Here is a 72,089-nt window from a genome sequence, read left to right as displayed (position 1 = left end):
ACTTTAAGGCCAACATAAGATTCTGTAGTTATGTGGAAGGATGATGGAGGTCTGATTGTGTTACAGCATTATTGTGTTTGCCAATCTAAACTGACATACACACCACATTGCAGTTCCTTAAATGTTATTTTCAGCATGAGGATAAATATATATATTCTCTTATAAAAACATTGGGAGTTCAGGCCTCCTTGTATCTTTAATGTGCAATAGATAATGGCTATCTACTCATTCAAAAAGAGAAACAAGAGGTGGCATATTCATTAATAAAGCTGCCCCAAACAATGGCTTGTCAGGCTGCGAGTGGCCATGCTTAACATGTTTAACCTTTAGCTCAGAATTGGCCATCTTTGCGCTAAACTCAGCAACACAATGTCAGCCCTGTCGTAATGAAGACAGGGAAATCAATCGATTGATGAATGAAAGATTAGTCTATGGACAGAAAGCTAATTAGAGCCGTTAAGCCAGAATCAAGCATGAATGGTGATGGATGGATTGAGATTCTATGCTCGGGATATACTTCATTTGACACCTCAAGGAGAATAACTAAAAGAATTGTACTATTGATGTTTCAAATGTTCCATCAGACATAAGGGAATGTCGCTTTGTGTTGTAAAAGCCGGTTAAAGAGAAAGTTGTTCTTTGTGAATAACAGATCTTCTTACAATCTTAGAAATGTTTATATCAATAGCCACACTTAATGGCCAAGTCAACAAATGCATACAAAATCAAATCCATATTTTTAGTTTCAAACTCAAAGTTTGAGTGTAGGTACTGTCTACAACCTGCGGGTAGAGACATTGACATCTTTTCATTTGATTTAGAGATCCAAAAAAGTATGTGCAGTTTTTCATGAACTCACTACAATAAAACATCTTGACACTACAAATAAGGGAACATTAGATAACTTCACAGAACTTGACTAGGAAAAAAAATCAAGCTACCCCTTTAATGTTCAATGTTGCATCAATAAACTGAATGTCTTACCTGATGCCTGCCTTTGAAAGTTTTATTAACTATTTAATGGTTGAGGTGAATTTAGTGCATTTTAGAATAAGTAATTGATTCATCAGAATCATGACTGTAAACTGTACTTTGCCTATTCATCAATCATGCAAGCATTGTTTAGGCAAAACAATGTTGTGAGTAATGATACTGATGAAGTCTCATCTGCTCACAGTTGTCTGGGAAAATTGAAATATAACGCTTTACAGAGCAGATGTCTCATAAGGGCAGACTTAAGTGATTAGAATAATTGTCTTTGTGCAGATCATCTCAAACGGCAGCGTCTCCTCCACCAGCCGCAACTGGCTGTGTGTTTCCGACAGAAAAAAAGAAGCTATGTGGTGGATTCCTCAGCTAATTTCCCATAATCCACTATGATAGGGCCCTATGGTCCTCGTCTACCTATGCTGCATAGCAATGTGATGCACATTAGTCAATTAATAGTGTGTTAAATGACAGAGGTTCCAGTCAATTGAGTTTCTCATGGGGAAAGGGGTTGCCATTGTCCTACAATGTAAGACACAGAGAGATGAAGACAAAGACAGATGAAAGATAAAAATAGATTTCCTTTTTTTTAAATAATGAAATAGTATTCTGGTTTGTGGTAACTCCTGTACACTTACCCTTAATTTCACCTCTACCCAACCTTAATATTACCAATCCAGTCCTTGTACGTTGGTGATATTCAGTAACTTAGCAGCTGTGAATAGACATAGATATAACGTTTAAATAAATTTCCCCATCCCCATCCCCCATCCTCTATATGCCCTGGCTGCCTCAGTCAAAGGAGGCTGAGTTCACATATCAAACTGAGATCTTTAGAGTCACGCATTCCCACTGGAGAAAGAGGGAAAGGCTCCCCCTATTATGAGAGCCTCAGACGAGGTCTTGGTTCCTGACAAGGGTATTAAAATGAAATAAATCAGCCATTAAGAAGCGAGCGCTAGCAATTGAAACCCTATTAATGCGGCAGGCGGAGAGAAGTAGCCCCGGTGTGATGTGACAATGGAGCACCACAGTGCCCCTTTAATTGCATTTCGGTCTGCTTTTTATTCCAAAGGCTGGGTGCAGAGGACAGGTGTACGTGGGAAACGAGTGTTTAAGGACATTTGCTTGCACTTTTACGCATACGTGGACACCCAAATGAACATGCTGATTTTTTGATTTTTTATTTTCCTAGAGAATTCCGAATGTTTCAAACATCAATGATTCTCGTGCTAATTCTAAATCATAACCTGAAACAAGCGCCTTAACGAGAGGGTCACTCTTTCACCCGTCAGCGCCATTGTCCATGTATTGTCGCCAGCCAGGCCCCATCAATGTTGCATTGGTCCCGTTCTCATTACCTTCGCTGTTAGCGCAGACACTGGGTGATGGATCACGGCCTCGACTGGACCTCATTTGGGTGATGAATCGCCAGTATTCCGCTGTGAAGTGTGGAGGTGATTATAAGTAGACACAAAGACAAACACAAACATTCACTCACAGAGGAAGACATCAGCTAAGTTCTCTGCACGCGGTTCCTACTTTATTTTACCATAGATGGGAAGTATTTATTCTGAGAGATAAAAAGGAGAGAGTAGAATGCCATAGTTTTTTTTTTTTTTTTTAAAGATCCACAAACAGTTTTAAGTAATTTGAGTAAAACAAAAACGTGTTATTTTTTGTAGAATTCCTACTCCTTTTTTAATATATTTTTATTTATCTAGCAGGAAAAAAGAGGAAGTGACATAAAATGCATTTTACACTTCAATATAGTGTCCAACATCTCTGATCAAACAGCTGAGTCAAGGCACACTCTAAAAGTTGTGTATATCTACTTGAAATTAAAAACACATAATAAACTCCCTAATATTTTTTCACCCTTTCCAGTATGCAGTTTTCTAGAATTTTCTGATACTTTTATGACACTAGAATAAAACGCTGCAGTTGTTCGGTTTTATTTTCTGTTTTTTGGGGTTTTTTTCTCACAAATCGTCAAAGTACTGAAGTTAGTTTGCAATTAATATTTGAGCTAAAGGACTTTGTCACAGTTTCTCTGACATTCTGGCTTCCTTATATCAGCTAAATTTTATAATGCCTGGACTGACATGAATTGGATTATTCAAAATTAAAAGCGAGTCAAATAAAAACAGTTTTTGATTACTGATTTTGATGCTGTTTGCATCTCAACTGAACCTACGCCAAGAAATGGAGCCTTGGCGAAAATTCAAACTGGGAGACTCGACCAGCTTCACCACATCATCTAATCACTACGCCCGACCGCAGCCAATCCGGACCGGAGCTTCACGCCACTCCAGCCAATCGTCGTCCAAAGACACCTTCAAAAGTCCGAGCTACCCTGGGGTCTTCCTGCTCGTCAGCCGTGCTTCGAACCTACGTGAACGCTTCTCCTACCTCTCAGACATTCAGTCAACAAGTTTCAGCTGCCTTCCGTCCGCCCAGATCCAGGGAGTGTCCCTCACCGGCCGGCTGCGCTCCTGTCGACTCCCCGCTACTCCTCACCAATCTAACCGCCCTCATCACGCCTTCCTTCGGCCTCCATCGGCGACGACGAGCCGGAATTTTCCGTCCTCCCCTCGTTGACGTCGCAGTCCTCCGCTATCTGCCCGGTTCCCCGCTCCGGCTCACCATAGGCTGCTGCGGCTCATTGGCGCTGTCCCCCGCAGCAAGCGCTGGTTGTCTCCACGATCCGCCGTGGCTGCACCGACGCACGTCGGCTCTTCCTGCTCGCCCCACCATGGACTCGATCCGTTGCCCGATCGTCTCTCCCAGTTCACCTCCGAGAGGACGTCGCATCAGACCGCTACGCTCACCTCCACCTATCTCGGCTCGCAGCTGGCTTGTCAGCCTCATCAACCCGCAGCTTCATCTGCGCCCATTGGGCGTCATCTAGGTAAGACGTACCTGCTCCTGACTCGTTCATTCTCCCTTCGCTTTACGTCTCTGTCAGCGTACCAGCGCCTTTAACTCATGTTTACCACGCCTCCTATCGCCGGTCGGTCTTGGCATTTCCAGGGTCGCGACTAGCTCGTTCCGTTAGTTCCCCGCTCAGGCCGCCGCAGCCCTCTCTTCCCTCTGTTGCTAAGATCGCTCCAAATTCTGTCAGTAGTTCCAGTTTGCATTTCAGCACATTCTGACCTCCGCCCCAGCTGCCGCTGGTCTCCTAATCGCAGCACCATTTTCTTTAAGCTTTTCATGACTAGTAGAGGGGATCCGCCTAAAGTTCCATATAAAACGCACCTGAAAACAAACGGAGTTATGGGCAATCTTTTATTTACAATTTCTCTTTTCTGGGGAAAAAAAAAAAAAAAAAAAAAAAAAAAAAAAAAAAGCCGTGCTGCCCCTTCTACTCCAGATCCATGCAAGCAGCCCATCCACACAGATGGCAGAGCGTCCGAGCACTGCAGCTCCAAAATGGTGCAGTCATCAGGTGTCTGAAAGAGAAAATACCTTAACTATGGACCCAGCAGGTAGATTACCCGAGAGCAGAGACGCAGCCTACCTAGATCCACGCTTATCATCTGGTGAACCAGGTGGAAACGTAACAATGCTGCAGGAACACACGAATGGCTTCATTAGTAGGTCCAGCATCCACGACAACCGCAATCCCAGCCATTGACCGTAGATGGCTTGACGATCTCAGTTGAGCAATCAGGAACACAAGCCACCCAGGCAGCCGACATACACGGGGAAACAGTCACGCACACACACCTTAGCAGCACCATCAATCACGGGGCCGCTCCTGGCACAAAGCGGGGAGGATGGTTCTCCTTCCCCCTCAGTCGGGCCAATGTCGCACCCCGAGTAGTCTGATCATCAGAAGCCGCTCGTAGGCTCTCTAATTTTGCAGCTTCATGGCAGCCAGACCGGATCTCATCTGCGTACTTTCCAGTCGTCAATCTTAACCTCCACCCTCGAACAGTCAGCTTCACCTGCACAGCGATACGAACTTCATGAGTCCTCTTTCAAGTGATTCATAGTTCACAACGCCGCTCGCTCTGACAGCTTTCTTTCCTCGTCATCCATTGGTTCCGACCCATATCAAGGAGGCATACACACAGTTGGTACGCAGACATGCGCGCTAGGTGGTCAGCGTCATCTGTACAGCCGTCAGTTCGATGCATGCGACGGGATAAAACCAGCCAACGTTCTTCTGGTAAATGAATGGTCAGTAATTACCGCTGGAGCTAGTCGTAGCCGACCACAAAGCTCGCTCGTATAAAACAAGCCTCCCGTTCCCCGATAATCCGACTGCTTACCACCAAGCCGGACCGTCGCTGGCAATATGGCTCACGAAGATCTAACTTCCCTGTTATGTGGCCGATTACCTAAAAGCGTTTCGGTAATCCCTTTCTGTCGGTCGCTACCAGCCGTTGGAGCAGGACGTCTGGCGATCCTCATTGGCAGGAAACTAAACTCCGGCCCGACGTTGACTCTCGGTCTCGTGTACGTGCTCTAGTCTACCGCGCAGTAGGAATCCTGACTTGTTCTACCCTTTTCCTCGTGTTCTCTAAAGAGCTTTTGGGGGATTTACAGGCGCCTATTATTTAGCGATCCAACTTCGTCTCATTGCCCCCAGCATAAGATAAAAACACTCCAGGATTTCGAGAATTACATCCACGCATTCATCCGTAGTTGCATTAATTAATTAATTAGTTAAGCAGGATTCGTATATCCGTACAACTTAATCATATTACAGCAGATCACAGGCAGCCAGTCTGTCCCTCCAGGTCCAGTTATAACTCCCACATCTGCCTCCGTGCAAAGCATTCCTACAGCTTCCCTTCTTCAGTTCTTTCCTACATCCGCAGTCTGCTCGCTGGAAGCAACTTTCACGCTAAGCTTTAGCAACCTACCACATCATCTAGTCTAGTCTGGTCATCTAGTCTAGTCGAACCCCGCTGTGAATTTCTTCTCAAGGGATTTCTAAGCATAGCTCCTCTAATCCTGATAGCTGGAAACCCATCTCATTCCCATCACTTGGGAATCTTATCACTGCACACCAATCCGGCGCCTTCGTCCCCTACATCAGAGCTCCACTCATGCGCTTTCCTCCTAGCCTTCTATAGATTTCAGATACGGAGTGAGTTCACACTGCATCTAAAGTATTCAATCAGTTAGAGACTATCTAACTCGATACTAAATTCTTCCCTGACCACTTCAACCGCTGCCCGTTTCATCTGCCACCTCAGACTGATCTCAGCTGAGATCCTCCCCCTTGCCACTTCTCGGGCCATTCTTTTAGAATAGGCGTTGCCACATCGCCATCGTCAGGCGTCCCTTCAGCTTCTCTCCTTCAGCTCGGCCGCTGGTCATCCCCGGCCTTCTCATCCTATATCCTACCAAATCTTTCAGCTGTGCTCGAAGCTCCACATGCAATGTCTGCAGGTGAGCATCTCTCCAAATTACTGGTGGTGGAGCCCTAGTCACCGTAAATAGCTACTAAATGGTGAAATTCTTCTTTTTGTTCATTGGTCCCACAGTGATACTTAGTGGTTGATTTGTGCTTTATTTTGAAGAGCGGTAGATTTCTTCTTTGCGTATTTTGTGTTAGGCACTTCCTGTTTCGCTAACCACGCAGAGTCAGCGTTAGAGCCTGAAGAAAAAGAAAAATTGTAAAATAGCGCTCTCGGAAAGCAGAATGAGGTAGGAATGTGCGCAATTGTGTTTTGTGATCATTTATGTTTATTTATACATTATGTATCCTTTATTTATGCTACAGTTTTCACGGTGTCTGACAAGAAAGGTCAAGATTAAACTGCACCCGTTCGGAACTCCCTGCATCTGGCTGTTCATTCCGAGAGGCCGCTACAGTCACCTCTAACATTTATTTCACACCTAGGGAAGCTAGCAGGGCCCAACAGGCCCTCAGCCCTGCCGGCTTGGCCTCGCAGTCCATCATGCTGCTTCGCCATCAGTCCCGCCAGCGTGCGGGCCCTATCGCCTATCAGTCTCGTCAGACTGCAGGCCCTGACTGACGCCTATCAGTTCGGCAGACTGCAGGCCCCGACCCACGCCTATCAGTCTCGTCAGGCTGCAGGCCCGACTGACGCCTATCAGTTTCGGCAGACTGCAGGCCCTACCGACGCCTATCAATCTTGTCAGACTGCAGGCCCTACCGACGCCTATCAGTCCCGTCAGACTGCAGGCCCTACCGACGCCTATCAGTCCTGTCAGATTGCAGGCCCGACCGACGCCTATCAGTCTCGCCAAGCTGCAGGCCCTACCGTCGCCTATCAGTCCCATCGACTGCAGGCCCCGACTGACGCCTATCAGTCTCGCCGAGCTGCAGGCCCCAACCGACGCCTATCAGTCTCGTCAGACTGCAGGCCCAACCGACGCCTATCAGTCTCGTCAGACTGCAGGCCCAACCGACGCCTATCAGTCTCGTCAGACTGCAGGCCCAACCGACGCCTATCAGTCTCGTCAGACTGCAGGCCCAACCGACGCCTATCAGTCTCGTCAGACTGCAGGCCCAACCGACGCCTATCAGTCTCGTCAGACTGCAGGCCCAACCGACGCCTATCAGTCTCGTCAGACTGCAGGCCCCAACCAACGTGGCGCGCCTATCAGTCATCCGACTGCAGGCCAGCCAGGCCTCGGCCCGGCTCCCTCTTTTGGGGGGAAGACTATCCCGAGCTCGCCGAGCAGACCGCCTGCTCACGGCGATCCTCGGCTCACGGTCTTCTGCCGGGTCCGAGCGCCAAAGAAATTGTACCATTAAATCTTTTTAACTGCTATTTTCTTCTCTGTGTGAGTCTCTCCAGATTGAAATGGAGCCTTGGCGAAAATTCAAACTGGGAGACTCGACCAGCTTCACCACATCATCTAATCACTACGCCCGACCGCAGCCAATCCGGACCGGAGCTTCACGCCACTCCAGCCAATCGTCGTCCAAAGACACCTTCAAAAGTCCGAGCTACCCTGGGGTCTTCCTGCTCGTCAGCCGTGCTTCGACCCACCTCCTCCCCTTCTCCACCTTCACCATGAGGGTCGTCGTCCAGGATCCCTTGTGCTCTTCCTCTCCAAGCTCCGCTCCACCACCAGTTTCGGTCCCGGGGGGAAGACTATCCCGAGCTCGCCGAGCAGACCGCCTGCTCACGGCGATCCTCGGCTCACGGTCTTCTGCCGGGTCCGAGCGCCAAAGAAATTGTACCATTAAATCTTTTTAACTGCTATTTTCTTCTCTGTGTGAGTCTCTCCAGATTGAATTATGGGTCTGGTCTGAAATCTAGAAATAAATTAGTCTTAAAAACAGAGATGCATTCAATTCTCTACAAAGTTCCAGGTTTCCAGCAAAATTTGAATAAAATCAAGGCGCATTGACAAGCATGGCGTTGGTTTATCCATTTATACACGAGAATATTCCAAAGTTTTTAAATTTTGATGCATTTAATGAATAGGAAAAGTATGAAGATTTTTTAGTGACCTGCTGACCACCAATGAGAACCAGTTAGGGCAAAATTGGCCGATTTCAGTGTCTCGCTGATTAACTGGTGCATCGCTAGCTGAAAAAAATTAAAATAAAATGGACAACACAGTTTGCTTCCCTCATTTTTTAAGGGCAAAGCTCTGTAGCAAAGAAACATGCAGGACATGGCAAGCCATACAGATTACAACACGGCTACGTCTGTGAGTTCCTCACTGAATCTGAGTATAGTGGAAAAGCAGCAAGACTTTGTACAACTCAAAGTTTTCTTGAAGACCATGACCAATGGAGGGAAACGTCTGTCAGTAATAAGCAGCATAAAACAGGACAAAAAAACTTTGTATCTTGCATTTTTTTTAACAAATAGAATGAATGAATTCTAAAATTTAGGAAACAAATGGATTGTCTGTGATTGATTTATGCACCGTCTTTTTTGCTTTTAATTGTGTTATTTACTTGTTCACCATGACAGGGTGTGCTACAGGAAAATAAATGAAGGCATCCCGGAGAGGTGTTAGTGCTTATTTGAAATTTCGTCAGGAGCACTCTTTCACCTGTCACTGGTTATTGATATATTCATTAGAGTGCCCTATTCTCTTTTGCTGGTATCGGTTTCTCTTGACAGTAGCACTGTTGACAACATCACTCAATGAATCACTTTACAATTATGATTGTTGATGGCCCATGACACAAACTTGGAGGGGATGTCATTATGTGAACATTAAAGTGATACACAGGGATGCTGGGATGGAAGACCTGGTTGCTGCTACCCCACTCACCCTCCCACTCCCACCCCCTCCCCACCACCAGAACAAGGCCCTCTCTTGTGCAGCATTATCCCTCAGTGCAGTGCTGTAACACTTTATTCAGGGGACACTCAGTCAACGGAAAAACAATAAAATGGCTTTGCACTGCTGTCTTCACATATGAGCAAATGCATTTGCACAATAGAGTTAGCTTAGCCTGTATTACAAATTATCTTGTGATGTTTATTTTCTCCCTTCTGCTAATAAGTAAAGACTTTCATATCAAACGTAATGTGGGTTATGTTTTCTGATGCATCATGAGAAATCGTCAAGTGGGCAGCTCATGTGTTCACACATTAGCAGTAAAATGCGTTCCTGTGTGCGTTCTGAACCGATCTCAGGAAAAAGTTAAGGTTCCACAATCAGTTGGGGCCAAAAGCAGGAAATCAACACTTTTTTTTCTCCCTTTAATCTTAAAGGGAACAAGTCGATATAATTTCCATAACATAATCCCATTCAAAGTTAAATGTTGCATAGTTTTGGCTCGGTTACTTTTTTTTTTTTTTTTGCTCCTAAAATTTGAAGGTGGGGTAATAATAATAAATGTTTAATTATAACACAGTGAATGCATTATGAAAAACAAAACTGTTGTTGAAGTTTAGGAATTATACGAATGTTGTGTTAGTCTTGCCAAACGGAAAGTTTTCTATCCACAACAAAACTGCAATCTGAAGGTTTAACGCTGCCTTAATCTTCTCATCAGCAAAAATCTGGAAGACATTTAATTTTTCCATCACATACACTAAGAGGAATGATATATAGGAAAAAAGTAAGTGTTGGTCTATTGACATATTTGCAACCCAATTAATTTCCTCTTAATTCACCTCTTAAGGTGAAGCAACTTAATGTTCACGGGTAATGCAGTGGTATAATGGCTGATGGGGTGATTTTGTTGGATTGAGATAGCTTATAAATCTTAGTATGTAAAATCTGATGCTACATGAAACTAATTTTTAAAATCAAAATTAATAATACAACCAATTAACTAATGTTAACTAGGTGTGAGTTGGCCATTTTTGTCCCATACATAGAATATATATCCAATATTTATCCACAACAGCAAAAAGTCATTGAGATTAAAACCTATTTTTCAGTAGTGATGGGCAGAGGCAGAAAATAAAACTTCAGCTCTTCCTGCAGGAGAGTTTTACTACATTATCTTCCAGTAATACAGTGTTGTGTGTACAGTTTCATGTTGCTGCAATACTGTAAAAATTGTGCAACATCTTTGTGAATCCTGCCCTTTTCAGAGTTCTCATGTTTGTTTTTAATTTCCACTTCCACAGCCCACAATAATTTTGGCACAGTCACAGACCACAAGCAAAACTCTGCAAGCATTTGGCCCAGATCCAGTGTAAATCTATCACCTGCACAACATTTTTCTCACAATGTGCCTTTAGTGGATAGGGAGTGTAGAAGTGGAACAAAGACTCTACACAAGTTAGGTTAATCTGTTTTGAAACACAAATATTTCCTTCAATCTATATCGTCTACTTTTCTTTCACTTAGCAGTTTGCCACATCTCCCGTAATTACGCGCCAAGCACAGACTTGTCGTAATCAGTTCAGTTTTGTAAGTAAGACGGAGTGGAGAAGTTTCCCCACTCTCTGAGCGTGGCTTTTCAAATGCAATGACTTCTGCTGTATGTTAAAGCTACTATCAGTGAGGAAATTGGCTTCTCTTCCTCTTCTGTGATCTCCATAACCACAAAATGGTGACTAGAGTCTAAAGGGAAGCTTTTTGATTCTAAGGAACCACATTTGTGCCAGCACTTGGCCAGCCATCCCCACCGCTGGTGTACAGTTTCCAGTTTCCCATAATAACAGCATGAGGTAAGAAGGACTCTTCAAACCAACTGCTGATAGTCGATGTGCTGACCTAAAACCAGGATGAAATATCGCATTCAGCGGGGAAATATCCATGTATGTAAACATAATCAGCGTTGTTGAAATATTCACAGGATGAAAAGTTGAGTTCTTGTGGTCGGTGTGTGATCTCTCTATGGGGTCTGCATATTTTGTCCTGAAATTGCTGCCAGTAAATGTGTACCCCGTTGAGAGATAAGGCTCTCATCTCCTTTTCACATTGCTCTCTTTATTCCCAGTACTCTATCTGTTCGCGCACACACTCACACACAGAAAAAAAAATTAAAAAAATAAAAGAAAACAACACACACACACATGTGGCTGGCCTTGTTGCCATAGCAGGCTAACGGGTTGCAGCAGTGGCAGATTTGATTGCCTTCCTTGCGTTGAAGTGAAGAAAAGGAGACAGCACCAAATGAAACACCATCCATCTTAATGAAACACAATTATTTTCCACTTATTAATCATTGAAAAATCAATATCCCTGTTCTTGGCCCAGTGTCGGCCTGATTTGTCATTTGGGGGCAAGTTGTTATGTATCATTTTCTGGGCCGAGGACAGTCATGGGTTCAGTCACCTGTGTCCTTTAGGAGGAACAGGATGTGAGGGAGGAGAGGAGAGCAGCAGAAGGTATGGACCAAGACAAAGTTCAGACAAAAATGTTGGGGACTTGTAAGTGAAAAGGAAAATGAGGGTGGGAGGGGATAAAAAGCAAATAAATGAATGAAACAAAAAACGACTGGAAAGGAATGGAGGCTGTTCATTATGCTTCCTTGCTGCTCTTTGAGACAAATGGGAACTCATTAGTGACTGTTGGTGATTGTGTGTTTTTTCACAGATCAATTTACTAAACACATTGTTTAATGGGTCATTATTAAAGTCTAACGCCTGGCATTGACTGGGATGAAGAATGCAAAAGGGGAAAATGAAGGTTTTGTGATTACATGTGCTATTTGTTATATTAAACTGATTTGAAAAATATGCGTGTGCAATACAATATTTGTCAGGAGATTGCATAGCTTAACTAGTCCAAACATACCATTGCACCGAAGCAGCATGAAATGGCACACTTTTTATTTCACATGGTTTACTTTTAATCCCTTTTATTTCTAATTAGCATAACATTTATACATATGTGCTAATACCCATGTGCTATATTAATATCTACACACTAATGGGTAATTAAACTCAGTGTTGTTCAGATCCATGAAGTACTCGGAAAAGTCTTCTGTAAAGTCACAAACGTATGGTATAGACCCTATTTGCTCCAGGACATAACTACAGATTACTGAATTTGCAATCTATGAAATTTTAAAAGAAAACAACCATGCTCCCCAAGTTCCTAAAGCATTTTAAACCTGCTCAGAAATGAAAGGTTAAGATCAGTGGTCGGCCTCGCTTAAATATTAGTTGTTGACATAATCACAGTGCAAGTCACATTTAAATACATGCAATTTAGCACTAAATTACAATTTTTTAAAATCAAAATATGAAATATCTTACCAATGGGATTAAGGTAAGCTATTACACATAAGTGGAGATTTATAGGTCAGATTTTTTTAAAGTAATTTAGGCATAAAACCTAGCAACTTTGCTGTACTGCATTCACCATTCCTGTTATCTACTGACACTGCACTCTCTCTTGCAGTCTGAATAAAATATAGACATGCTGTATGAAATTGTTTCGTTTTAAAAAGCTTGATATATCTTTATGCTACACTGACACACCACACAGATACTGAAAAAAAGGAAAAACCGAGTCCTTCACCATAAAGAGCATTGTTGTCTGTACAATCTGCAGCAATTATTGTGGTGCGTTCACAGTTTTTTTTTTTTTGTTGATTTTGTTTTTTACCAGTTACTGGCCCTGGCCATTCAAACAGAAAATCTGCTGATTTTAATCACCAGTTCTTTTCCCACTGCATTAATAAAGATTGAGGTACACACGATTTTCAGTTTATTTCATTTTACAGTTTAATAATATCAATGTAATCTAAACAAGTCATGCATTAAAGTGAATAGACAAGCATCTTCATCGATCACAAGTTACTTTTCCAAACTCAAATTTAAAAAAAAAAAAAAAAATGTAGCAAAAGAATATCATGTGCATCATTCTTATTTTTCTCCTCGGTGAAGGACTGAAATCCATCAATCTGCCATTCATCAATTTTATCGCTCGCTGTCTCCTCCTCGGCCACCTCAAAGGCCCAAAAGGAAAGCTTTTGGTGCTATTCTGAAAAATTGTCTTGAGAAAAAAAATGATTCCAAACAGCTCAACCCTTTGTTTTTGCTCTCAATAAAGCCAGCGACAAGGCCGGCACTTGATGTACGAGCATCATGGGTGCCTGGGCGTGCTGCTACTGAGCATAAGCCAAGCCATGTTTCATGACAAACATTGTTCTTTACAGTCGCCACGCCACCCAGATGAGGATATAATGTTCTACAGCACATAACTGCTTCAGGTCAGTACAATATTAGCAATATCGAAGGGGTATAGGGATGCATTACAAGGCCCAGAAACCGGACACAGAGGTGAAGAGGTTGGAGAGGGGGTTGAGGTGGAAGAGAGGCGTGTGGCAGCTTTTAAGTGCCATATCAGCAGTAGCAGAAAGTCCACATTCCCTCAAGTCTGTGAAATGTTTTACAAGAACAGTGTGTTGGTCTTCCCGTATGATATCAGGAAGATTTCATTGGTAGCAAAGTGATAAAAGGTTCCTGTGCCGTGATCACCATGCAAGGCAAACAAAAACAATGAAGATAAGGGAGCATCAAACTCTTGCATCAACTTTCCATTTGTGCTCTTTGTGATTTTTATTGAATCAGTTTTCTCTTTGAGTAGAATGCTTTGGAAATTTCATCTCTAAGAACAATTAAACTTCTGAAATATAAGTTTTATATCCATATCTACTATGATTACTTAGTAATTGTTGTGCTGGTGCTGGGTGATACTCCCGAAAAATGTATCACAATATAACCCTTTCATATCAGTTATTATTGATAATTACTGATTAGTTTTTTTTGTTCTAAATATCCAAAATACAGTCAAACTAGCGATGTGACTTTTCCTCTTTGATCCACAATTTCCTCTTGAGATGTTTTTCTCATTTCATCCTTTGACTCCACCCCAATCTTTTTTGTTGTTTGATATTTTGCCCACATAAATGCTGATCTTGCTCCTACACAGTCAGCTTGATGGCAAGGTAAGCGATTACACACAGAAGCCGATGTTTATGAATCCTCGCTACACGAGTCGCTGATGCTGCAGTAAGTTTAAAATGTCTCTGTAATAATTGTCTTTAAAATATTAGTAGCATTCTGATATACTCCTAATGTAAATAACTCTTGAAATAATTGATAAGGCTATTTTAACTGCTTTTCTTATAAAACATTATTTTGTTCTTAAACAGAAGTTGGAATTGTCTGAAATCAGTAATCAAAGCCGGGGAATGAAAATCAGCCAGATCTATTCAAAGATTGAGATTACCATTATAAAAAAAAGGTCTTTTATGTCACTGTTACAGAGTTGAAAAGGATGATTAAACATTCACAATTTCATGAAGTCATATTCCTTAAAGCTCAGTTTCTGATTTTACATTTTCTTTTATCTTGTGTCTGCAACCGGCCGCCCTTGACATATCAAAGGCTCATCAAACAGCTTCCTTCAGAGAGAACAGATACCTGCACTCCCAGTTGTCACACATGAGCATCTCTATTGTGGCACTGAGAGCCGAGCTTTGGATGCTGCTTGTGTCACCGAGGGACAGCAATCTGTGAGTGTCACAAAGTGCCCAAATAATGTATAAGGGTGAAGGGAGTTGCTGAGGTTCCTTAAATATTAATGTTGTTGAACTGCAGTCCATCTCCACCGTGACACAGTGCTGAAAGAAAATCACTCGCCCTTTCAATAAGATAAAACACACTGTAGACATACCGCTATCCATACGACTCTATATATAGATAGATGAATTATGAAATCTCTTATGAAGACGCTGGCGCTGATTGACACTTTGCTGCTGGAGATTTACGAGGAAGGTAAAAGCAAGAGGCCAGAGGCTTTGCAGTGTGTGATCCATGCCACTTTTGTTGCTTGTAATTTCTTATTTGTTCCGTGTTGCAAACTAGGACTCTATCCACACTAACACAGGTACTTTGCCAAACAAGAGTTAAGATTCTTGAAAACTCAGTCCAACATCTGTCTCACTTTGTCACAATGACACTTCAAAAGTAAACTCAAGAACACAGTGAGCAAGAGGAAAATCAAAAATTATGAAACAAAACCTTCAGCTATGATAGTTTTTGAATTTAACTGGCGGGTTGTTTTTGTCCTACTTCAACGTCCAAGACCACTTGTGTATTTAGCTTTAGTCTATATATTTTGTTATAAAGCACTATCTTTCAAAGTGCCATACAGAACACCAAGAGCCAGTTATGGCGTTGAAAAATAAAATTCGAAATGAAAAACATTCAAATCAGATGAAATAATCAGAATTTTTAAAAGGGATAAAACTATCCAAGTAAACATAACATCCACAGAAGAAGCTGCAGCTATAAATGTTTAACTGGTACTTTGGGTAATTATACTAAACCGGTTGCACACGTTGTGCTGTGCAGCCCCCCATTTGTGAATATACTTCTTTAGTGTTTATATGTTTAAGATGGATAGAAATACATTATTTATATTTCTAATAGCAGTTAGCACACCAGCAACTTGTACATTTCTCAAGTTTTCCAACTTGCGATGAGAACCTATTCACCTCGGACATGATGTCATTTCCAAATCCGAGCTTGAAATTCCAAAAAACAAGAAAAGCAAAATTTGTCTTAATTTTATAGTCGTAGGAAAGTTTGGAGTTTATGTTTCCTCTGATCAGATTTCTTTGAAAATAAAAATTATGTTTTGGTTTATTATTCAGCCACATGTGTGCAGTAATGTGTATTTGGGTTCCCTAGCCCCTTTTTATTTGGTAACTTGCCATTTTAAATGTCAAATTAATGAGCCTTCTCTAAACCGAGTGTTCCTTCTGAAGGAACCTATTAATTTGTGGTTTTAGCCTGTAAATTTTTTTTTCTCCAATTTGCCTCCCTTTTTTTTTTTTTTTAAACACAGCTTGTCACAGTGGCGGCCTTCAGCTTGCTTAACCAAGTGTGGAACCCTGTTTTTATCGTGGAGCTCTTCCAGAGCTCCTGGGTCCCCTTACCACATTGACCAGATGAAAGGCCTTCCCCAGATGTTTACAGCCTGTGAAAGTGGCAGGGAGCTGGTGTCGGATGCTGGCACAGCGTGCCAACAGACAGAAAACAAGCCAGTAAAGCCCCATGCTGTATATGTAGCACCGAGGGGGGGAAGAAAAAAAAAAGGAGGGAAGAAACCGGTGGAAGGGTCATAAAATTTGAAGAGCAAGCACGAATGAGTAGCATGATGTATGCTGAAATTCACCAGTGAGGTTTACTTTCTTATGTCGCTACCAGTGAAAAAAAAAATGTCCACCAATTTGCACCATATCGGGTCACAGCTATCAGAGCAGTAAGCTTGACCTCAGATAGCCAGACGGCGCTCGCAGTGGCATCGCCGCTCACAGGGCCCTGATCTCTGCCGCTCTAAAAATATGACTCTTTTTGTATATGTGTGATATAGAAAATATGTCTAGATGGCCAGATTGAATCCTACAATTCCAATAAAATCACAATTTCTTTGTAAACTGTATTTTAAAGAAGCAGAAGCTGAAGAAAGTTTTGAATAATAATAATGGAGAAAAAAAATCTTATAGTAAAATGGATTTTCATATTTTAAAAGAAAACTTTAAATATTGGTCACTAAAAAGAATCCAGTAAGAAAAAAGCACTAATACAGAACTAATTTTCTTATAAATTGCAGATATTAAATGAAATATAGCAACTGTAAAAAGAAACAAAAAGTCCTGATCATGTCTTTTTTTATTGTTTTGTTTTCATTCTGAGGAAGAATTAGAAACAAGCAAGAGGTTTCTACTTTTATTAACCTCAAAACCACTGACCTGATCTTTTGTTTGAATATTTGAGTGCAGTTTGGCCTCGGGGTACTTTTGTTAAGCATGGAATTATGTAGATTTGCCCTCATTATTGCACTTCTGTGTACGGTGTGCACTGGGATGCTAATAAACGAATGAATAATTGGTCTTAAGAAAGATGACTAGGATTTGAAAGCCTCTGCACCTCTCGGCTTGTCTGCAGCAACCCCCAATTAGGCGGCCGCTCTAAATGAATGCGTTGTGTGTTTGAGGAACCGAGCCATCTCGTGACTTAATCTGGATTGAGCAGAGCGGTCCTTTATTAGGTTACGCGCGGCCGCAATGTGTCTTGTCACTTTCCAGAGACAGCGAGCGATAAAATGCGATAAACGGAATTAGATTGTCATTGATGAGTCAGTAAGATCGCGAGAACAACAGATCGATGCCCGAATCACCGAGCAATATTTGAGGACGCAGACGGCGGATAAATAAACAGATGAAATTCAGCGGGGAAAGTTTGAGCTCACATCGGCCTCCGTCTGCCTCGCTAACACACACGTGGAAAAACACATGTGCGCACACCCACACACACACACACACACGCAAACAGGTCTTTTCTCACACTTTAGCTTGAAGCGATCTCACAACGCTGAGCAACACAGAGTCAGTGAGAAAGGGGGAGAGAAAGGAGCCAAACCAATTCCAATACAGCACTAATGGGCCACATCATGCCAATACAATAAATAATGGCCCTTTCAGCTCAGTCAATAGTGAGTAAATGAAAATTTAACCTTTCATTAAATGTGGTTGTATTATTTCCCCCACTTGCTTCCCGACTCTATCTCCCTCTGACACTGTATTTCCATCTTGTACAAGAACACTGTGCAAATGTTATGATGTAGGGCTGTGCGCTGGTGTTAAGTGGTGTATTCTAATATAGTTTACAAGTCAGTCTACATAAGAGTAAAATCTATATATCAAAAAGGCAAGTATTTTTTTGTGCAATGAATAAATTGCGATGTACAATTGTGTCAGTTTGATCAAATAAAAACAAAGACAAATGAGTTTAGCAGAAATGTAAAAGTATAGCCTTCATGACAAAAAAAAGCTAGTGCAAGCTACCCCTGCTAATTCACCTGTTCTTAAATCTCTGCTGATTTCAGAGTGCTGCGTAGTTTCATCACGGGGAGAGGAGGTGATTGGTCTCTAGGCATTTTGTCTGTGTTTTCTGCTAGACGAAAAGGCTCTGGGCCCCTTCTCCGCTGCAGCCAACCTGCCCTCTTAATTAATTAGCGCTAGCAGGAACTGCTGCACTGGGGACAGAACGGCCCTCCAGAGGACTGGACAAGGTGATAATGTCCTAAAGGGGAGACCAAGTCCTCTGTGCTTTGCTAGCTGGCAAATGCAACTCCGCATAACATACAGAGGCAATCAGGGTAGAGAATTTTAGTCAAAGAAAAAAAAAGAAAATTAGGACAGAAATCTCAGTAGAATTAATCTTTCAAAAAATAAACTTTGTAATATGGATTCTTTTTTTTAAGCCATAAAATTATTTTAAAATGCTATATGAAGCCTCTATGGATGCTCAATGGCCTTGTGGTTCCTCTTGTGATTCTGGATCTGCGATGTGAAGCAGAGGGATTTGTCCTGCGTCTTTAAATAAAAGTAGAACTACACGCTTCTCCACATGAACGGTAAACATGTGTTGTTAAACTGAAGCATTAAATTGCTTCAGTTTAATGCTCTTTATTAAACTGAAGCATTGTATTAATAGAGAGAAACTGCATCACCATTACTTATTTTTACAATATTCTGCTTTAGTAATTATTGCAAAGATTTTTATTGTTAGGTCCTCCTGAGCTGCTTTACTCTGCTTTTTGAAATATTTGTTTTTATGTATCTAAAAGTCCATGGACAGGTACAGCAAATTATTTTCAGGCTATTCATGTTGAAATGTTTGGTAGACTTGTTCCTAATCAAACTATTAATATAATAAATATAACTACCAAGAGCCATATGTTCTTTATGTTTCAAAATAGGGTATAGAAACAATGAAATGTGGCTGCTAACTAAGTGTGGAAAAGAAACAAAAGTATCTGGTTATGAATCTGACATCTACAGCTGTCTCCCTACTCAAAGTCTCTTTTCTTTCTTTGTATTGACAGAATCTTAAAAAACTACTCATTGGTGTCAGCATTAACTTTCTAATAATTACAGTTACAGTTTCTGTAGATGATTTTGGTGCAGCTCTGCTGCGGTAATAGATCCTGGAGTCCATTATCAACTAACCTCTATGTTGGAGTGACACCGATTACTATCGAGATCTTAATAGTTCAGCTCTTAGTGTGGTATTCACAAGGCCTTGCCCAGTATGTGCTAATCTTTAGTCTACAAGGTTTAAACAGTGAAATTGTGAATTCTATTAATAAATTGTTTTATAATCAAAACCATTTTCTTCTTTCAACGGAAACTTTGTGAGCATTTAAAGGAAAAGTTGTGGGCAGACAGATTAAGGCCTTCCTGAGTAACTTCCTCTGCTTCCATCTTCTGGCTGCCATCAACCTTTAGTTATAGACCATCCTTGCTGAGGTCATATGCTGTGTGGCTGACTTATAATCAGCCACACATAATGTCACTTTTTTCCACACATACCTTTCTTGCATCCACAGCTTTCTGTGCAGATCTTATGTGTTTAGTTCTTTGACGTTTTCTTTCTGGAGTGTATTGTGTATTGCACTAATACAGTGAATGCCAGTACAGCCAAAAATGTTCCTTTATTAACTTATACTTCTCCCTTCGAAACAAGTAACATGTCCTCATTACAGTGCATCAAACTCAAGGCTTTTATTTTGTTAGAACGGTTTTGTTTTGAATGAATCATGTAATGCACCTTCTTTATTGATTTACACTGACGAAAATAGGACATACAATGCTATGAATGCATAATATGAATTACATTCTTATTGCAATGTCAATAAGAATGCATGCAATGTCAATAGCAAAGAGGATTACTCTGAACTGAAAGTTTAGCTGTGTGTCGTGCATCATATTACAATGCATATTTACATTGAGATGAGCCTTCAAACACCTTAAACAGCCTTTATTTGTTGCAAAAGTACACACAATGCTGTGAGCGATGCAGGATAAACAATGAGGAGATGAGATGAAAATTCCATTATTCATCCTAACAGCAGCATTCAGAATGGATACTCTGTGCTTCTCTTAGATTATGGAGCCCTAAACAGTACATGCATTTGAAGTTGTTCCTTGAACTTTTTGCATGGGTCCTAATGACCAAGGTACTCTTACCAAGTGTAAAGAGCGATCCCTCCTAGTTTTGTTTGTGTGTGTCCCTTAGTGCATGTGTGCAAACTTCACTCTCTTTTTCTCTGTGTCTCCAATAATGAGCATGTGCACCTTTTCTGCCCGGGGCCTTCATACACAATTTAGCCAGAAAGCCATAGCTGATCATGATTTAGCTTTTGACACAGCTCGCCCTGAGGCAGGGGGGGACTAATACAGATATCTGACTCCCGGACCGCGATGGAGCGAAGGAGAGAGAGAAAGTGAGAGGCCTTTTATTGACTAAATGATAAAGAGGTTGGTAATGATAAATAACAGTCATTTTATTGCAGAATTCCCAGAAAAGACACGTTCCCCACAATATATAAAAAGAGAAATAATAGACAGGGAAGTTTCTCACCATAGTCTCGGTGCACTCACTCCCCGAGAAGTCGCCCATTGTTAAACTCCCAATGTTCCTCAGCTGGGTTGGAGGTCACAAATTGTGTTAGAGGGACCTGCTGCTATGAATACTACATAAGAGTGATGCAGAGAGGCAGAGTCATCCCTGTCTCTGGAACTACGAGGACCCGAGCAAGACTGAGCTGGCGTTGCCTATAGGCATCGCTCGCTCACAATCTCCACTCTGTGGTTCTCTCTCCTCCTTAGTGCACTTAATCTCTCTCTCCAGTGTTCATCTCTCTCTCCTTTTCATTTGCTCCCTTTCTCTCTGCTCTATTGTCGCACTGTTTGGGTACAGCAGCGGAGTACCGAAGAAGGATGTCGCCATTGCTTTTTTTTCTCTCTCTCTCTCTGTCGCCACCATGTCTCAAGGCCACAGGTACCAGTAATACTAATGGGTGGCACATGCTTACATTAATGTAATATCTAAGGGGCAATCCCTCTGTTTAAGTGCATAACAGAGAAAAATATAGCTTGTGTACACAGAGCAACTTCCCTATTACCTGTTATACGTGATAACTGAAAAGCCTTTGCAGGTGCAAATATTAAACTACGGATAGGGCCTAAGTGGATTAAATGAGGGAACATACATTTCATGATGTCCAACCACTCATGATGTATGCATGCAAACAGGTTAGAGGAGTGGAAAATTATTGCATAGTAGTGATTATGTTTCAACCAGAAACAATTACTTAATTCTAGTAGATTCTAATTTTTAAGCACCCACACACACCTATGGCTTGAAAAAAAAGATCACAAATGTCATTAGTTAAACTACATGGAGCAAAATGTTTGCATACTAATGTCATGGTAGCATTCAGACATTTTTTTTTTATTTAGGAATCCCTAAACTTAGGAAATGTCACCAAATGTTTGGCTGAGAAATTTTCAATACATTTCAAAGGTTTTTATCTTTATAATTTCTACATTATGTGATGGGCATGCTCTTCTTGAACATCATGACTAGTAAAAACTCAGTCTTGTACAATCAGCTCTTTGTTTTTCACCAGTTTTTTAAAACATTTTCCATAGTTTCTCGTATTACTTTAGATTTAGAGAGTTTCCTAAACACAATTTCACAGTTGCAATATTGTGATCTCTGCTTCAAAAAGTTTTAAAATGCTTGTCTTCATCAACATGTATGGATTGTTGGAAGAGGCACTCAGGCAAATGATTTTCAAACTCTTCCACTTAGAAATATGATTCATAAGAGATTATGACTGCACCAGCCTTCAGGTGTCCATCTCTAGCTTAGATGTACAAGAACTGACTTGGATGGAATTGGAAATTATGTATGCCCTTTTTACATTGAAACATCAGTTTAAAAATAATTATATCTGTGCTCACGAAATGCATGAATACTGAAAGGAAGTTAGCTGACAATTTCATACCAAGAACAAAAATACTATAAACAGTTTGACTTATTAAACATCTTACAATAAACACCTCAAATAATGGAACGATGTCAGATGATTTAACAAAAAATGGTCAAAAGACCCCAAATTACATTTGTGTCCTTGACCTCATAACAGTTGTTCGTAGCAAGAGTGCAACTCTGTTATGGATTAATGGACATTGCTCTTCCCTCTATAGGAAAAAAAATCCAACAGTGTGCTTTATTATTACATTTAATCAGTGAAGAGAAGTTGGAGAAGGTATTTATTCCTCAAATCACCCACATTGCACAAATTATGTCTCTGGCCTTATCGAGCATAGCCATCTTTCCGGAAGGCCCAAACTGCGTTGGTGTGAGGAACTGGTGGCAGTTAGCGTGCATTTGCCTCAGGATACCTCTCCAGTTCTTGGATACTGAGTGGAGAGTGGCCCAGAAATGAGCAGTCAAATCCAATTAAATTACTCAAATTAAATTGTACAATGGTTATGGAATACCTGATCGAATTACTCACATTCAGGGGATTTCGACAGCAACCAATTAGTTCAAAGTATAAAGTTCACATGTTCAAATTAACACCAACCGAAGACAGAGCCTTTATTTGAGAGAAATGATACATCATAATTACATCATGATGAGAAAAAAAAATCACAAATTGTGGAGCACACATTTAATAAGAAAATGGAAGTGGTTAATAGGTCTTGATAAGACAAATATAGCCCTGTCATTGGTGCTGCATGACTAGGTTGACTAAATTAAAGAGGAACATTTTTATTGTTTCAACAGAGCTTAAAGACTGACTGCTGCGTACTTAAAAATAAGTATTTAGAACGAGTTTGTGTTGTAAAATGCACAATTAAAACATGAGACAAATGTTATTGGTAATTTCTTTGGTCTTTTCATGAAGTTGTTCTGGCACTTTAGAGAATAATTTTGTAGTGGTCAAAATAGACCCATTTTCATTTCTTTCACAATGACGGAATTCTTCACAGATTGTGGCTTAATTGTATGAGGGACATCCTGACCTTTTTTACATTTTAAATTACACTTTCCAAGGTGCCTTTCCAAGGTGAAATATGTGAGTAATGAGACACAAAATCAGCCTGTTAATTGACTTTCAGCAAATTTGGATCCACTAGACCAACGTATACATTTCCCTCTTTTAAAAGTGAGCCATTTTAGCTAATAAAGTTATTAATCTTGCCCATACAGTAATTATCTCTGCAATTATGCTGTAATTGCACATACATCAAGGCCACCTCATACAGTGGGCAGCCTTGAGCTTGGCACTGATAATTTTCTTCATTGCATGTAATGACATTGCTCATTGTTACTAAAACACTTTTTTAACCTTCAATGTACACTTTGTCAGACTTGAACATAATAGCCACGTTCACAATATGACCGAAAATTAATTTTTACAGACTTAAAGTTCCTTATAACAGAGATAATTAATTAACTTTTTTCTTTTCACTTACGGTGGCTGAAAGGAGCATCCCTGACTACATGGACAGCACAGAGCCTCAGAAGCACCATAAATGCTGTAACATGATAATGCCGCTTTAATTACCCCTTGGTCAGCCCACTTACAAACCTATTGCTGCTGCAGTCAATATCCCAAAAGATCCATTCATGCCTAGGCTGATGGTTGACTTGGGAGCTTTTGCTGAGTGCTTTAGCCTAATTGATATCCTTATTTAGCAATGAGCCAGTGGGAGTCGGAGGGGAGTTAAATGGAGCAGTTTACCAGGCGGCGAGCACGCTAAACCACATCCCCGACATCAACACCATGCCTTGCTGCAGCCACTTCACTTGCAATTTCAAATTGATTAACACCACTTCAGTTTTGTAGTCAAAAAAAATTTCATTTTTTGTTATTGTTTCGGTTGTTTAATTATGATATCTAATAAATGTAGGCACTTTGTTTTAAATCTAATAACGAGAGTTAATTGCTTCAATGTCAGAACCAGGTTCGCACGCAGAAGGAACAGATCAGTGTTTGCTTGGGTCCCATTCATGCACTATAGAACAAAGGCGTCACTGTACCACACCAAGCAAACAAGACTTCCCAATTTTCACACTTTGTTTCCCATTTTTAAAAAAAAAAAACCAAAAAACACACAATTAACAGAGATGCTTGCAAAAACAATCAACGTAATTTTGGAAACCATTTTAAAGGCATTGTTTCCAACATAACAAAACAACAGGTAGATCCCTAGCCTGGAACCGACAGCTACAGAACAATGTATATCCAACAGGTCAAACAAAGCCAGCGGGAGCAATGGGAAAATCAGATTCTTCTTTTAAACTGGGTTTGTAGGTCTCTCCCTCCTGCCAGTCTCCCCAGATATGTCTCCCTTAACAGCTCAAAGTAATTAGCAACAACCACATGCCAAAGGTAGGGTAGCTACTGTACACAGATTAGGCAGAGCCTATCTTTAATTTCAGACATTAAGATGCTCTGTGGGGGCTTGAGTAGAGCTGGGAGCTATAAGGTAGGCACCCGGGCTCATCATCCCAAGGTCGCTTTAGTGAGAAAACCTTGTCAGGGGACAAAGGATACCCGCTGTATGGAAGCTCACATTATTGTACTCGCAGTAATTAATTTCTCTGAAAATACAATCTTGAGAAGGAACTTTGCAAAGGAAATATGCCTTATGAAGTTGCTAAATATTGGCTCCTAAAGTCTAACAGTAAACATAACTCTCTCTCGCACACCCCCACACACACACCATGTCAAACTTTGTTTTGAGTGATATCACTGAAAGTCCTGCAGGGCTTCCCATTAGTCACGTTGTTCAGCCCAGGACATAAAATGGCCTCCAATCTTGGCCAAACGGCGTCAGCCCATTCTTTATACTGTCAGGATGAAGAAGAGCATAAAAACTCAGAGTCAATAAAGTCATATGAAATGCCTGATATCGCAACATGGCCCGCCACAGTGACCGATTAAGCATCCAGGTCCACTGTGATGCTCGCACACTTTTCAAAGACAAAGCACAGAGAGGAGGAGGGGGAGAAAAATAATGGTGAAGGATTTTTCTGTTCAAGGGTTGCTTTTGTATTGCATTGTGTTCCACAATCAAACATTGAATGTAAACCTGTAGGAAATTGTTTTTAGACTCAAGCTAGCATTTATCCTAATGCTCTTTTCAAACATAATACTTTTTGGGTCAAATGTTACCATTTAATGTTTAAATGTTTTCATGTACTCCAATTTGTATCAAAAAAGGAAAAGCAAATATTACAGACAGAAGATGGAAAAAGAGAAAATGTTTTTTAATCCATGTTATGCTTTTTTATCTACAGGTTATTACTGAATTACAATTTAACCATAATATATAACTGGAACCAACACACAGCATATTTATTCCAGATCCTTGTAGTATAAAACCAAACTTTGGTAAAAAGCTGCAAGAGCACTATGTTCGCTATTTACATAAGCAGAGTAATATAACATGTAGAAAGTAAATACTGATATCATTTGATAGATAAAAACCAGACATTGGGTACCAGTATCAACCCATAGAAATAATTAGATTTAAAATGTTACTGCTTGGCACAAAAAACTTATACAATTAAATTCAGATAAATTTAAGTGCTTACTCATTTATTCCAATTCATAAAAAAAAAAAAAAAAAACATACTAAAGGTTTTAAAGGTTTTTTTTTTCTTTAAGATGCAGAAAAAATTTTCTCTGGCTTTACTCAGATAGGCAAAAACACTTTCCCTGACCCACCTGTTGCTGCACACTGCCTGTTAGCTGGATGAAATATAGATAGAAGATGTTTCTCTCACTTAAAATACCGCCAGCTCCTGCTGACTGTAAATACAGCAAACATATTTAATATACTGAAGTATACTGAAAATTTGTTCTAAATGCACTGATGTCTTTTTTATGCTTTTTCCTAGGTCTGTCTATTGAAATCAAATAGCAATTTATAAATATTACGAAAGGTATCACTCCCTTTACTATCAATAAGCTATTTTAACAGGATTACTTGTCACTTTTCTGTTTTAAATGAAAACCATTTCATTCAAAGAGCATATTATTAAATTTGCCTCACCTTCCGTGTGAATGCTAAGAAACCTGACATTGTTGATCAGTATTATTGTACTGTGAGAATCTCAGACGGGCCCAATCTTAGTTCAGAGATGATGAGGATATAAGTGTGATTGAGTTAATTTTAATTCCACCAACAGGAAGTTGGAAGCCACTGCTTTAATACTCCAATCTAATGCCATGAACTGATAACAGCAAACTTTGACATTTGCTCTTACCCACACTGTATTTTAAATCCAACAGACTCCTCAGAATACTGTATACAAACACTATCTGTCAGGCTGCAGCTCTAATTTGACAGTAACACACAGCAACATTCCTGACTTTGGTGAACCTCCATCTTGACACAAACTGTTTTTTTGCACACACAGAAGGAAAGAGAGCGGTGTGGTTTAGGACAGACCAGTGTTAAGATCAGCGCTCGGGGCTAGGCAGGTCGCTATCCGCTGAAATGCTAATAAGCTTCCCGGCTCTCGTTGCTGGTCTGCTAGCCTGTGCCGACTCGTCTTGACACTTCACACACATGCTGTCTTCCACCCTTTTTAATCATTTTTGATAGGCCTCCCTGGGATGCCATCCATTTAATTTGAAAGGGTTGAGCCACCCAAACATTTTCACCATCTCTTCACTTGAGGTTTGCTCCGACTTGTCTGCTGCACTGTGACCTGACGAGGTGGAAAGAAATGGAGGAAAAATGCTGTTTGGGTTCTGGAAGATAATATTAGACCGAAATTGTTGGAGAAAGAAGGAGATTGGTGAGCCAAAAAAAGTGAAGGAGAAACTCTTTTTTTTTTTTTTTAGATAAAAATCTAAACTGAATGATTGTTGAATTTAAACTAATGGTTGACCATAAACTGTTTTCTGGAAGGATAAATAAATATAGCATTACACAAACATCATGAAGCCAGACATAAATCATTGGTTAAGCTGTCAAAACGGTTTTACAAATCCATTTTTGCTGAAGATGAATCGTGTGATAGTGTTTTCTCTAACAGAGTTTAACAACCACTGTCCCACTCTGTATATCACATAATTTGCACTGAAAAATTTCAGAGCCCGCAGCCAGCGCAGCATGGTCAGAAATGAACCCCCACCATATTTTGTGATTCATAGGGATGAACTACATATTTTATTGGAGTCCAGGAGATTTATTTACTCGTGCTTTCTTGGATATGTTCTTTGAGGGACGCAATCATCTGGGAATTCTCCATCCAATTTAACTGGGTAATCTTTCATAAGCATCAGTCAGTGAAAATGGGACAAATGCTGCAGAAAATAATCATAAACAAACCATTACATCGCATTTTGGAAATTGTCAGGAGACACTCTTGATGATACACTCGAAGAGTGAAAGGCAAAAGAAAAAAGCCCAAAAGGCAAAAGGGGATGTCTGGGTGCGCTATAATATTAGTGTGGCTCTCAAGATAGAGATATCATACATTATTGGCCAAGGCTGAGGGAATAAAAAAAAAATGTAGGGATGAGACAGGCACATGAAGACAGACAGAGAAAATGTTAGGAGTGGCATAAATGCTTCTATGCAAAACAGCTGGAGCTCCGGATAAAAACCACACTCGACTCCACAACAAGTTGGCTTGTTAGTTTCAAACAGAGATCCTGTTTCCTGCTCTCTGCAGCTCTTCTTGTGCCTTGTGCAACATGTACTGTAAACCACCATTTGCTCTGGTCTAATTTACTTGTGTGCATTTGCATGCAGAGAGGCACATTTTTTAAGATGCAGTAAACAGAACTCCTGAGCAGGCTTTCATCAAAAAAAAGAAAAAAGAAAAAAAGAAGAAGAAGAAAAAAAAACATGGTTGCAATCATGCCCACAAAACCAGCGTGCAACCCAAAGCTGAAGAGGGGCGGGGGGCTGACATAATTATTAATTAGTCAATATTACTGAATGGAAAAAGTCTGCCTTTGGTTTCCTCCCCGGAGCTTAATCGAACCCAGTCTAGTCTAAGCTAAGCTAAACAATGCCAGACAGCTCCGCTACCATGAGCTTCACATGCTGATAATGTCCAGGGGAGATCATGTTGTTTGGATTTACTTGTTTGCTGTTGTTTGCCATCTTTAAGTCCACCGTTATGAATGCCAGCCATCTTCAATTGAAGCCTTAATTCATCTCAGCTTCTCAGGGCTAATGTAAACATCAGATCTCATCATTCAGAATTAGTTCAATTTCCCCTTTGAGATCTGATGGTGTCAAACTTTCCTAAAAAAAAAAATAAAAAAAATTGAGTCTTTGAATAAAAATGTGTAAACATTGAAGAAAAAGTATAAAATGGTTTTAAATTTACTTGAACTCTTAGTAAATCAGTGTACATATTAACATTATATATGTTTATGTATATGTGAAACCTTAAGGTTTTGGAATATTTGAACACATTTGTCTGTGCACACACCAAGGATTCCCCTCAGACCTGCAATTTGACTGCAGACAGACACAGCAAAAGTAGCTATATTACTGTTGTTGCCCTGCCATCTGCTGGCTCACATCATTCTAGGCCTCACATCCCTCCTTCGGTCACAAAAGAAAAACACTCTCCTCTCTTGCTTGCTCTTTCCCTCTTTCTCTCACTCTATCTTCTTCTCTAAGTTTATCTTCGTCTCTTTCCGTCTCCCTCTGTTCTTGCTACACGGAAATATAGTCTGGCCTGCGTGCCCCTTTACATCAGCCCTCCTTAGAGAAAGGAAATAAAATAGAAGAGAAAACGAAGGGGACAAGAGGGAGGCAGTGGGCAATTGTTATCAAAAAATAAGCACGGTGTTTGAAGGGGATTTTAATTGAGGCATTTGTTATATTTGAAAAGGTGAACTCCCGAGGGGATGGAGGAAGAGGCGCTGCGACCCTATTCATAAGCTCAGACATTCATAAAGAATGGCATCTTTTGACTTTCCCTTTTAAACCATGCAACCTTAAATGGCCTAAATATAGAGAAGGGGTGCTAGACAGGGTAATTCCCTGCACCTTGGGGGGTGGCACTGGAGTACCAGACAGTGAGATACAACTGAGGACTACTATTTGGAAAGAGGGAAGGTCCAGTCACCAAAAATAGGAAGGAAACGTCCTCTTTACGAGGCCCTAACAGCACTATTGAGAGATCTCCTTTCCGTCTGAGAGCGCATCATATTTTTGTTGATTCTTTTTGTAATAAAATAAGTTTTTTTTTGTTTTTTTTATCAATCTCTTATCCCATTTGCCTGTTTATATCATTAATAATGTGAGGGGCCACTGATTGTCCCGCTGAAAACGATTGTCCGGTCTGTATTAACCACAGCTTAACCCAGGAGGAAGTCAACAGAGTGCTGATTTGTTGTTGTTTGGGAAGGTCAGACTTTAACAAGCCCCACTTCCAGTGAAGCAGACGGCCCCTGGTGTTTTCTTTGCTATATTTTGACTACAAGCACTGAGTCAACCACAGCGTGTAAGTTTGTTGTAAAGTTATTCTACATGAACAACATCTCTGGGAGAAGAACAAAAGGCTTGTCCAGGTTATTTATTACTCTTTGAAAGCAATTTTAAAACTTTTGTTCTGGAATCTGTGTCCCTTTTAATGTCAATGTTAATGTTTAAATGGCAATTTTCAGGCAAATGTCCTTTTTGACTTTTCCCACATTATTACTAAAAAGTTTCGTCATCGTGATTTTGGAAATGCTCATGGGCCCTTTTACTGTTTAGGCATCCGTGAAGATTTATGTACCTCAAAACAAGCCAGAGTCTTTATCTATGAAGGTGTAAGACTTTCCTGGAGTATCCAATGGACATACTCATCATCAGAGTTAATTTTTTTATTAAATCACACAAAATCACTATAGGAAGTTGTGACAGATGTTTTTTAAAGGAATAGTACAGACATTAGATAAAACTCTGGGTGTGCTTTTTGACAAAATTAATTACCTGAAGCCAAGTTGAGAGAGCTGAAAGTTAAAAACACCTTCGAAAGTTTGAGATGAAAGTCTTTGTGGACTTATATCAAAGCAACTCTCATTTAAAAAAAAAATGCAAAATGTGAATGATATTTTATCAACCAGTTGTCATGTTTGGATTGGGTTGATATTCACACAAAAATGAATGTATATTTACTCAGGAAATGGAAGTGGAGGATGTGCAACACCAATGATCTTCCTCCCTGAAACTTCCTGAGAACAGAAGCGATCAGAGTTGTTTCAATGACAGTAGTTGGACAATCAGCTTCCATCTCCAACTAATTGGGATTTATGCTAAATGATAACAACCAGAGATCTATCTAATGCAGGCAAGTAAATTTTAACAACGTATAGCTTTTCAACAGAATCTCTACCTCAAAGAAGCTGAACTATTACTTTAACAACACAATCCATGTAGGTCTATTATTTGAACTTGGTGCATGCATTTAGATTGTTATAGATACAAATTGCTTTTTTGACTGCTTCTTGCTTCAGTCAGCTTTTGACTTCTCATACTGGATGGGGATTGGTCATGTTTATCTTTATGACAGATGATTTAATAGTAGATTATAAGCCCTGCAAATAATGGTTATTATAGACAATAGGAGATTCAGTTTATGAAAGTGAATAATTCACAAGTGATTTAGAAAACTATTCGACAGTCCTACAATCCAACAATCTTGATCAACCTGCAAACGATCTTGATTTCTAAATGAAATGTAAACTTTACTTTCATCATCTGATGAGAAGCTTTGGGCTACTGAGTAAGTCTATTTCTCCTTCACTCAGGTAAGCCTTTCTGTATCTAGGGCGCAGGAATGGGTCAAGTAATGGGACAATTATTGCTCGGACACATCTTTGTAAGCAACCAGCTAAATTAGCAATTTGTGCTTTACCCTTTTTTATGGAGGGTATTATTGACTGTTTCTTTGTACAAAAAAGATCTCACATGAATTTGCAAACATAAATCAGTCCTACAGCAATACCAGCAGGAAAAAACATTTCCAAGTCCAACATGTTCATCACAGAAGTTGAAAGCTCAGTGATAAAACAGAGCCCATTACTCTCGTCACTCTTCCTGTTTTCTGCTTTAAATATTGCTCTCTTGCAGCCTAAATAAACTGCAAATGTGTCTCATAGGGCTTAATTTCAAACAGCTTCTCCAAGCTTTTGTGCTTCTTTAATTTGACTTTTACAAAGCTTAACAATATTAAATATGACTAACTTTGAATCTTCTTCACTCAGTAAGGTTATTGACACTAAATTTTATCGTCAACACAACCTGGTGGATTTTATTTATGGTGTGTTTACATTATATAAACAGGGGAAAAAAAATCACTAGTCAGGGAAAACCAAGCTGACAGTCAACTTGAGGACTCATTTTCCTCCATTACCAGAATTGACACCAGCAAGGAAAGATCACATCCTTCCATTTTATTTAAACACAAAACTTCATATTTGTAATGTGCATACAAAAAACACTTCTGTTAAAGTCCAGCTCAAAAATTCATTCCTGCTATGAATTTCATTTTTAGTCATATTTGCTGAAATGTAACTCCTTTACAATCATAGTCAAAATTTGAAAATCATATTTGGAATACGTTCACTTTGCTAATATGGGGGAAAAAAGCTGCAGCAGCTCTGATTTGCAATACAGGCAAACTTCTAATATCGGAGCGCACCGTTCTGAGCAAGTGACCAAGTTGAGGTGCGATCAGTTATTTAGACAGGCTGGATGCACTTCCTCGCTGCCTGAAATTTCCCCCGGGGAATCTCTTCCATTTCTCACTGTCATGGATTTGAATCTTTTTACCACTTGAACTCTGACAATTACTGAACATTCATCACCTGCCCACCTTCTTAGCCACCTAGATACTGATATGGGAAAGTCTCGCACAGTCGGGAATACCAAGTAACATGGGCGCTTACGCAGTAATGAGTTCTGACATCTGAGAGCGTCAGAAGTGGAGGTACTTTTTCTTGTTTCGGGATAGTTTAAGGTAATGATGTTCCACTCCAATGGTTCCAAAGTGAATTATTTAACTAATTTGGTCAGGAAGGTGTTTTTAATTAAGTACGTAAAAATATGTATACAGTATACATCTGTTGTTTAATGGACAATACAGTTTATATTTCTGACAAATTAGCATAACCTAGTAGAAATCCTTCATGTAAACACAAAGTCTTATAACATAATCACAAATTCCTCTACCCATCTGTATTACTCCCCCTCATGAATAAAAGGCCTCTTCTTCAAGGTGAGGGGATTCAACCCCATGGTTTCCAGGGCCACCGCCTCCAGTTCTGGTTGCTACTTACTCTTGCTTGTAGGAGTCCCTTAACACCAGCCCAGGAAGCATAAATATATTATAATCTCATCACCTGTCCATTTATACAGGTGTCACCCTGTCATGCAACTTGATTTCCAGAAGGGCAGCAGTTTTTCCTGTGGCAGCGACTGAAGTCGCAGTGTTATTATCAGGCAAAATGTATTCATGATAGCAGAGGTCCGAGTGCCCTGTGGGCTTTGTAATATAATCCCAGACCTCTTTATCAAATTTAACAGTTTATTGAAAACAGCTTGTACACATGATTTAGGAACAGAGTACTATAGCAAGGCTCCGGGTATCTTTCTTACGCACACCTCCACACTCTCCTAGATGCACATGCCTACATAGACACACACACACACACACACACACCCCATACAAGAAGTAGGAAACGTACTCGTTTGCAGGGACAGTCCAACACACACACCCCCACACTGCCATCACACATCTTCCTCGTTCTCCGCCTCCTCTGCTAAGTCTAAGTCCTCCCCTTTTCCACATCATATCTAATAAAGAGCTCTCGCCGATGAGGCAGCATCGTTCTGTGGAGGTCTTTTGTGCGATTTGCTGTTTGTTTTCTCTGAAGAAAAGTGTGATAACAAAAGCGTGACGTGACAAATGGACTTTGTGCCCCGCAGCCAGATTTAAGTGATAGGTTACTGAATGGGAGCTACCCTCCTATCTAATAGATGAACACACAAAGTGACACGCATGCGCATGATTGGTGACACTTGTAGGCATATATGTTTAGACTAGACATGGGCCGGTATGAGACTGTCACGGTGTGATTACCTCGAGCAAAAATGCTACAGTTTTAACAAATTGTACATGGAAACCTATAACATAGATTATACAGAATAATCCACTTGCTATTTAAAAAGGTTTTTCTAGTCCTGCCAATTTGAAATCATCACAAATATAATTACAACCTATAAGATTACCTTGATGTTCCTTGGAATTTATTAATACAGATTTGAGCAAAAACATTTACAGTTTCAAAAAATGAAATTAGTGTATGTAGTCCTAAAGTATACTACCAAGAAAGACATGAATGTTTTTTGTTAATTATTATCACACTAAATACCTTCAAAATATTATGAGAAAAATCTCATGTTCATTTTTTAACTTGTTCACTGTGGAGAACAGTTTACTTTTCTACTTTTCGTCTCTATGAAGCTGAAATCAGCTGGTTAGTTCACCAACGTCCCAGTTAAAGCCTACAGTTAGTAGTAGTAGTAGTAGTGTTACCTTAATAAAGTGATGGGTGGTGTTCCTTTAGGTTTTACCCCTTAAGGGTCTATGCTTTATTATTCCTGTAAATATTTCCAAATGTCCAAATATGTCTCTCTTGTCTCATGAGAGAAAAGGGAGTATCCTAGTTTTAGTCAGCTGGCCTGTAGTGCACAGCAACAGCTGGAGGAAAGAAAATTATAGTGACTTTAACTCTTTAGCTGGTATCTCATTAAAATGACTTTATGGATGGTATGACAAAGCATGTTTGTAGTTTTAAAACATACCTTGACATTGGTACCCAAACCCCACAACTATTTATTGTCGTTTTCTGTTCATTCTGAACTTTACCACGATACATAAAACAATAAATACTTCTCAATAAATGTCCTTTTGAAGAATATAACTCCATTAGCGTATGGATTTTAATCAAGTTACTGACAAACTATCCCTTCTTACAAAAACAAGCGCAACACATCAAGTCAGTGTCACAATATCCTCAAAACAACAACTCTTCCTCTTGAAGATCTTCTGTGACGAAGGAAAACAGAAACCATCAGCAGCCCGGCTAATGGTTTAAAGAGATGGTCAGAGGTCACGCCTGGCTATTAATGATACCTCCTAACAAAAAGCATGTGCAGGATCTGTCCAATTGCAGATAGTCTAGACGTCATCTGGACCCCAAACATGCTCTCGTCTGGTTAAGATTACGATTAGAGACAGCAAAAGCAATAATTGTTATTTCCTCTTCACTACATATGGAGTATGATGTCTTTTTCATAGTTTCTCCCTGTATGTTTGCTTAATTTGAAACTGCAGCAAAAATAAGCTGTGAAACGTACGCAAAAGCTGTACAGTTCTGAATTGAACCTGTAACTTTGTGAACAAATTTCTCTTTAAACTCAGAGGGTATTTTAGGTTGTGACTGGAACATCTGTTTATCTGACGCACTTAAATTTGAAAGCTCTCCATTAAAAGATGAAAAAAGAAAATCACTGGGGCTCCAGATTTACCAGACTCTTGCCTCTGGATATGTACGTTAACACTCTACCCCGCTCATATTTTGTTGGCATCATTGCCATATTCAAAGTGCTGGCTTAAAATGTTGCAGGCGTGCCACAGCTTTAAGGTTTTTGATGTGTTTTGCAACTGCTCAGCTTTAAGTGTAAATGTTCATTAATCCTTTCAGCGAGTTCTGCTTTCGACAAGAGCTCGGTGGGTAAGTGAGGTTATGAGCTTCGAGCATGACTGACCCAAGATCTTCCTATCTCTGTCAAATTCAGTGTATATCTGTATTGTGAGTATATGCTGTTTTAATCTTTATCTTCAACCATTTTTCTCTTTTTTTATTTTACTCTTCCCATTCAGCCCCAGACTAAAGCTCCCATCAGTCCTGTGGAAGTTAATTATAGGAGCCAAGCTGTTGAAAGGTTGAGGAGACACTTCTTTTTTTTTTTTTTTTCGCCTAATACTGGATATACACTGAGTCTGGCAACGCCACCAAGCATTGTCTGCTGTGATAAAATATGGACGGAAGTGCTGCTAGGCAAATCGTTTATCAGCCAGGTTTAGCATGCACATGTTAAAATGAAAGACTGCGCTATCTGCATAGGTTGTGTGAGCTTAGTTTAGTGCAGCCAAGCCCGTTTGTTGTGTATAAATGGCATGCTGGCTGTCGCCCCTGTGGGACATGATCAATCAAACACTGCCTGCTTTGCTCTCCAAGAGCTATGGGCAAATCTATTCTAAATATTCAAACTAACATTTTAGTCCCACCTTAACTGCATGCTTTGTTGCTTTATACTTTACTTTGCTTTATTGGTGCCTGGGCAATACCTTTAAAGAGAGCGATTTTGCACATTTCCATATCAACGCTCAATTTAACATCTCTGAACTCTTCAGTGAAAGCCAGACCAATGTAGCAGTTTCAGCGCTATGTGGTCTATTATGATTATTAAATCTTGCACACTCCCTCCGCCCTGGACATGCCATTTTAGAGCATGAGCCGACATGTTTGCTCAGCTACAAAGCAGTCTTTAAAATACCTCCATGTGTACTTTATACCCCCCATTTTCAATTTGCCTCAATGAGCCGGTGCAAGCTGTCACAGACACTCTGGGAAAGGAGCACTGAAAACTTGTCAGTCTGCGTCAAGCAGAAAGGAAGGCAGGGATAAGCGGATGAATGGAAGGAAGGAGGAACAGAGAGAAGTTCAGGAAAGTGTTAAAAGGTTAGGCATAGATTACACTGGTAGGTAACAGACCTTCAGGCTGAACAAGAAAGGATGAAAAAGAAATGGTAGAATCTAAGTTTTAACCTCTTGCATTCCTGCCTGTCACATATTGCATATTAAGGTGCCCTGCAAAAGTATCAATGTCTGTTGATATTTTTGTAACTTTCTGCAATGTTTCAACTGTAAATGTCAATGCATTTCATTATTTTTTTATGCTGCAGACCAACACAAGGCTGTGCATAATCTGAAGAGAAATTGTATTATTTTATTCCATTTGTTTCACAATAAAAAAACAAAAACAAACACCAAGTCAAATCCATCATTTGTCTTCATCCACGATGAGTCAATGTTTTGTGCATGCACCAGTTATAACTGCAAGTCTCTTAGACGTACGCCTCCACCATCTTTGCAACACATTTTACAAATTTGTATTTACAAAATAGCTTAAGCTCAATATGCCTGATTAGAGAATGCTTGAAACAAATAATTTTCAACAGGTTCACAATTTTTCACATGTATGGACAGCATGATGCTGTTATCTGTGGTGTTCCAGGTGTTGTGTAGTTCGATGTTTCCACTGGGTTCCTTTCCTGTTGTAAGGTAAATCTCTTGGTCCATTTTTCTATTCCATTATGACCAGCTTCTATGACTATATGACCTGTCATATCTTGTAGATTTTTCAGAGGTGCCCTTATTTTTGGATTATGGACTAAACAAAGGTCTGAAATTGAAATTTCAATATTGCAGAGATTTCTACAAATATGACAGATTTGTACATATGCAAATATGTAAGAAATAAAAGAGCGAATTATAATAAATCAGATTATCCTTTTAATATTTACTAATGACTTAATGGTCGACTGGAACAATGTCGTTCTCATAAAAAGATAAATTCACAATGTTTTCTTAATTCAAAGGGAGGAACTTTAGTGCATGGCTATTAACAAGTAATCACAAGAGGTGAAATAATGAAGAATGCCCTTAATTTTTTTGGAGGGCAAGGTAGACACTGGTGTCCAGGCCTCATCTTCAGAGGAAAACACAGAGGGAACTTAGGTGTTTGATGATGCGTTTAATTCACACAGGAATACATTAATATGATAGTCAGTGGAGCAGCAAAGCCCTCAAGTAAGGTTCTCTCATTAGTATGTTTCTCTATTTCTTTTTTTAATTATTCAACAAAAAAAGAAAAGCGAGGAGTTGTGTGACAGATGTATTGGTTGTGTCAAGAAGGAATGGTCTGAATTTGAATTGTGCATAAAATCATGCAATTATGATGGCTCATTTCTGTGTGTGAACATTTTTTTTCCCCTCGCCTCTAATGAGCACTGGCTCTGAAGCGGGAGTTGTATCAGAGCGTATGGTTTAATCTAGTATTTATTCTCTTTTCAAGTATCGAGTCACATTTTTCTTGTTTTCAAGAGCACAGAGTAGAGCTTGCAAGATATATTGAATTTTACACATTAATGTCAATATCAATGAGTGGATGCAGTATATTTGGAATGCTTTTGTTTATAAAGTGCCCCGCATTCCCATACAGCATGTATATAACATGTTTGGCAAACTGAATGGACTTTCTGTGCCCTCAATGTTCAAACCTGATATAGATTCTCGTGATTAAGACGTCGAAGTGCAGAAAGTGTGAGAGTTATTGTGATCATAGAAAAGAAGATGAGTTGAGAAAATATGGATTATGTTGGAACCTACATTGTCACTGCAATATTCAACAATGCTGCTATCACAAAATTTCCTTGGTACTAAATATTTTATGCAAGTTGAACCTGAGACTGCATTATTCTGAGAATATATAGTTACCTACAAATGCAACATGCTGCTGCAGACCTGACAGTCTAACTTTAAACACATACTATGCAGCGAGTGTTCAATGCAAGCTTGATGCGTATGCTAGTCATTCTCAGTTCATCTCTGTGAGAGATTAGCTCACTCTAATATTGTTGTAACTGCCTGGCAAGGCTTTCATCATGATTACAAAGCAAACACAGAACTGCACACATCCAGGTATTGTCTTGTGGGCTCGACAACAGGCAAGAGTGTAACATCTATTGATGACATTGATGGACATAATCATGCATCAGTGTCGACACTGGAAAAGACAGGAACTTGTCCCCCCACCCCAATCGTTTCATCTAAATTAACAAAGCAAGAAGAAGGAAAAAAAAAACTACGCCTTTTTGTCTCTGTGGGGGTTAAAGGAACAGTAAGTGTAAAGTAGAAAGCAATATATTTTACATAATATTAAATGTAATAGTTGTTATAGAGACATTGTGAGCCCAAGATGCCACACTTGGCTGCATCTGTGTATTATTTATATTGTTTACCTTCATTAAAACCATTCCCTAGAATCTCATAAGGTTCCCAGGACCGGTGGAATAGAAACACCCCATAGCATCACAGAGCCTTCACCATACACAACAATGTGTTTTCCCATCTTTTGTTGAATGCAAAATCCACCTGCAGTATCCGAACAAAGCAGATTTTTCCAGTTAAAGCCCTAGCAGAGTTTAGCAAATTCCTAACCTTTACATTTATGATGGGAGGATTGATATAGAATTTTTCTGGCAGGCATCTATGCCCAGCTTCTATGTAGATGGGGTCTAGTAGTAGTTATGGACTCGTGATTCCAAGATGCATTTACACTCTGAGCTTTGAAGATTGTTTTTAACCTTCCTTGCAATCCTGATTATATATGCCACCAAAGTTAACTTGTGTCTAGCCTTGCTTGCCACTGTTTCAGTTGATTTTATCTTTAATTTTTGCTCTGACTGTAGATATGGTCAAGTTAAATTAAGTGGGTGTGTTCTTGTAACCACTTCTTGACTTAATACACATTCACCTGAGTGGCATACTCTCTTTTCTTCCCCGGTTTGAATTGTCAAAAATATATATATCATTTCCATTTTATAGGCTTGGAAAACAGAAAATGATGGCTTAGGAATCATAACGTAGCTTAACTCTTAAGTCAAACAGTAAAATATAAATTAACTGGTAAGTATTGTTCATAAAAATGTATTTATGCGAAATTATCTAACCAGCAGTAAAATAAAAATAAAAAAAAAACTTAAAAGTAACGTTTGGACATTTAAAGTTTGGAGTTATATACGCCTTTGAAAATTCTCATTATTGCTGTATTTTAATTTTCCTTGACACAGTTAACTACTCTGGGTTCCAATGGTTAGACTTGAGGTTAACAACAACCTCATGCAAAAGGTTAGGCAGGTAATTCATCGCCTGATTAGACTCCGTCTGCAATTAATCATGCTTAAATGAATCTCCTTACAGACTGATCATTTAGGAATGATGATTAATGAAGGCGTCAAATGTATTGCACACGCCTATCCTTATTGGGCAACCACATTAATGTGTGTCACTGGTGTCAAAGACGAACTCTAAAAGAGTTTTTTTTTTTTTTTATTAAATTCTTTCTCTTGCATTTTTTTTCCTTACCATGTTTTTTTTTTTTTTTTTTTTCCCCCTTCTTTGAAAAGCCAGCTGCGGTGCGGCTAAAGAAAATTGTGGGAAACGGCACACATCAAAATACAGGTGCAAGGTCGAGAGGACGAGCGGCACACCTTGTGGGCATGAGGGACGACGCGCGAGACAGTTGCGTGTCAGTGATTGTTGAGTCAATTAATTACTGAACTTGGCAAGAGATCAATCGTTCCAGTAAGGTGATCCCACTTCCAACCGGCAGCATATTGAGACAGTAACCTGTGACAATGTTAATCGCTAGCACAACAGCAGGACAATTCCCATACGTAATTAGTCTACATTTTAATTCATAGAAAAAACTACCACTTTTCTAAACTCCCTTAATTATGCACTTAAAGTTAATTATAGCCCCCCTCGAACCCTCAATCGCTTCACCCCCCAACCTCTTCCCCGGTTTGTTTTGGGTGCCGCAGATGGAAAAACATATTTATTTTGGGGAGGAAGGAACAAAACGAAACCTCCACCTGGGAAAGGAGCGGCACGTCTCCGCTGAGTTGAGCAGCGTCTGGTAGGAATTTACTGGATTAGCTCAGTCACAAAATGTGAGATGAACCACATTGTCAATCAGCCTCAGGGCAGAACGGGAGAGGAAGAGCTGTCAATCAAAGCAGGTCTTCAATCGTCCCATTCACATCGCCTCCTGGAATCAGTCTCTCCCGCTGACTGCTCTTTGACATTTAACGCGCTGGGGCCACGAGGATGGGGCGGGGCGGGGGGGCATCCTCAGATCTTCCCTTTCTTTCTTTTCTCTTCTTCAGTCTCTCTTCGCTCTTTGTGTTTCGGCAGAGGCAGATATGTGTGTTTAAAGTAATGACACTGTTCATTTAGTATGAGAAGCTGCAATAGCTGTGAGAGATAACTGTAGGGCAGCAAAAAAGAAAAAAAAAACAAAGGTTGTACCAGTTCTTTTGGTGTGGTGACAATAAGCTAAGTGCTGAAACATCCTGGGATGTACTGGACCTGAAGAATACAATTATGTACTGCTATTCTGATCATGTGATATATCACTGATATATTTAATCCATACACCTTCCTCTACAACATATGTTGTATGTTTCTACTTTTCATTGTAAAATTAACACCGTACTTAGAAATTAATGACAAAGCTCAAGTGCTACTTTGCTTTGCATGTATTCACACCACTTAAAGTATTTCATTAAATTTTCTTAACTATTTGTCAAATTGTCTTAACTGTTCAATATGTTAGAGGATGTATGATAGATCAACAAACTAAATTATTGACAAAGATGAAGAGGGAATTAAAAACAATTTTCCATAGTTTAAATTTTTTTCTAAGTAAATATCTTAAAATCTGTCATTAAAAAGTCCAGCCCTCCTTATTTAACTTTTTAGAACCACTTTTGGCTGCAGTTACAGCTGCAGGCCTTTGGGATGTGTTTTTACCAGTTTTCCAATAGCTACAATATTCCAATTTGCTACACATTCTTCAGTTAGGTAGATCGGAGCAGGAGGAGATGTAAGCACCAGTCTTCTAGTCTTACCACAGACTCAGTTTAATACTTATTTTATGTAAATGATTTGTATTTCGGCTCTGGCTATATGTTGAGCATTGTTCTCTTAATGAAAGTTGAACCTCTGCTCCAGTCTTAGGTTGTTCACAACTTCTAACAGGTTTTTTTTTTTCCTTAGGATTATTCCTGTATTTAGCTCTTGTTTCCCTACTGCACAATGCTGCCACCACCATGTTTCAATGTAGCCATGTTGTGTTCTGGGTAACGTTCAGTTCAACTTTTTCCACTAGACATATCTTTGCATGCTATGCTAGAAAAAAAAAAAAAAAAAAGGTTTTGGTCTCATCTAAGATGATCACCTTCTTCCCAGATGTTTGTTGTGTCCTCTGCATGAAACCTGTAGGTTTTCTTTTTAACTAATATTTTAATTTCTACTAACTAACCTGTATTCATTGGTATTTATGTTGCTGTCCAACATTCTCTAACAAGGCCTAGACAAAGCCGTTGTTTTTACAGTGAAGTTACTTTACTCTAAGGTGGAAACTATTTCCTAATTAGTTGAGCTGAAGGCCAGTTTTAATTTGGGTATCAAATTAAAGAGGGATGAATACATATGCAACACTTTTTATATTCTTTTTTGATTTGATAAACATGATTGTTTTTCCTTCCTCTTCATAACTGCATGCTACTTTGAATTGATTTGTCACATAAAACGCATTGAAAAGTTCATGGCATTTGTATTCTTTTCCAAGGCAACATAAATGCTCCCCATTTTTCCAAAGAGTGCATAAAACAGCATTTAAAAACTGAAAATCCACCAAACAGATCACACTTCCAGCCTCTGAAAGATGCAGCCTGATGAAAAATCCTGCTGCCTTCCGCTGTCGTTTTTCTGTGTTTTCTCCTCTCTTGTTTGTATTCCGAGGCAGTCGCCCGGCTCTGAGTGAGGTATACAGAGTCATTGCTCTTTTGGCTCCAGCCCTGACACTTGTGCCCTCAAGTGTGGACTCCTTAGCCGCGATCTGATCAGCATCTTTATAGTTTATCAGCCTTGGGGTTCAATTTTGGCTTGGATGCTTTTACAAATGAACGCAATCACTGGTGAGCCTTCGCATCCTGATTGCATTGAGAGGAGCAGGGAGCAGGAAAGTTTAGTGGATTATCGTGCCACTTGAGGATGGAGCACAAACACACCGAGGCAGCCACAAAGGGGGCCCGCCCGTACCTCCCCTCCCCAGCCTGGGCTATTGGCACTCACTGCTTGTACTCTGTCTTATTTCACTAAAATAATATAATTGTCTCCCATCTTATTGCTTGTAAAGCCATCTTCTGTCCGCAGGCGATGTGTGTGATCAATGTACTATCTAACAGAATCAATTCTTCCAGGAATACCTTGTGTTTGTGAAATGATCCCAGGCAGCTGCAGCAAAAGACTTGGCTGAAAGTGGGATCTTGTGGTACGAGGATTAGTTTAGCGACTTGGACCCTCCAGTTCACATTGAATAGTGTGGCTTTTTGCCCATTTCTCACGTTCTCCTCTATGCATGTGTGTGCGTGCAAAGTTGCCTTCCAAGGGAATTCACATTCATATTGCCAGTTCTGCGCATCATTCCCTTGTACATCTTCTAAGCAGTTTACTGTGTGTGTAACTGCTTCAGTAGCCGGCCTCGTGAGACGTTTGCGACTGTGCTGGAAAATGGTAATAAATGTCATGTCATCTGTTGGCTAACACAAAACAGATTTCTTGGATTTTACTAGAAAAGGGAATTTGATCTTATCAGTCATGACATTTATATGTCTGTATGACTCCATGCATGCATTTCCATTGCATGGAAATGAAATCAAAGACACTCCTGGATGCTGTGGTAAAATATATTGAGGGTCTTATCTAGAAAAAGCAAACAAATCCTTCTGTTGTTGGGCACGTAATGTAATTGTCAGCTATACAACTTTGAAAGTGTTGCATCTAAACACAGAACCAAACACTCAACTAAACACTGAAAAATAAATAAATGAATATCCCACTGGAAAGACTTATTGTAGATTCTCAATATGCGCCCTACTGTAAATCTAAAGCTAAGTATTAATAGCAAAGAAAGAGTAAAGTAAAAAAAAAAAAAAAACCCTTGGGAAAATATGGAAACAGATATAGAAGAGAACACAGAGGAGTGGGATCAAGCTGAAGGGAAGCCTTTTGGCAAGACAGGTTGTAACAAGAGTTCGACTTGAAACCTCTCAGGAACTGACAAGGTCTACATTGTCAACAAATCTACATTTTTTATAAGATTTATAGATGCGGAAGTCAGTAGACAGAAGACATAGTACATCTGATAAAGCAGTCTAACAAAGACTTCTTTTTTTTTTTTTTTTTAAAGAGACCAACCACTCAGACTTTATGATCACTTTCCATTTCTTAAATGGTTAGAGATGTTAAGAAGACTGTGTGGCATTAGACAGAGTTGTCATTTCAATTAGTTATTAAAATCCTATGTTTTCTTTGTTAGCATGCTAACCTGCTAATATTTTAGCATTAACAACACCTTTTCTGAGTGTATTCCCAAAAGAATGCAGATCCTTACCATACGCTTAGGATTGTTAGACAAGTTAAAAGCTCAAAAAGATATAGAAACTAATTTTTTCTAGTTATAAAGCTTCATTATATGCCACCAAAATTACCAGCTGACACATCCTCCTTTTCCTTTTAAATAGCCTCTTGTACCTTTTGTTTTTCCAAAAATTCTCAACTTTTAGTCTTCTTTCAGTGGCAACACCCACAGTAAAGATTGTTGTTGTTTATGCCTCCTGAAGGTACTTCGGTGTGTTGCGTTCACTGAAAGTTTCCAACCAGCTGCACACCTGACATGGCTTCTCAAAATGAACCAGGTCACCAGATAGTTTCTTGGCACATCATTAGTTTTAAACCTCTTGTCACAACAGTATATAAATCCCTGACTCTGGATGTTTAACAAAAAAAAAAAAAAGTGTGGACAATTTCTAGGGGAACACAGTTACAGCACACTGATGAAAAAAAAAAGAAAACAAAGAACACTCCGTGTGAATTCAGGTGTATCTTGGCAATTGTTAATTCAGTTGTTCAGTCCTGCAGTTTGATTTGATTTAGGGGAAACCAGCATTGCCAAATTGTGTCTTTTGATAACATCGCTGCAGTGATTGAGTTATGTGTTATTGCATTTATGACTTGCGTTCAGTCTGTTGTGCCGCAGTTTACCTGAGAACAACTAAGCCGGCACGAGAAAGTCAGGTCAGAAATCCTTTCATTTCCTTTGTGAAATCACATGTTGCGTCTTATATTAGTTGGATAAAGGACCTGTGTGCCTTCACGTCTCTGCACCTTAGATCAAGCTGGAGATTTCAACCACTACTTTGCTTTTTGTTTTTTTCTTCCTTGTCTATTTTGCTTGCTTTTCTGCAGCCCCATCAGGTTGCATCTTGTTTCGTCTTTCTTCCTCTATCTCCCGTCTCTCCTTTCCCCCCTGTCCGAGCAGGCTCTGCATCGCCGGTCTGTGTCCCTTCTTTTGGGTAGCGCAGGAAGTGAAACTGTAACACAGAGTTCACTGGTAATTGGCCACGGTCACGCTAACCAAACAGGAAGGAATCTGCAACTGATTAGAATTCTTCCTCCTGCAATAATACCCCCCCAACCCCCGTTCTTACCCTTCCCCACCCCCGCAAAATTAATTACATTTGGGGGTCTATTCCCACTATTGGTTTTCCTGTTTTGAAGCCGCATTATAAAAGGATAAATCCCAAGACAACAGAGCCGAGCTAGTTTTTCAATTACGGAGACACAGACTAAGTCATAAAGGGTTGAAGAAGGCAACAGGCAGGCATCCATCTATTTCTGCATCCAGACAGGGAGGTTCTGACTGCGCTGATCCGTCAACAGCCAGACTGCTGAATAATCTCTTTGTGACTCATTCGCACACTCTGACCTCACAATCGCTTCTCAACTAACCAGGTCTTACATGTCTTCCAAACAATTGATTCATTTGTATAAAAAATAAAAATAAAAAATAAAGGTGCATGCAAGTTAGAAAAAGTTATATTTTTATTGTTTTAGTTAGTCTTTACTGTCCTGATTTTTGATATTTGAATTTAGTTATAATAACTTTTACAAATAAATCTACTTTTCCAATAGTTTGGAAAAGTTTAAAATATTTTATTTTTCCTCCACATTCGTTTTCAACACTTATTTCCTCTTTGAATTTCAATTGATCCATGTCAATAAAGCAGATCAGTAATGTTAGTAATAAAATACAGGTTAGGGTCACAGCAGATCCTTTTACACACACACGATATCAAAACCCAGAAGATATATCACATCAAAACCACATTAAAGCACGAGCAGTGGAAGATGTAGTTGCCCTGTGCTCTGTTGTATCTTCTACCAGTGCTTAATGTGACATACTCATTTTACAAAGGAGGCTAAGCATATAACAGCATCGGGATCCTGTGATGCCTGTGTAGTGTTAAAGCACTACTGCGCTTTTCAAAATAAAATGGAAATAAAATGAAGGAGATGCATTTTCATCTCATCTTCACAGAGAGGCACCGGGAGCCAGGGCTGCTTCAAAAATAAATGAATCCCTAACAATGTTTTTGATGTCCTATATTTAAATTTGTACGCTTACTTACATTACTCCTACTTCCCTGGTCTTGGAACTAATCCGATTGATATGGAAATGGGGTGCTCTGCTTTATGACGGAGTTGCAGAGAGACACAGAAAGAATGAATTTGCAGGTTCGCTCCTAGTTAAATTGTGCTGAAAAGAGGTTTTTTTAGGATCCATATAGCTTCATAACTTAGCATAGCTTCATAAGGGAATTACATAGAAACCACTTGAAGTCCTACAATGAGGTGACCCTTTTATGTGAGACACAGTTACAGCAACAACTGAAATATAATTTAGATTTTCAGGGGTTCAAAATATCTCTAAAAATAAGCAATTTACATTTTTTTGTGAATTTTTGTTAAGTTAAAGAACGTTATAGACATTAAATTTTACATAAAATAACATTTGACCATAAAATTGTTTTCAAATGAAAATAAATAGATATGTTTGTTCTTTTAGCCTTTACTGAACTTGTCTCACAAAAGAAGTTATGGTTTTAGAAACTGAATAAATTATGTTTTCTAATTTTAAAAAAACGCAAATGATTTTTGTTTAAAATGAATTAATAAAACAAAAGTGTGCATTATTGGATAAACATTTACATTCATATTCATTTCCCTCTCTGCTGCAATGTTTTCCAAACCTGTCACATTCAAACTATCTCTAAGCTTCCTGCTCTCCACTCGGGCAAGTCCTTATCTGCTACAAACTCGCCTTTTTATCTCAGACAGGATTAAAAAAAAAAAAAAAAGAAAAGGAAAAAACATCACTTACCGAGTCCCTTCCCCGGCTGAACAGCCGTTCTAGTGTGTGTTGTCTGTCATAGGGGTTGAAAACTGGGGAATGGGCTGGAAATTGGAACCATCGAGGATGCCGTCCTGGAAAAGGAGGAAATCAAAGTTAAATGGGATCATGCATGCCAAGAGAATGTTTAACCAAAGGGCAAAACGGAAGCAGGAGATAACAAAGAAGAGAAAATGCGCTTAATGTTGTGTTGCTGCAGTCTGTTTGGAGTCGTACATGTGCGAGAGAGGTGGGTCACATGTCGGTGCAAATTTATTACGTACATTTCAGAACGCGTGTAGTTTCTTTTTTAAATAGAATTTACTTCTTTTTTTTTTTTTTTGATTTGTAAGTCATATGATGTTTGTATGACCGTGCATATGACAGGATGTATTTTTCTCTGTCACACAAAAATGTGACCAAATACATATTTATCACTCAGAATGCACAGGTGTGTGTACAGATGATGATGATGTCGGGCCTCGCAATAGCTCATCTTATAACGCGCTGTCTAAAGAAAAAAAACATGTTTGAAGTGGTTCACCGCAAACAATTAATCTTGTGCTGGTGATTGCACTGAGCGTCAGGTGATGGAGATCTCATATGACAAGTTCACTTCAAAAGATGGAAATCCTGCCCCACCCAGAGCACCTTTGGTTGGATGATAGACAGGCAGAGAGGTGGGGGTTGTTATAGCATGAGAAGGAATCAGAGAATTTAAAGGAAACGCACGTATAGTGGAGGAGGTGGGGGTGGCATCTGCCATCTTTAAAATAAAAAAAAAAAAGTGTGATTAGTAATGAAACTAATTATGAGAGTGTGATGATACACAAAGGCAGATCAGCTTATATTTGCAAAACGCCAATTTTTAACCTGTGACAGGCCTTCTGTCATTTAACAACAAAGAGACAGTGAAACCAGTCCTGATTATCTGATGTTTGATTAAGCTCCTGTTTATCTCAGGAGCTGCAGATCAAGTTTTATCTGACGAAGGACATCTAATCTCTCCTGGTGGAATCACAGATCTCTGTGTGAGTTAGCCAGAACAGACAAAGAAGGACTGGACCATGTCTGGATTATGTTTATTCTCTTTAACTGAGCATTTATCCTCGTAGGTGTTGTTTCTAGTGTTTACTGTGTGCGTGCGTGTGTGAGAACCAAAGAAAGTTGAGCGATTATGACAAAAAAACAAAAAAATAAAATAAAATTATGACATGAGTGAGGTTTCTGGGAGTGCAATGAGAAGGAAACATGCAGCCAGCCTGCACATGTTGACTTCAGAAGACGTGTTCTTCCCAGGAATGAAGGCAAAGAAAGAGATTTACACGTAGCTTCATGTAGATCTGACTAACATAATAGTAAATCATTTCTAATGGGACAAAGACACTAATCAATGAAAATGCTATCAATGTAAAAGGTTCAAAAGAGGTTCAAACAAATATAAAGTTGTAAAATTTAACAGATGATGATGTCACAGGAACGGGATACCTGTGGGTATGGACCGTCCTTTCACTGAATAGTTTGGCAATGCAGCTTCATTTCTTAATTCTCATCGCCATGAAACATTTCAGAAAGAATATCAACCCAGAAGCGATATTTTCTGCAAGCAAAAACTAGTTCAAAGACTTTTTTTTTTTCCTTCACTCTCTCCAAGTCCTCAACTTACTGTCCTGGCATTGAGTCAATTTTCAATTTTCAGTGACTTTAACAAGGTTTTTTTTTTTTCCCTCCTTTTTTCACTTTCTCACAGCAGTGAAGCCCCCAGGCCAGGAGGTCATATAATTATCATGTGCTGAATATGACAAACATGTTTTAAAAGTGCAAATTAGCTTTAATTATGGTGTATTGGTGCTATGTGGGCATGAAATCACAAAAACCAAAACTGATTGTGCTTTTGGATTATTTAAACAGTTTAAGAATTAAAATTTTTTATTTTTTATTTTTTTTGTTTTACACATTTAGCTTGGTTATCAGGGAATTGTGTTGTGTCAGCAGCCTTTAACAATGTATTTATTATGGACCTCAAACTGCAGAGTCTATATCAAATTGAACGGTTCACCGGAAGAAGCGAAAATACTGTTTATCAAAAAAATTGAAGAGTTGGATAAATATCAGTGAAACAGGATAACCGGGTAACCAGGAACAACTTTTTGAAAACAGTGATGACAAGAAAATATACATATGAAAATAGACACGGATATTGACCCTGACAATAATTTTCTTGACTATTTGAATGATAACTGCCATTACTATACTGATGAGACCTATGGCCAATGCCATAGTTCGGATCAAGAAATGTCAATTATTCACTTCAATAGCCGTAGCCTTTATGCAAATTATGACAAAATAAAAGAATATTTACATCAACTAAAAAGGTCATTTAGCGTCATAGCAATAACAGAAACCTGGCTCACCTCTGAGAAGGGAGCAGATTTCCCACTGGAGGGGTATGAGTTCAATTACATTAACAGAAAGAATAAAAAAGGAGGAGGTGTTGCTTTGTACATTAAGAATGATCTAAAATATAAGATGTTAGAAAAAATGTCAGTGGCAATTGATGAAGTTATGGAATGCATTACTATTGAATTTCTATTTGAGAAGCAGAAAAATATAATGGTCAGCTGTGTGTACAGAGCACCGGCATCTGATACTGATATCTTTACAAATTACATGGAAACATTGTTTGCTGAGAAGCATCAAAAGATAATTTTCATCTGTGGAGACTTTAATATTGATACGTTGAATCCACATATGGTTAAAAGTACATCTAACTTTATTGATTCTATATACAGTTTAGGTTTATATCCACTAATTACTAAACCAAGTAGAATAACAACACAGAGTTCAACCCTGATTGACAATATATTTACTAATTATATGGAAAGTAAATTGAGAAGTGGACTTCTTATAAATGACATCAGTGACCATCTACCAGTGTTTGTTATACTTGAAAATGTTTGCAGAAAAATAAATAAGGTCACAAACATTATTTACAAAAGATTAATATCAGAGGACTCCATAAGAGCATTAAGAAAGGATTTACAATCACAAAAATGGGAAGTGTTGTATGAAGAAAGAAATATTGATAAGGCTTTTGATATATTCACAAAAATATTTAAAGCATTTTATGACAAAAACTGTCCTATTGTATCTTGCAATAACAGACAAAAAAATAAACATAAGCCTTGGATTACAAAAGGTATACAAAATGCATGTAAGAAAAAGAATAATCTATATAAACAATTTATAAAATATAAAACGGTTGAAGCAGAACAAAAATATAAATCTTATAAAAATAAATTAACTATTATTATGAGAAAATGTAAAGCAGATTATTATTCAAAAATATTAGATAATAATAAATTACACATTAAAGGAATTTTTAAAACTTTACATAGCTTGATAAGGAAAAATTCTTCTAATACTACTCATCCTAAATATATTATTTATAATGATAAAACCCTGAATGACAAAGTTGGGATAGTAAATGGATTCAATGAATATTTTGTAAATGTAGGGCCTACGTTAGCAGAACAAATAAATAAATCAAACCCACTGGATGTGGATTCATCGGAAATATGTATTGAACAAAATACATCATCAATGTACCTGAAACCAGTAGACAAAATTGAAATTAAGGAAATAGTTAATCAATGCAACAATAAAAAATCAATGGACTGGAAGGACATTAACATGTCACTTATAAAACAGATAATTGATGAGGTGGCAGATCCTCTAACTTACATCTGCAACTTGTCATTCATATCTGGAACATTTCCAAATGCAATGAAAATAGCGAAGGTTATTCCTCTATTTAAATCTGGAGATAAGAATATAATTAGCAACTATAGACCAGTGTCACTTCTTTGTCAGTTTTCAAAAATATTAGAAAAAGTTTTTAGTAAAAGGCTGGATAATTTTATTGAAAAGCAAAACATTCTGACTGATTGTCAGTATGGTTTTAGAAAAAAAAGATCAACTACGATGGCACTGATGGCATTAACAGAAGAAATTATAGATAATATGGATAAAAAGAAATGTGCAATTGGTGTATTTCTGGATCTCAAAAAAGCTTTTGATACCATTAATCATGACATGTTATTAAAAAAACTGGAAAGGTATGGCATTAGAGGGGTGCCATTAAACTGGATTAAGAGCTACATTGGAGGAAGGAAACAATTTGTAGAATTAGATGGTCAGAAATCAGACGTACTCAACATAACTTGTGGAGTGCCGCAGGGATCAGTTTTGGGACCCAAATTGTTCATTTTATACATAAATGACATAGTTAAAATATCAAATCATATAAAATATATTATATTTGCAGATGATACAAGTATCTTCTGTACCGGAGAAAACATTCAACAACTCTCTAAAGTGATCAACACAGAAGTAGAAAAGTTACAGCACTGGCTCAAAAACAATAAATTATTTGTAAATTTAGATAAAACCAAATTTATGATATTTGGAAATAATAAAAAAAAACAGGAAAGTACTCCAATTAAAATATCAATGGACAGTGTTAATTTAGAAGAAGTACATGAAATAAAATTCTTGGGTGTCACATTAGATAATAAATTCAGCTGGAAACCACACATCGGACAAGTAAAATCTAAAATAGCCAAGAGTGTTGCTGTTATAAGAAGAATTAACTTCGTACTAGACTATAAATCTTTGTTTATTCTATATAATACACTCATTGTGCCACATCTGACATATTGTGTGGAAGTTTGGGGGAATACATACAAAACAAATTTACAGCCATTATACCTTTTACAAAAACAATCTATCCGAATATTACATAAAGTGGGATACTGGGAACACACAAACCAGTTATTTATAAAATCAAATATATTGAAATTCTGGGACCTGGTAACATTTAAAACTACACAATTCATGTTTAAGGTCAGACATCAAAAACTTCCACACAGTATACAGGAAATGTTTGCTGACAGAGAGGGTGGTTATTATTTAAGAGGTGAAGGATACTTTAAAAAACAACATATTAGAACAACCAGGAAGAGTTTTTGTTTATCTGTGTGTGGAGTAAATGTATGGAATGGATTGAATGATGCTTTAAAACAAATTACAAATGTAAACCAATTTAAAAAGCGGATTAAAGCAGAGCTCATTTCAAAATATGCTGAGTAAGATGTTTCATATCCAATGGGTTATATTGTAATTGATGATATAAACAGTACTTAAATAATTTTGTATAGTTATACATGATGAAAAATGGAAATTTTCTTTTGATGTTATGACAGTTTATTGTAAATATATTGACAAGTAGGAAAGGGGCAGGACATTATAAGATGTATCTTCAACCTGCTCCTTTTCGAACAGAGATTTTGCATGTCACATGGGCATGATTGTTTGTTGTATATTTTATTTTGTTTATTTTGTTTTTTTTTTTGTTTTTTTGAGATTGTTTCATCCCATTTTGTTTTATTTTCCTTTTGATTGTTTTTAAAGTCTGTTCGAAATAAATAAATTGCTATTAGCCATGCAGCAATTACCAGTATAAAGGTAAACCGAGGCTCTTAAGGGTTATAGTATAAAAACTGCTCAAATGTTGAAGTATATCATTCCTGCAGCCTAAAGGCCATGTAATTCAATTAAAAAATATTTAATTGACCACAAATGGAAATTAAATGCAACTCATATTAATTCAAGGTTCTTCAAGGATTTGTTGTGAAAGATGATGGCTGTGAGGAGGAAGGATCTCCTTTAGCAGTCTGCAGTACAGCAAATTTGTAAAACCCTCTGACTGAAGACACTGTTAGTGACAGAAGAGGATGTTTGTGGTTCTCCATAATCTACTTCAAACAAAAGTTGTAAGATCGCATTAGACATTTTTACTTTACATTTTTGTAACAATACCACAATACTCTGACTGAAACTGTGGTGTTTCAATTAAAATTTAGATTCAAAAATACTTGATTTATCCCAAAGCTAAATTAATTGTTGCTGTAATTTATTTTATTAAAGAGTTATTTTAGATGATGATGGCTGTGGGCAAGAAAGATTCCCTGTAGGTTCTCATACTATAAAAATCTCATATTAATCCAGATGTAATAGGGACTATAAGTTATTTTACACAAGTGTAGCTTCTTAAATATAATATAAAAGTAAAAAATTAAGATTTTAGCATATTTTATGACTTTTTTATCTTCTGAAATTATAGAGCTAGTTCTTAAAAAGTATTAACATCAGCTGCAAAGATAACTGAATATATGTTGTAGAAAACATGAAATTTTAAGATGTTACATCCAACTCAGTGATTGAGATTATGCTAAGTATGAATGTCTCTTACTTCAACTCTACACACTTTTGATTTTAAAGGTTTTAGGGTTTTTTTTCTGTAAACCTCTAATGTAAGAAGTAGTATTTCTTTTTTGTTTGTTTAAAAAAAGTTAAAATTGCTGAAAATATTTTGGGTGTAATAAAAGTGGTAACAACAACCAAGAAAAACAAAAAAATAAATAGTAAAAAAAAATATTTGACCAAAATTCTTGCCATACTTTTATGGTATTTTCATACAATTTAACACTTTCAAAAGTTCCAAATAAATCCGCGGGTTTCACCTCAAGCCCTGCAGTTCCTCACCGAGTGTCAGAACCAATCAGAACTCCAGAACAAAGACACGAAACTGAAGCGAATGTGCAAGGTGTCCTTGGAGAAACCAAAACAGCTACAGCTCCAATTTCCTCCTTTGTCACTTTTGTATACCTTTACACTGAAGCGGTGGGTGAGCTGTGAGAGGAACGCGTTGTCGGCCTCACTGTACTCCTGGCACTTCTTATGCTGGTGTGCAAAGCTGACATCAAGTTTCCTGAGTGAAGTCATTTCCTGAGTAGACGTTTCGCACAAACACACGACTAATAACCAGTGGTTTGGTGGGTTCAGGGGATTCAGGGAAACAAAGCGGCTGACGGCAAACATTCACCTTTAAATTTAATTTCCTCCTCTTGTTGTCGAGCACAGATAAAAGATTCAGTAGCCACGGATAACTGGAAAAATATTATGATAAATGGGCTTTATTAGTATTTTCTCCCATTATTCATGACAATAACAATACAGTGTTCATGTGTGCATCTGGCTGACTTGGGGAAAAAAAAGCCTGCACAAAACAAGGCTACTTATTATGAAAACAGTGCAATGATGAATGTTTTAAAGCAACTCAAACTTAATCTGTCTGCATTACATGTTGTTTTGAATATACCTCCATGGTATGCCCATCTTTAATGTACTATCACGCGCAGGGAGCACAATTGCTTTAGTCTCCAAATTCAGCGAGGTGGGAGAGGAAGAGGGAGGGAGAGAGCGACTTTAAAACACTGTCTGTGAGAAATGCAAAATTTATGAATACCCCCCTCACATCTCAGCTTGATTTATGTGAAATAATAATACACTATTTAATGCTTAAACATAGCTAGGAGCGATCCCTGGCTATCAAGATGTACAATGGAGTAATGGGGCTGCAAGACAAATCACCTTGTGGACTTGTGATGCTTATTTAAAGGTGCTCAGGCAGATATATTAAACTATATGTAATTGTACACTAACTCTGTGCTGTAGGCAGAGGCGGCAAACACAGGAGGAGGCCAGTCATGATGCAGATGGAGTGGTGTAATCAATTTGACTCAAGCATCCACAGCGTAGAGGAGAGAGAAGGAGGAGAGCTGGGGAGACACTTCAGTCTGCACCGCTATCGTCTTATTTGAAATTTCAGATTTATTTATATTTCATTTATTGATCTGTTGCTGCTTTTTAAACTCTTGGAGGCAAACTTTGGGAGAAGTTTGAGAAAATATTTGGAGTTTTTTTTTTTTTTCTCTTACTGCAAATGTGTTTGATAAAGTGAAATAGATAGAATCAGATCTCGCAGTGTGATAACCTTGAGAAAAAATACCATGATTTGTTATTATTATCTCACAGTATTATGGCATAAATTCAAAAATGTAAAACAAGAAACAATTACCTAATTCCTTTAAATTACAACCTAACAGCCACAACTACTCCTACTACTTCTGGAACAATATCTTATTTACTTGTATTAATGTAATGTAGTTTTTTAATCAATACATACACTGAAAAACAAAGTTGGAAATTTTTTTATATCTTTACACTGGAAAAATATTCACTCACAGCAGGAACACATGCCTAAACCAAAACAGAGTTCAGCAGGTGAACTATAGCTAAGTGTCTTGCCAAAGGGCAAGTGAAGATGTGAGAGGAGAAGCTGAAATCGAAGCTACAACTTTGACTACGAGACAATTGCTCTTTGCTCTCACAGACAATAGGTGGCACTTCTTTAGTTTTCACATCCTCGTAGTTTGTGCTTTTCAGGACCAGAAATATGTTTAAGCAACCAGTGTTGTCTGTTTTGTAAATGAGAGGAGATTGTAGAACCTTCTTTCACACAGCTAATTTGCAACAAGTTAGGGAGGGGCAATATAATGCCCCTCGTACTCGATATACCAAGTGCTGGACAATAAATTATTAATATATGTCGCGATAGACACGTGATCAGTATCAATAGATAGTACGTCCAAAGCAATGTCCAATAATTTCACTGAACTCCGATCCAGAACTGTGTAGCATTCTGGGAGATGTAGGTACAGGAGAGGCTTAAGCTGTTCAACCTCTCATAGCCAGCTAAGAAAGTTTGTTGGCATCAACTCACTCACCTTTTGGTTACCTAGCAACAACCTGTTGAGTAACTTGTGCAGAAGCAGTTTCAGGTTTTGCCGTCAGGCCTCATAGCTCCTTAAAAATAAAAACAACGGTGTGGAGTGAAGGAAGCAAACAATTACAACAACTGAAGAGGAAATTGTGGACAAAACAGGAAAAGTTGCATCACCAGTTTGGCAGTATTTTAACTATTCAAAGCAATATATATATATATATATATATATACATTATTGATAAACTGATTTTAAATGCTTAAATCATGATACGTTTATCAGGCATATTGCCCAGTCGTCCATACACCCAAGGAAAACTACACTCACTAAAACTTTCTCAGCCATCTCATTAAATGGACTTAGACCATAGTATGTGTGGTGGAAGATTTTCCTTTTTGAAACCTTGGTATATGTTGTTACCAGGAACCAGCCAAAGCCTTAAGTGGGATTAGGACATAAGATTGTCCCTCAGGTTAAATCTGAGTGTCAACCTTAAGCTTCAGCACAAGCTGTGTCAGCTTTAAAGAAGACCAGGTTCAAACAGAGCCAGTGGTCACACCAACTGTGATTTATGATACACTGATTGCCTCATTTAATTAAAGTAAATGGCAAAGCCTAAGCCGAGCCAAATTGTCCTGATCTGATGGATTGGCCCCCGTTTTACCACCAAAAGCATGTAGGGTAAATAAACAGGGTAATTACAATGGTAAATGAAGCCTCTGTGAGCGAGCCGTGTGGGCTGCGGGTGGCTCACCCAGGATGTGCTGAAGAAGTGAACAACAGCCGTTCCCGTAACTTTCTTTTTATCACCCGACCTCTCCACAAAAATCCAGCCATTGCCAACAAAAACATACCTGCAGATCACACAAACGCACACACATTCCCAAACCGCAGTTCTCCTCCCACCTCCATCCCTGTGTGCGTTCACGTACAATTACAGCTACTGTGATCCACAGGTGTTGAATTCTTCTGGCAAGCCATAAAACATGATATGCATGATTTGTGCAGTCAGCCAGGTCTGTAATTTCATTCTCCTTTTCTTTCATTTTACCTTCCTGGGCCACACGATCCATTTTCCTGCTTTATGAGAGTGCAGACACCCAGAGAGACTTTCAGGATGATTACATGCCCCGTGCCATGGGGGGCTGGTGTGCAGGGGGGCTGGGGGTGGCGGTCTGAGGAGCCAGCGCGGCAGCATAAGAGCCGTGTCAAACCTGGGTGAAAACAGCAATTTGAATAAATCGGTGAATATTTAAAGTGCTCGGGGTGTGTTCCTAGACATTAACAAAAGTGAAACTATCGACTTTCAGAGTAGCTATATCAGGGTCTCCTAATAGATATATTTTTGATCTACTTAGGAATTCAAAATACATCCGTATTTTATGGGCATGCGGAGTGCTGTCACAGGAGCAGCTGTGATTTAGATCTGGACACATGCCCTCGCAGTCCGTGAGCGCCTGGCAAAATAAATCATGCCTTCCTTGCGAGGCTCGTGTATTTAAGGTGATATTCATGTACGCAGTCAGGACTGGAGTCACAGTCTGTCTGTTGGCAGGGGAACTGCAATGTCCTCCGGGGGGAACTAAACAAACTCTGCCTGCTACTTTCACACCGAAGCCAAAAAATGATGAGGCTGAGAGCTGAGTTCCTCTGCAGCTGACTTTATCCAAACACACACACACACACACACACACATATGCACAACATAAATTATATTTTTACATATGCACACCTACAGTATAAACAGCAAAAGAGGAAAACTATAAATTGAGTTTGTACATATTAAAACTGAGTCATTATTATAATCCAATCTGAGATTCACAAAGGCACACTTCTAATATTACTGTGAGATTTACCATGGCTTCCTGTTATAATATCTATGTAAATAATGGCCTCTCATGGAATTAGAATTAGGCTATATTAGTAAAAGGATGGATGGAGATTAAAGAACACAAAAATTCAACTAGGCCACCAAGTGGGTTTCTTTTTTTTTCCTCCCTTTTTTTTTTTTTTTTTTTGGCGTACCTGCAAACTGAATCATCCGGCATCATAAGTAAATAATATTGAGTCATAAACTGCAGCATTAATCCTGGTGTGTGATTGACATTTCATATCAGTGACAATACGCCAAATAATTAAAAACAGAAATCTTGAAAGGTAATAGCTTCTCAAATCCATTAAGTAGTTAAAGGTTATGAGGAAAAACAGGATTACTGCTCACAGCCAAACTCTTAATTAAATGACACTACGTAATTTGTTTCGAAATCCCTTTCTCTCCATAAGCACAGCACAGGTTAAATGAATGGGCAATGAAACATGTGTGTCATTTACCGTCATTCTGAGGAGACAAAAACAATCCCCCCCTTCTGCCCCCAGCACCACCAGCCACCCCACAGTTTTCTGTCTGGATGTATTGGAGCACGAGCGAGCATGGTAGATGGGATAAGCAGACGCACAATTCCTGAGAAATTGTTTGCTTAATTACTTTCCTTTTATTCGAAGTATACTTGCAAAGAGGGATGCTTCCCCCTCCTGGCTGCTCATAAGAAAGTCAAAGATTCCCTGGTCTCCAGTGTCTGCTTTCACTTCTTCTGACTTCTGTGAATAAGTCGCTGAATACTTAACCACAGTATTCAGCATGCCTGTCTTTTCAACTGAGGCATCATTTTACACCTGAATGGGTGAGCTTTCATCCACTGTGAGGTCTATGTTGGTTATGCTCATTTTATTATTATTTTTTTTGGTCAGGACTTGCCAATCAAACCATTTCAAAACTCTATAGCTTCCGGAGCCAAAAGGAGAAAACATTGTGGACTCGTGAATTAGCTTTCTATTACTTTCAGTGATTTTAAAATCCTCGTTCAGTCATTCGAAGAAGCTCTCAATGATCCGGTACCAAATTATGTCACAAATTACGTTTCTGATTATACCCCCTACGACACTATGGTTATCTACACCCAAACAGCTAAAAGTTCCCTATAACAGTTTTGGGAAGGTTTTGCAATATAATAGAACACACTACCCACTGATATTTGGGAAGCTAGCTCAGAAGTATCTTTAATGAGTCTTAAGATGCACTCTATTATCACAGATCTTTGATTGTACTTTTATTTTTATATTTACTTTAAATTACACCATGCTATTTGTGTTTTTGTGCTTTTTAACTCTTGTTTTGTGGTATATTTTGATTGTAGACTCGTAACGCATATTATTTTGTTTCGTTTTGGGGGCTTTCACAAAGTATTTTCCAACTCTAATTCTACAGTGAATCACTGAAGAGGAAGAAGAAAAAAAAGTCACTCTTTTCAGATTGGACTGCCCGTGTTTTTTAAATGTTCAATAATAAATTATAGCAGTATTAAAATAATGTAAACTAGCTATTTGTAGGATGTGACCTGTTAGTGCTAAATATAAAAATCCATGTAACCAGGATTGACAGAGAGTAATTTTAATTAAGAGTATCAACAGTACATATTTTAAGCAAGAAAATTAATTACTTTTAGAATGAATGTCACATAGGTTAACATGTGCCCAACCTAATTCTGATTAGGTTTAAAAATATTAAATGCAGAACAGTGCACAACAGAACCGATAGCCTGAATTTCAGACATCCACAGCTACCAGATACCACTGTGGCTCCTCTGTCTGCTCTCAGGAAAAGAAGATAGAGTATGGAAGCGAAAATGAAGAAGAGGAGAATGAAGAAGCGGGAGGGGGTTTGTGTGTCTGTGTGGGGGTCTGAGGGTGTGAGAGGAGGAGAGGGGAGGAAGAAAAATGTAAGGGCAGCAAGCCTAGCAGATCAAAGAAAATAACATGGGAGAGGATATGAGTGCTTTGAGAAGTAATATAGCCGAGATAGCATCTGTTTTCTGTAGCATGCAGGAGGCTTGAGACAAGACGGGAAAAAGACAACGGAGAGTGAGTGCACTTTAGCCGAGGATAAGACCAAACACAAATGGGTTATTAAGAAACCCTCAACGCAATATCTGGCTGACATTAAAGTGTCTCTTTTGAAATGATCCACGGCTGGAGCTTTCTACGATACAGACGGTGATTAACCACTATTAGGATGGATGAAGTTAAGGGCAGCATGATTACAGGAGCTGAAGTGTATTTTCTTGGAAAGGAGATTAAAGCAAGAATAAACAAATGTCATCACTGTTACCCTGCTGGAGAGCTCATAAAGCCCAGAGAAGAACTTTTTCAGCAACAAAAAGTTCAGAGGAAAACACTTCAGGAGTCGGTTTGTGAAGAAAATAAGTTCTTGTTTGTTTTCTGGATTTCTATGCAAATTTTTGTATTTAACATTTACCGTAATTTGTAAGAACGATAATCAAAAGCAATTTAAATATTTTTCTAGCCATCCTGCCTTGCAAAGTCTATTTTTATTATAGGAGAGGATGTGATGCCTCATTGTGTAGATTGGCCATCTGAAATATAAAGACAAACTTACAATTTGTGTTAGTGATTAGAACAGGAAGCTTGGTTGGAATTACTAACAATTCTCTGGTGATCCATCAGTTTTCATGACAGAGGTTGAAGGCTCAAAAGAATGCAACAGAGCAACTTTGCAGTAACATGTTCACCTTTCCTGTTACCTGCTGAAATTTGCTCCAGCTAAAATTTGCCCCTTGACTAGTTCGTTAAAATGACCTAAAGGAGGGTACTGACTGATACCCTAGGGCAGATGGATACTTTTCATTCCTAATGTTTTTTTCCCCTGAAACAACAAGAACCACAACTGTAAAAGGACAAAAAAGTTGAGAAGCTACAAGACCCCCTTGTCAAAGTCTTGTTAAAAAATGGCTTCTTATAAAACAGATACACCTTTTCTACTTCCACTGACATGATTTTGGGGGGGTCATTTGATGACAAGTGCCAATTAATCTTTTTTTTTTTTTTTTTCAAAAGAAAAAGTTAGAATTTAAATCTTGATTTTGTTCAGGCCTCTAACCTAGTTGTCTTCTTACTGTGTAAAAACACGTTATAAGTTGCATTCTTATACAAGACTGTTGAAAATCCAATAACGTCTTTCCTGATCTGTTTTCCAAGAGTCCAGAATTGGATCCAGATTTTACTGGTTCAAAAGTCATTTCCCTTCATCTCTTATTTCCTCTATCCCTCTTTTTTGACTTTATTTCTCCTTCCCCTCAACGCCCCCCCTCCACACACACACACCCGTCTGCTTTATTTATTGAAAGTTCGATAGCATGCTCAAAAGTCATTACCCACACATATGTACCTTTTTGAATAATCAATAAATAATTATTTTATTATTTAATAGGGTGGTATGGAAAAGGAAAATGGGTTTTATTACATAAATCCATCATGCATGATGAATGGCTGCACTTGTAAAGTTGGACAAGGCGGAAGGAAAAGTGGTCCGACCAGCTCCAGCCGCCACTATGCACTTTCTCCATGAAAGGTTGTAAATATGAAAATGTTGTCTCTTTGGGACTGTCAGTTGGAGTGCACAGGGCATTTGGGGAAAAGAGGGCTGTAAATTCGAAGAGATTAATTAACCAATGCATTTTCCATTCAGCCCTGCATCCTTTTTTGTATATTGCGGCCCCTGTGAGCTGAGAGGTGAGAGCCCTGGCTGCAGTCGGTCCGCTGAGTCTGGACGGCTCATTCCAAATGAGTTATTAACAGAATTTTTTGAATAGATGGAAAAATTGTAGCCGGGCCATTTAGTGTCATAAAGGCTGGGTTGGCGAGGCAGCAGGGGCCTCCCAGGGACAAGAGGCAATACCATTACAATCAAATCTGAGATGGAAGAGGGATTGAGCTGTCCATTCTGAATTTTTATATTGTCGGAGGGCCGGGGAGGAAATAATGCCATCCTGGAGTGTATTAACCTCTGGCTGGGGAGAGAGGACAGGGGGAGCGTGAGAGTGAGCGAAAAACCAAGGCAGGCAGAGTGAGCGATTTGAGACTGGACGCCGTGGAGAGGGGGGGACTAGCGGAGGGAGGAGGGCAACGAATGGGCCAGACAGAGTTTCATGCCTTATAGTGGGGAAGCCAAAGAGGGAGCGGTGGGGATATGAGATGGCCAAGAGACAGGGGTAGCAATGGAGAACGCTGAGAAAGAATTAATGTAATAAGGGGAGGGGAGAGTAAAAGTACAATGGGAAGGAAAGCTCACGAGCATGAGGAAGCCGGGCGAAGACAGAGGAGAGCTGGCAAGAAACAAAATGACGACTTCAGGTGAAACAAGAAAGAAACCTCGAAAGATTGTGGGAACGGAAGGAAAACAGCAGCCAGGACTACAGCAAAACAGAAACAATACAAAGGCATCACATAAGTTGTGGGTGTGAAACACAACTCACAAACACATTTTGTTTCAAATGATTTCAGTGGCTTGAAAGCATTTCAATACAGAAATGTACAAATGTGCAGTCAAAAAAGTGATAACTTGCTACTTAGGCTATTTGACCTAATTTCTCTTTGTCCATTTGATAAAGACTATTAAAAATCATGTTTATTTCAAAATATGATTGAAATGGAGCATACTGTTAAACATTACAGCTGAACTATCTAATGCAATTGGTCATCTAAAAGACACCTACTTGAAAGGATGTGTTATTGAGGGTTAATATCACATAAAATATATTTTTCTTTGCGAGATGTATGTATTGTATTTTTTAAGACTTTTGCTATCACTTAAATACAACAAATACTACAAAATATTCAAATACATTTTTAAGTCTCCCCCCTGACAGATCAACATATAACAAGAATATGATAATGGGTTGTGTTCTGTCAGAGGCTTCTCCTAATCTGCTGCAGCACAGGCTGCTATTGGAGCCACAGCCATCTATAATGACTGCTTGGAAAGACTTAAATTGTGACAACTCGTGCAACATCTAATTTTCTTTTTAATTTGAAACCTGACAAAAATGTACAATAATCATCAGAAAGGTATAATCCTAAAGATTAAACGTTCAAACTCCTTGAACACAACCTCTGTGCACTTAAGAAAGCTGTCATCACGTACATAGAAAGTAAACTTTAAACGAAGTCAGCCAATCAACTCAAGAATGGCCTCCAAACATTAAGCAAGCTCACAAGAATACGCAAAGAAGGAAACACAGCAGTTATGACTACTGCTGTAGTAGTTATCCTGCCTCCTACTAATAATTTTTTTTAGACTCGGTAGTGTGTACTCATTTAGATTAAGTTAGGTTCAGCTAAGAAAAAATAAAACATAAATCAAAAAAGGAAGCACTGATTACATATAGTTTCTCTCCCACTATTCTTTATGTTAAGAGTTCGTTATGTGAACTTGAGACTTACCCTCCATGTGGAGATGTTTCTGCTGTAACATTTTCAAGTCAGTTGTCCTCTGCACAATTGTAAAAGCCATGGATGTCCAGCTCCTGTCCTGCCGTTTTAGGTGTCTCTGCTCCAACAGTCTCAGTTCTCCAGAGGCCTCCTAATTAACCATTATTTGATTCAGGTGTGTTGAACCAGAGAAAGAACAAAAACATGCACATTTTCTTAGTTTCCAATTGCAGTAAGCCATAGTGATGCAAATAAACACTCGAAATATATCACTCGACCAGTAATGAATCAATAATACATGAGTTTAACTTCTTCAACTGAATTTCTGAAATATATACAGTATATACCGGTATGTTTCAGATTAATTGAGTTGAATTCTTATAATAAAATCCTATATCTTCGTATATCTACGTAGCATATTATGGCTGCAGAAAATTGTCATGTAACCGGATTTACCGGATAACCTGGTATTTGTTTTCTTTTTCCACACATAGTACAACGTTCGTGGTGAAACAGGAAACGGCAACATACACTCACCAAGTTCACATGGATTCTTCCAAACAGGTGAGTCCACGCTATGCAGCCTGACTGTTTCCGCTGCTTCTAAAATACATTTATTAAACAACGTCTTGCTGAATTCCTCTCAAAACACTATCTTCTTTTTCATTTTCTGACTAAAACGGATTAATGGGTCGCGTAGTTTAATTTTTATGCACCTGCATCAGCGCGTCTCTGTTGACCAATAGCGTTCGAGTTCAGAGTTCGGCGGAAGTTGTTGGCTGCTCCTGCCACTGCAGCCAGTGCAGGCTAGCAGGTTTTAGCAGGCTAGCAGGTTTACCTTCGCATTTGAACTGTTTGTCACTTGAAATCGGAGTCATGACACGCTCTAGACTAAATAAAAGATGAAGATTGTACGGACAGGGCAATGATTTCCATAAACATTGCCTCTGAAAAGGAGGAAATACACACTTAAAGACTCCCGGAAGTGTTACTGAAGGTAAGCAGTTCGCTTTTAAAGCTAACTTAGCCGGCAACGAAGAGCCATTATTGAAGTAATTCTTGTCTGTAATAACTTTGATAGGATAACACAGAAAGCTGCAGCTATTGTTGGTTATTTAATTCCTAGTTTATTGAACGCAGACAGTTGACATCCTTTATTATGGTCTGTCTGGGATGCTGTAGTGTAGCCCATCCAATATGCCTTATTCAGAACACGTAGCTACTTTATGCGTCAGGCAAGTTAAATATTCATACAACTTGGCCAGTTTTAAATGGTAGTGCAGATCGGGGACTGTTGTGGTTTCAGATCAGCAATTTCGATGAAGGATTTGCGACCAGAACTAGGTACATTTTCTGCTCTGTCTTAAAAACAATGCATTTGAAATTTATCTAGATAATGAAATGACATCGTTATCAGAAAGAATCTACAATTTGTGTGTGATCTATTAAAATTTTGCAGTAGAGCTGCAGCTGTAGTTGAATTTACTTGCTTTTACTTGCGGAATTGTGGCTGAAACTAAACATTTACTGCACCAGGCACTGGGAGAGTAGTAGAGCATTTGAAACAGTATATTTCAGAAGAAAGCGATAAGGATATCCAGTAAGGAAGTAATGTTTTTTGAAAGTTTTAATCAATCAATCAAATTTTATTTGTATAGCACATTTCAGCAGCAAGGCATTTCAAAGTGCTTTACATCATATCAAACACAGAAACACAATGCAACATAGAATCAACAATCAAAACAGTTCCAAATTTGTGGAATTGCTTAAGTAGGATAACACTGAAATATGAGTCAAATTATCAATAGCTGATATCAACATGCTACCTTTTTCCTAGCACATGAGTGTGTTATTAAAGAATGTAGCTTTATATGTTGTTTCGAACCATCTGGTTAACCCTTGCATATGTGACTGACCTGCAAAAACTGGTGTGACAAGGAAAACAAATGTCTGTCACTGGCAAGAAAAACACATTCTACATCCTTTGTCAAAAGCTACAGAATCATAATAATTAAGTAAACCACTTTGGATGGGTTGCAGTGTGTTATTCTACTGCATATGCGTGACATTGATCAAGTTGCCTCTTAGTTTAATTAAATATCTATTCTTAAATGATTCAGATCAATATCAGCAACAAGAATCCTGATTGTGACACCCCTGTACGAGAATATGATATATTTTTCACAGAGAGGATTGACAAGGTGAAGATGTACCTCTCCAACATCTACCTGTTGCTGTTCAAACATTTATTTTGTGGCTGACTGTTCACACCCTTCCTGTATGTTTTTTTTTGTTTTGTTTTTTTTTTGTCCTCAGATTCCAGTTACCACGGACACAATGAGCACCAAATATGGCCTGGTGGGTTACAACAGTTCGCGGAAGCACATCTCCATCTCCATTCCATCGTCCACAGAGGTGATGTCGCCTCACATCAAGTCTGTGGAGGAGCTGAGGGTTCTGGGAATCAACCTCAGCAGCTTAAGTGCCCCAACACAGTTCTTTATCTGTGTGGCTGGAGTCTTCCTCTTTTACCTTATCTATGGATATTTGCAGGTAATACAAGTGGAAAAGAAAGAAACGTTCGATGAAATCTATCCATGCTGTCGTTTACTCTTAGGTTTTTGTGTTTAAGTGTGTTCTGATTTATTCTGGTAGTACTCTGCATTCATTTCTGTATTTGTCCTTACCCCATAGGAATTAATATTTTCTGTGGAAGGATTCAAACCTTTTGGTTGGTACCTCACTTTGGTACAGTTTGGCTTTTATTCCATGTTTGGACTCGTTGAGCTTCAGTTCACGCAAGACAAACGCAGAAGGTACCTATAGATTTGGTCATTTAATTTAAGAATTTTCCATGAAATAACATGTTGACAGAGTGAGAAACGAAATATGAATGAGTTGTAAGTCTTGCAACCAAGGCTGTAACGTCAGTGGCTGAGATTGACCTCCGCAGCTTCCTACTGGCACTAAATTATACGGCTGTTTTACTGTTTTTTGTTTTTTTATGGATTCAGAATCTAATTTGACGATCTCAAATTAAAAATCTAATATATCTGATTGCATGATCAGTGTAGAACTGGTTAGCAGATATTTGTGAATTATTTATTCCATTATCAATGTCTGAAAAATTACAAATTTTTGTTTGTCATTAAAGCTGTCTTTTAAGCTGTTGTCTATATAAAATGGATTGTCTTTAAAGCGATTACAGACTTTAAAGCACAAATTTGAATTCATTTGCAAAAGCATAAAGGAGGATTCTTTTTATTCCAAAAATATATATAGATCAAATCTAGTATTGTTTTGTTCTTATGAACTTGATATCTTGTGCATTCTAATCTTGACTGCATGTGGCCACTTACTGTTTGTCCTCCATTACTTTTTGTGCTAGAAACAATAGCAACTGTTTAGCTATTTTTACAGAATATTACACAGATGTCTTACGTTGCCCTGAATATGTCATTTAACTTCAAATGTAAACTGCAAAACTTACCACCCGATGAGCTAAACAGGGTCGAAGAAAACACAACGTACAATTGTTTGAGGAGTTTCTGTATCTTATCAAAACATTTACTAATTCGCTGAATATTATTCTTTTGAATTTTGTGTTGCTGTTACCGTTTTCACTGTCTTTCTCATTCGTTCTGTCTAGGATACCAGGGAAGACCTACATGATGATTGCATTTCTAACAGTAGGAACTATGGGACTATCCAATACCTCTTTAGGCTACTTGAACTACCCAACCCAGGTCATCTTCAAGTGCTGCAAACTCATCCCAGTCATGATCGGAGGAGTTTTTATCCAAGGTTAGCTAATCTTAGAAATGGTTTTCATCATTTACATATGCTTTGAAGTTTTGCCAGTGTCATTGAAGTAAAGTAAATCAGTTTGTGTTTATAAAGTTATTTTTTTGTGCCATGGAATTTTAGCAGTATTTAAATATGTGGAAAATATGAATAGGCAATAGTTCAATAATTGCATTTTTTTTGGTTTGTTTGATTTTTTTTTTTTTTTTTTTAAATCTGTTCCAATTTCATAAAAACATAAAAAAACTGTTTTAAATCCTAAGAATCAGAACATAAGTGGGCATAATTGTAAATAGCCATATTTCCCAAGTCTTTATTTGACATAAAACAGTTTAAATGTAATCGGCTAAGACAGGTGGATTTTCTATGAGGGACACTTTCCACCTCATTCCTGTGATTGCTGGTATCTTTTGAAGCAGCTATCACCTTTCAACTTTCACTCCCTCCTTTTCATCCACCTTTTGTTGTTTTCAGTCGTCAGAGCTCAGTCAGCAGCAGCAGCAGCAGTACTGGCCTTTCTCAAGGTTCCATGTCCTAAACATCAGATGAGTTTAGTGCTCCTCTTTTTGCCCCCACTCCGTTTCCTTCATCTTTCGACGAGCAGATGTGAGGACCAGGGTCCCTCAAGGGGTAGAGCGAAAAAAAAAACATTTGTTCCCTTGGAATGCAAGGAGAAGAGAAAGTGGAAGAGAAGGATGTGGGAGGGGCTCTCGGGGTTGCATCTGATGTGAGGCCCTTCAAAGGCAAGTGGGGGGAATCAAAGTCGACCACAGCTAACCTGATGCTGCGTCCTCTTGTCAACCTTAAGGCACCCGTCCATCAGTCTGTTTTCATCTTGTTGTTTTTCTCCTGTTCTTTCCCGTTTTTTTCATTGTTTTTTGCATATCCTCTGAAACTTGGAATTGTGTGAAATACTAAAAGAAAAACTTTTACGAGTTCTGTTTTAACCTGGCTACTCAAACTATAAATATTTGAAAAGTGTCTTATTAGACTTTTACAACAGATTCGTGCATGATGCCAATGAGAATTTATTTATTTTTATGTGTGTTCAAGGGAAACGGTATAACTTGACTGATGTGTCTGCTGCTCTCTGCATGAGTCTGGGACTCATCTGGTTTACCCTCGCTGACAGCAAAGTAGCTCCGAACTTCAATGTGACAGGTAATTCCTTCACGATCCACAAACCTGGGCAGTTCTCAGAGACAACCTCAAATGAGGTCACTTTAGCCCATGTAGAGTTGTGCTGTGCTGCCTCAACACTGTGTTTTAGTTAGGGTATTAATAATTTAAGGACAACACTCTCCCTCAAATAAACTGGTTTCAAGCATATCTCTTACTCTGACTTGTTTGTATAACTACCGCCAGAGAGAAAAAAAATGCTATTTAAGCATTGCTTTATGTTCTTGTCTTTATTTCTGAGACCTGCATGACTTGCTACAGTGCCAGCACTAGCATTTAGTACTAATCAGTGCCTCACAGAATATGAATATCACATTTAAATCCAATATGGTGTTTCTCTTGAGAAATTTTAAATTATTTTGTGCCTGGAAATTTAACTCTTTCTGGTCCTCCTCTTTATAGATCTGTTTTTTTCTTCTCCTTTTTGTCTATGTTGTATAAAACATGAATTGAACCCTTGTGTTTTTTGGTTGTTTTTTTTGGGGGGGGGGGGTTAAAAGCACCTAGATGTAACACATCTGTAGTAAATATGTGTTTTTGTTTTGCAGGTGTTATGCTCATCTCCCTGGCTCTGTGTGCTGATGCCGTGATTGGAAATGTGCAGGAAAAGGCCATGAAGCTCCACAACGGCTCCAACTCTGAAATGGTAAATGGTTTTTTTCCACATATATTCACATATGTATTTCTAGAAAAGAACATATGCAGATGTGACAAATTTGTCGGCGCACAGGACAGATGAGCAAAAAGCCTTAGCATAATCGTGTTAATTACCGCAGCACAATGTCATACTGAACATTTTATTGGTCTGGTGGGGAAGCTTAACAAACTTATTTGTTATGCTCTCTTTAAAATAAATGTAACAGGTGGGGTTTTTTTTTTGTTTTTAAATACATCCTTCACCGTTTGATGTTCATCATAGTTTTGAGGCACTTTTAATCAGTAATTCAGGACTTTCTGTGTCTGTGGGGTGTAAATATGACATGACAGAGGCCCATTCTGTCAAGAATAGTCAAAGAGCCGTCTCTTTATTATTCTCCAACCTTGTGAAATGCTGTGATTGTACGTAGGTTTTTACAATGTCTTGAATACAGTGGTACCAACAATTGTGCTATTTGTTATTTCATAAAGTGTTTTATTTTCATTTCAAAAGAAATGTTTTAATCCAAAGACTCTTTTACTTAAAAGTTTACTTTTTGCCAGGCTTTTCACCAGACGAGTGTCTCTATGACTCAATGAAATCAAAACGAAAACATATTGACCTGCAGATCTGTTGACATGTTGGAGATAAACACAGGAAGTGTATCCCTGCTGATATTTGTGCTTAGTGTTTCAACTAAAGGATGAAACTTACCCCCGAAGTGTGACATCACTGATTCATCGTTTAGTCGTGTGTTCACAGGTGCTGTACTCGTACTCTATCGGTTTCATCTACATACTGGGAGGCTTGCTCTGTGTGGGTGGGCTGGGACCAGCTGTGGCTTTCTGCTCAGAGGTAAATATGCTGTAAGACTATACATATCCCTGACTGTTAATGGGGTTGACTGTGTTTACTGTGTGTGTGTGTGTGTGTGTTTTTAATCGAATAAAATCACGTTTTCGTGCATTCTGATTCTAAGTTTGTGTCTCTGTGCTCTTTGATTTGTCCTTTTTGGAAATGGAAAAAAGCTTCTGATTTTAATAGACCAACAAGTCTGCCCGAAGGCTCAGAAAAGACTCTTATGTTCTCTCTTGCAGCATCCTGTTAAGACGTACGGTTATGCCTTCTTCTTCTCTCTTACGGGTTATTTCGGGATCTCCTTTGTGCTAGCCTTAATCAAGCTGTTTGGCGCCCTGGTTGCAGTAACAGGTCAGAGACACAGGAAAATATTTTCTGTCTTATGAGATTTTTTTGATTTTTTGTCTGTATTTGCATACCTAACAACACAAAATATTGACATTTATTACTACATGATAAAACACGACAGCAACTGTCGTCAGTTATTGTGAATCTGGTGAACATGAAACAAAATTGCTATTGTAGATTTTAATTTTTTTTTTTTTTCAGACATTTGCTTATTGCAACCTGTAGCAAAAGGTTAACAGTGTTTTCATACGGTATTGTTACTTTTCATTGGAATTGTACAAGAAATGTCACACAGGAAAAAGATGAAAAAAGTTTGTAAATAATTGATTGTACTCTGTGTATAAAACAAAAGCTTATATCAGCAGTTGAAAGTAACTTGTGTTGAACTTTTTTCATCTTTTTGTGATTTTTAATATGGAAATGTAAATGCTGCCTTGCTTTTGGTTGGTTATTTTACAGTGACCACTGGAAGAAAGGCCATGACCATCATACTTTCCTTCATGTTCTTCACCAAACCATTCACTTTTCAGTAAGTACCATCACCTTTTTCACTTTTGGCACTTCAATCTTTGCTTAAGCTCCAGAGTGTGGTGGTGCCACGGATCTCTTCTTTGTTGGAGAAAACTCAATTTGGCCTTCTTGACTTTTATCCCCTACTGTTCCTCAGCTCCTTATCTTTGTCCTTCACCCTTTACTCTCTGACTTATCATCTTAACTCTGCGGTTGTGTCAGGGGGGACTGATTTTCTTCCTACTTCTGGCGCTGCTTCTTTGTTGTGAATTTTGACATGCATGTCGAGATATCTCAATAAAAAACACTTTTGTGCAACCTGGCCAGTTTCATTCTTCCAGTTCTTTTCTTATAACCTTTTATATTTTTGCCATTTTTATTTGCGGTTTTCTGCTTCCCCCACTTGAAAAGTGTTGCATTTAGTTCTGTTTTACCCTTGCTTGCAGAACAACGGACACAGTGCCAGTCAGAAGTTTGCATACACCCATTATTGATCGGTTTTGGAATCAGACTGCTTTTAACATTGCCTGTTCAGGTCAAAAAAAATGACCTGTTATTATAACCCTGTATGAATTAAAGAAAATCAGTTGTAAATCCAAACTAACCTGATCCTTATTTTTTTATATGACTTGAAGGTATTTGTTGCATCTTCATTCTACCATGTAAAACAACCAAAATTAAGGACAAGTTGGGGTCCATGGTTGACTGCAAATGACTCCAATACTTGTGGCTTCGCCTTCTAATAATGCAAACATCATCCAACAACCTGTCAAATAGAATTTTGTTTCAAATAGTTTACATATGCGCTGTATATAAAATCTGAAAATGGACACATTTTCTGCATGTAATTTGGAGAAACTGGGGGACGAAACCATGAATAGGCTGGGGTCTACTGCATGTGAACTTCTGATCAGCACTTCTTGTGATTCTGCATGGGAAGAAGAAAAAAAAAATAGTATTTTTAAGAAGGCTTTCGAATAACAATTCATCAGCATCCTGTAAGCGTTCTCTCCGTGCCGTCTTTACAATTTCAACTTGTCTTGCCTTTTAACAGGTACATCTGGGGCGGCCTTCTGGTGGTCTTCGGCATCTTCTTGAATGTTTACAGTAAAAACAAAGAGAAAATGAAACTCCCTACGTTAAAGGACGTCAGGAGCTGGCTGCTGACGAAAAAGAAAGTCCGATTTCTGTCGCAAAACGTGTAGGTGCCCCCCCCACCCCACATCTTCCCCCGCCGCCACCAGTTCGGCGGAACCCCACAGACGAGACTGCTTCCGACCTCTCCACGCCTCGGTCCACGATTTCCAGGGGATGAGCCGAAGCATGTGCCTGAGCAGCGGCGCTACATCACCATCAATACCGAAGCCACGGATGGGTATACAGGGTTTGACCTCCAATCAGCCTTACAAGCAGCGGACATGATTAAACTGTGGTTCAGGGAGTTGCTGGATGATGTTCATATCTAATACCAGAACTCTGCCGGTTAGCTGGAAGCACTGTAAGAAGAAGTGTAAAAACGAAAAACAGGGAGAAGTGTTTATAAAAGGGGTTCAGTGCCTGGTGGGGTCTTGCAAAGCGAGCTTTAGAGCCCCATAGAAACATTCCCTGCGTCTGTTTGAAGCCGTGAGGACTTGCGAGACTCTCTAAAGGGAAGCCAGCTCCGTAGCTAACCAAATTGCACAGTTTTGCACTGGAATCAACTCAAACCCTTGAGTGGTTGGAAGAGAAACTGAACTGTTGGAAGGGAAAAAAAATAAAGAAATCCAGAGACGTGTTGATGTGCGTCATGTCTAAAATGATTGTCGCCCACCCTGTATGACGAACAAATCGAAACATTTTGATAAGAATCCTATTTGCCCCCTCTCCCCATACGCCTCTCGCATGTGCCAGAAAAACGGACAAAAATTGTGTTTTTGCATAACAAACGTCTTTCTAAAAGTGGTTTTTCATACTTTATGGGTAATTTTAAAAAAGTGGTACGTCTGGACACGTGATGAGCATTTTAAGTTCTACATGGTTATTTGTATCGCCGTATAGCGACACTTGTCAACTGCCATAATTCGTTAATCATTTCTGGATGAAAGGGTACATCTCTTTTTACAATAAACTATGTATTTAGTAATTACAGTGATTTGTGTTTGTGTGGTTTTGTCTGCCAGCCCCTTTCTCTCTCCCATTGCGCTGCTTCAGAGAGGAGTTGAAATGTTGCCAGAATCTATCTGTGTGTGTTTATCCATCTAGTGGCCTAAGGCGTGTTTGATTAGGAGTCCTGGAAAAAAAAAAAAAAGGGGGATAGTGCTGCTAAACAGAACATAAACAGCAGTCTTTTCTTTCTGTAAGCTATTCTATTAATTTGCAGACATCT

The 72,089-nt window shown here is 38.8% G+C and overlaps 1 protein-coding gene and 3 long non-coding RNA genes across 5 annotated transcripts; 1 reads left to right on the top strand and 3 right to left on the bottom strand.

The window, feature by feature from the left end:
* Positions 1 to 3,190: 3,190 nt before the first annotated feature.
* Positions 3,191 to 6,623, bottom strand: LOC116711790 (uncharacterized). Its single transcript, XR_004337330.1, has 2 exons — positions 6,379 to 6,623; positions 3,191 to 3,395 (listed from the first exon to the last, which is right to left on the bottom strand). It is a non-coding gene; the product is annotated as an uncharacterized LOC116711790 (long non-coding RNA).
* A 1,439-nt stretch (positions 6,624 to 8,062) lies between these two features.
* LOC116711792 (uncharacterized) lies at positions 8,063 to 24,080 on the bottom strand. The gene is made up of 3 exons (XR_004337332.1): positions 24,069 to 24,080; positions 8,623 to 8,629; positions 8,063 to 8,224 (listed from the first exon to the last, which is right to left on the bottom strand). It is a non-coding gene; the product is annotated as an uncharacterized LOC116711792 (long non-coding RNA).
* Positions 24,081 to 40,940: 16,860 nt separating this feature from the next.
* On the bottom strand, positions 40,941 to 63,121 carry LOC116711791 (uncharacterized). The gene is made up of 5 exons (XR_004337331.1): positions 62,926 to 63,121; positions 62,401 to 62,539; positions 56,156 to 56,318; positions 46,409 to 46,512; positions 40,941 to 44,558 (listed from the first exon to the last, which is right to left on the bottom strand). It is a non-coding gene; the product is annotated as an uncharacterized LOC116711791 (long non-coding RNA).
* slc35b3 (solute carrier family 35 member B3) lies at positions 62,897 to 71,851 on the top strand. 2 transcript variants are annotated; one of them, XM_032551303.1, is made up of 10 exons: positions 62,897 to 62,952; positions 64,705 to 64,941; positions 65,083 to 65,204; positions 66,038 to 66,192; positions 67,246 to 67,353; positions 67,920 to 68,017; positions 68,771 to 68,863; positions 69,106 to 69,217; positions 69,674 to 69,743; positions 70,779 to 71,851. In XM_032551303.1, exons 1-10 carry the CDS (start codon positions 62,935 to 62,937, stop codon positions 70,927 to 70,929), a joined length of 1,164 nt encoding a protein of 387 aa, XP_032407194.1. In that variant the 5' UTR covers positions 62,897 to 62,934; the 3' UTR covers positions 70,930 to 71,851. The 2 variants fall into 2 exon arrangements, with proteins under 2 accessions (XP_032407194.1, XP_032407195.1); XM_032551304.1 differs by lacking the exon at positions 62,897 to 62,952 and adding an exon at positions 63,183 to 63,385.
* The last annotated feature ends 238 nt before the right edge of the window (positions 71,852 to 72,089 follow it).

Source organism: Xiphophorus hellerii, chromosome 21 (genome assembly GCF_003331165.1).
Source record: "Xiphophorus hellerii strain 12219 chromosome 21, Xiphophorus_hellerii-4.1, whole genome shotgun sequence".
Lineage (NCBI taxonomy): Eukaryota > Metazoa > Chordata > Actinopteri > Cyprinodontiformes > Poeciliidae > Xiphophorus > Xiphophorus hellerii.
Note: the sequence above shows the minus strand (reverse complement) of the source record. Positions and strands in the feature narration are given on the sequence as shown.

Bases quoted from the DNA above. Each gene is read 5' to 3' on its own strand.
- slc35b3 (XM_032551303.1), top strand. The intron at 66,193-67,245 runs GTTAGCTAATCT...TGTGTGTTCAAG, and splicing joins CGGAGGAGTTTTTATCCAAG to GGAAACGGTATAACTTGACT. The intron at 69,218-69,673 runs GTCAGAGACACA...GTTATTTTACAG, and splicing joins CGCCCTGGTTGCAGTAACAG to TGACCACTGGAAGAAAGGCC.